The following is a 72,089-nucleotide window of genomic DNA, read 5'->3' as shown; positions in this document are numbered from 1 at the left end:
GAAAGAAGAGTTTCTGTGACAATAAAAAGAGTTAATGCATAAAACCCCAAATACTGAAGCCACAAAAGCCTTGTAGTCAACACGGGAAGCAGTGCCCTTTCTACTTCTACATGTGGCACAGCATTCAGCAATAGTAACTATTATATCCTTAAATATATTATACTTTCAAATAACACTTTACACACATATTTTCAACTCTATATTTTGTACAAGAAGCTGATCCTGATATCAGTTATAGCTCATATGTAGGTGTGCTGTGGTATCTGCACCAAGATGTTAGAAACAGATCCTTTAAGTCCTTTAAGTTGCAAGGCGGGGTCTCCATGGACCAAACTTGTTTGTCCAGCACATCACACAGATGCTCAATTGGACTGAGATCTTTGGAATTTGGAGGCCAAGTCAACACCTCAAACTCACTGTTACCAAACCATTCCTGAGCCATTTTTGCTTTGTAGGGGAGAAAATTATCTTGCTGAAAGAGGCCACAGTTATCAGGGAGGTGACTGATGGTCTGATTAAAGTGGTCTTCCACTTGGATCAGTTTTCAGTTAAATTTGGAAACTACATCACATCATGGTTATTTAACAGGATGACGACGTGTGTTTAGGATCTATGGCTACGTTCACTCTGCAGGCAAAAGCACATCAAATCTGACTTTTTTTTGACCCTATGCGACCCATATCCGATCATGGTATGACAGTATGAACGGCACAAATCCGATATTTTCAAATCCGATCTGGGTCACTTTCATGTGTGGTGCTGAATCCGAAACATATCCGATGTTTTAGAACGCGACTGCTGTTTGAACGGTCATGTCGCATTAAATCCGTCTTTTACGTCACTGACACGACAGACGCCAATTATCAGCGCCGGAAAAGCGCCCGATAAGACATCGCGAACGCTTCTTGGCCATCCAGTGTAGATGTTAGTGAAACTGTTGGGAAGACAATGTTGGAGAAACGTGAACATTTTATTCGTACTGTATAATCTGCAGCTATCCTTTGAAGCACCGCTCCTCTAAAACAGCAATAAGGATAATTATTAATTCAATTCAATTCAATTCAATTTTATTTATATAGCGCCAAATCACAACAAAAGTCACCTCAAGGCACTTCATAGATACAGAGAAAAACCCAACAATCATATGACCCCCTATGAGCAAGCACTTTGGCGACAGTGGGAAGGAAAAACTCCCTTTTAACAGGAAGAAACCTCCGGCAGAACCAGGCTCAGGGAGGGGCGGGGCCATCTGCTACGACCGGTTGGGGTGAGAGAAGGAAGACAGGATAAAGACATGCTGTGGAAGAGAGACAGAGGTTAATAACAGATATGATTCAATGCAGAGAGGTCTGTTAACACATAGTGAGTGAGAAAGGTGACTGGAAAGGAAAAACTCAATGCATCATGGGAATCCCCCGGCAGTTTTAAGCCTAATCTTAAAAGTAGAGATAGTGTCTGTCTCCTGAATCCAAACTGGAAGCTGGTTCCACAGAAGAGGGGCCTGAAAACTGAAGGCTCTGCCTCCCATTCTACTTTTAAATACTCTAGGAACAACAAGTAGGCCTGCAGAGCGAGAGCGAAGTGCTCTAATAGGGTGATATGGTACTACAAGGTCATTAAGATAAGATGGGGCCTGATTATTTAAGACCTTGTATGTGAGGAGCAGGATTTTGAATTCAATTCTGGATTTAACAGGAAGCCAATGAAGGGAAGCCAAAACAGGAGAAATCTGCTCTCTCTTTCTAGTCCCTGTCAGTACTCTTGCTGCAGCATTTTGGATTAGCAGAAGGCTTTTCAGTGAGTTTTTTGGACATCCTGATAATAATGAATTACAGTCGTCCAGCCTGGAAGTAATAAATGCATGAACTAGTTTTTCAGCGTCACTCTGAGACAGGATATTTCTAATTTTAGAGATGTTGCACAAATGGAAGAACGCAGTCTTACATATTTGTTTAATATGTGCGTTGAAGGACATATCCTGGTCAAAAATGATTCCAAGGTTCCTCACAGCGTTACTGGAGGCCAAGGTAATGCCATCCAGAGTAAGAATCTGGTTAGATACCATATTTCTAAGATTTTCAGGGCCGAGTACAATAACCTCAGTTTTATCTGAATTAAGAAGCAGAAAGTTAGCGGCCATCCAGGTCTTTATGTCTTTAAGACGTTCCTGCAGTTTAACTAATTGGTGTGTGTTATCTGGCTTCATGGACAGATAGAGCTGGGTGTCATCTGCATAGCAGTGAAAATGTATGCTATGTCTTCTAATGATGCTGCCTAAGGGAAGCATGTATAATGTAAACAGAATTGGTCCTAGCACTGAACCCTGTGGAACTCCATAATTGACCTTATTGTGTGAAGAGGACTCTCCATTTACAAACTGGAGTCTATTAGATAAATATGATACAAACCACTGCAGTGCAGTACCTGTAATACCTACAGCATGTTCTAATCGCTCTAATAGGATATTATGGTCGACAGTATCGAACGCTGCACTGAGGTCTAGCAGGACAAGCACAGAGATGAGTCCACTGTCAGAGGCCATAAGAAGATCATTTGCAACCTTCACTAAAGCTGTTTCTGTGCTGTGATGAGCTCTGAAACCTGACTGAAACTCTTCAAATAAACCATTCCTCTGCAGATGATCTGTTAGCTGTTTGACAACTACTCTTTCAAGGATTTTTGATATGAAAGGAAGGTTGGAGATTGGCATGTAATTAGCTAACACTGCTGGGTCTAGAGATGGCTTTTTGAGTAAAGGTTTAACTACAGCTAGCTTGAAGGCCTGTGGTACATAGCCGATTATTAGAGATAGGTTGATCATATTTAAGATCGAAGAATTAATTAATGGCAGGACTTCTTTGAGCAGTTTTGTAGGAATGGGGTCTAAAAGACACGTTGATGGTTTGGAGGAAGTAATTATTGAAGTTAACTCAGAAAGATCAATTGGAGAAAAAGAGTAACTTAACATCAATGGTACTAAGAGTAGCTGTAGATAATATTACATCTGTGGGATGATTATGGGTAATTTTTTCTCTAATGATAAAAATTTTATTCGTGAAGAAGTTCATGAAGTCATTACTAGTTAACGTTAAAGGGATTGTTGGCTCAAAAGAGCTCTGACTCTTTGTCAGCCTGGCTACAGTGCTGAAGAGAAACCTGGGGTTGTTCTTATTTTCTTCAATCAGTGACGAATAGTAAGATGTTCTGGCTTTGCGGAGGGCTTTCTTATAAAGCAGCAAACTATTTCTCCAGGCTAAATGATGATCCTCTAGATTTGTGACACGCCATTTCCTCTCCAGATTACGAGTCATCTGCTTTAGGCTACGTGTTTGAGAATTATACCACGGAGTCAGGTACTTCTGATTAGAGACCTTAGTTTTCACTGGAGCTACAGTATCCAGAGTCGTACGTAGTGAGGAGGTGAAATTATTAACAAGATAATCGACCTCTGTTGGAGTAGCATTCAGATAGCTGCTCTGCTCTATGTTGGTACAGGGCATTGAAGATGATAACAGTGGGTGGATTATATTCTTAAACTTAGTTACAGCGCTTTCAGAAAGACATCTACTGCGATAAAGTCTACTCCCCACTGCCGTGTAATCAATTATTGTAAATGTAAATGTTATCAGGAAATGATCAGACAGGAGAGGGTTTTCAGGAAACACTGTTAAATGTTCAGTTTCTATGCCATATGTTAAAACAAGATCTAGAGTGTGATTAAAGTGGTGGGTGGGTTCTTAGGCCATATGTAAATAACAAAATAACTTTATAACTTAAAGCAAAATTGTGAAACGTAAAGTCCGAAGTCTTTATATTAAGGGCCACCAGTCAAACAATACTGTTCGGTCTGGGTCTAAATAGAGCTCGTTGCGTGTGACGTCTTCTTTTGCGCATGCGGGCTTTGAGGGTTCACACTAGAGCGCGTTTGCTGTCACATTTTATTTGTAGTGTGAACAACCAGACAAAAAAATCGGATTTGATCAAAAAATCAGAATTGAGCATTAAGACCTGCAGTGTGAACGTAGCCTAAGAGAGTGTGATGGCAGATGTTGCTGAGGTGTGTCTGCTGTGTTGAAAATACAACGCCAAACACTTTGAACCATTTATTTTTACCTGGCTGCTTTAAACAGACATACTAAAGGAGATAATAAAGAACATACTAAGTGCTTAATGATTTGTTTTTCTCTCTGCCACCCAGACACTTCATTCAGTTAGCTAGTTGACTGCAACCTATGTCTCTGTGTGTTCAGTAATTAATAATTGTTATGAGTAATTAACAATGCGATCACTCTGTCGTGTACATCTCTCACCTTGGAGGCACAAATACATAGTGTATGAAGCTGCAGGTCTTCAATAAGCTGGAAGCACAAATACATCTTCAGATCCATGAATGTTTTCTCAAAGAAGGATTAGGCTCACTGGTGCGTGTCATTAATAATGAAATGTGAAAAAAGCTGATGTCAAGATTAAAAGTGTGTGTCATGTTTTTGTCACATAAGACTGGATTTGAGGCTGCTTTTTATTTCACATGAGATCCATTCGGGTAGATTGTTGGAGGGTGTGACTGAAATCAAAGGCCTGCTCCTCATGCTGGAAGCGCGACAGCTGGCAAATCTGGATACACATATCAATCACTCCAGGAGGCAGACTGTCATAACTAGCACAGCACAGCACGTTTAGGTCCATAAAGCTCATTAAAAAATCTCCATAATTTTTCCAAATACTGTTTATTTTGCTGCTTCATTAAATCAACAGTATTACTGGATTACAGTTGTGATTTCCACTTTGTCATTTGTTTTCTTGCCTGTGTTTGTCTCGAAACCCTAAAGAAAAACTTAGATCAGCCAACTGATCTGGCAGCACAGGCCAAAAGGCTCCCTGACACCCATTAGCTCAGCCTCAGTTGTTCCAGAGGACAGTTTGAAATGTGTCTGCTCGTACTGATGTTCAAAACATAATATTGTCTGTAAGTCATCCTGCCCCCTAATGTCTAATTGGATGGACCCGCATTGAATACACTCTTTTATTTTGCTGACTTGTTAATTCACTCCGTTCAGCTCACTCTACAGTGACAAAAAAAAATTGACTTAATAAGAAACAGAGAATCAGTAAAAGCACGAGTGTGAACAGCTGCTCTGAGAAGTTTGTTTGGACTGTTATCAGTTGGAGATGAGAATTCCAGTTGAAGTTAATAAAGGAAAACTAAATTAGATAAATCAGAGGAACTGGTTTAATAATCAAAACAAATAATTGACAAGAAAATAACAAGAAAATAAAACTAGATTTTAAATAGCAGCTTATTTCTAGGCTAGCGTTGGATTGGATGATCATAAAAGGGGTTCCCAACCAAAAAGTGACAGTGCTTGTTGACCTAAACACATATAACATTTCACTCGCTGGGCCCACGTCCTCATTTTAGGTTTGACAGTGTTTTAGTAGGTAAAGGTGAACGCTTGGATGTGAATTGAGCTGCGCTTTGGAGAAGGCCTCGAAGGGGACTGGCGACGGCTCCCGGGCCTGGCAGATCCCCGTGTACTAAATAGAACTGAAGAAGTTAAGGAATTGAAAACAAGGAAGGAGGGAGGGAGGGGCACGTAAAGGAGAATGAACAGCTTGCAGAACTGGGGGAACCTAGATAGATGACAACCAGAAGGAGCGTGTTCGGTGGTCCTGCTCCTGAAATTCTGAAACATATTCTCCTATAAAAAACGTTGTTACAACGGCACCTGTCAAGTGAACACCCACTTCTTGAAGGTGATTTGCTGGAAGAGGAAAAAGACAGCGACAGAACGACCCTGGCTCAGAGCATCATCAAAACAACAGGTGTTCTGGACCGGCCCCTTTATATGGTGGTTTGCATCTAAACCATACTAAGGAAGAAGCACCGAGATGGTGACAGCATCGTGTGCATCCACACGACTGAGGTTTGTTGATCTGATGCATCATTAACCTTCACATGAGTATAAGATTTGAAAAAGGAATATCTCATAGTGTGATGAACTATGATGATAGTGATGAACCCACAGAGAACCTGCAGCTGATGATCAGAGATTTCTGGAACTGGTAAGCAGATTGATAGGCTCCGGCCCATCTGGTCGACCCCAAAGATCGACCTGGCAACGAAGATTCGTCTGCTCAACTCCATCGTTATACCCATGCTGGTAAGACATAGAAAACATCAGTGAAAATCGGCAAAAGACTCAACATGACTCAACAGCGACGGCTAAGCAGGATCCTGCGGGTCTCTTACCGGGACCATGTCACTGCCACACGTCCCCTCCATGACACTGTGCCTGAGTGGCGTACGTGCTTTGGAGGTCACATTCTGCACCAACTCCCGCATCGACTGCCCAAGATTGCCATCATGTGGAACCCACCCCACGGAAAATTGCAAACCTGAACAACATGATGAGGACTTTCATCGATGATGAATGCACTTTTGGTCAGCTGCAGCTGCTTCAGCGCCGAACGGTGCAGGAGGACCTAAGTCTAAGTCTAAGTAAGCAGATTGATAACAACAGCTCAGTATTTTTTGCTGTGTTGGTTATTGCACTGCTTTCAGACAAACATGAGCTCTGCTGCTATTTTGCTAGATTCCAGCTAAGTTGGTGGCACCTATATTTAAAGTCACTGACTGATTTGTTAACCCTAATTACATAAACATTAAAAGAGGAAAAATGGATGCATCTGTATTATTGCATCACATCAACATGACTCATTACTAATTAAGTACTATACATGTTTGTTGTCCTGTTACAGGTCTCACCACTTCAGTGTAACTCCTGATGTTTTCATGATTCATCTTTCCACCATTTGCATTTGAGTGTTTGTAATTGGTGATGTGGACAGCTGGGTAATTGCATGTCATTCACCTGAGGAAGAGATGACAGCCGGATGCCCTATGTGCAGAAGGCAAGTGAACTGGGGCAGTGTGATGCCGTGGACATGCGGCTGGGTTCTGGCACTGAAGTAAAAGTTATTTTCACACAGGCTACTTTCTCTGTTGCAGACCATGTACACCACTTCATGGCAGCAGTATTCCCTGCAGGAAGCGGCCTCTTTTAGCAGAATATTGCACCATGTCACACTGCAAAGTGTGCAGCTTACACAACCTGAACTTCCCAAAACTCTAGATGCCTTATCTCACAGACACTTTGAGAGATTTTGTGGAGTTCATGTCTCGAAGAGTATCCAAAATAAATAAACTCTGTGCAATTTTGCATTATTACATTACTTCTAATTAGAAGGTAATGACTCCAAAACTGTGAATGTTACACTGCATAAACGCCTTTTTTAGGGAAACCACATTTTGTGCATAGTCCAGCAGCGTGACTCTGCAATAGTGTAGTACACTTTTTGTAACATAACGTGCAATTTAGCTCAGTGGGTGAGGAGGTGACTATTACTGCATGGCCAAAATGTAGCACCACAGGTTCAAGTCTGATACACAGCCTTTTTCTGTGTATCTTTCCTCTTTCTCCCTACTGTTGAGTTTGTCTTGTCGGGTCAACTATCCAATAAAAACAAAAACAAAAACACCCAAATAATAATAATAAAAAAACTAATTTGGAGATGTCAGGCAGAGGAAGAATAGCATACAGAGGATTTGTGTGATAGAAGAGGGTGAGATGGTGGTAGGTGATCTGCTGTGGCGACCCCCAATGGGAGCATCCTGAAGCTGCAGTAAAACTACAGCAGTTCCCCAGGCATAGACAAGACCTGCTAACTTGTCTACCTCATTCACGTGGTCACAAAATTATTATTATTGAAAGTCATGAATATGACTTTATTTATAAGCTTTTCACAGACCTCACCCATTATTTTTTGACTTGACATTTGAAGTCTTAGTCAGTTTTTGTCATATATATATATATATATATATATATATATATATAAAAAAACACCCAGCACGCCCCTGCGGGCGGTTTATCCTTCAAGCTCGGGTCCTCTACCAGAGGCCTGGGAGCTTGAGGGTCCTGCGCAGTATCTTAGCTGTTCCCAGGACTGCGCTCTTCTGGACAGAGATCTCCGATGTTTTTCCCGGGATCTGCTGGAGCCACTCGCCTAGCTTGGGAGTCACCGCACCTAGTGCTCCGATTACCACGGGGACCACCGTTACCTTCACCCTCCACATCCTCTCGAGCTCTTCTCTGAGCCCTTGGTATTTCTCCAGCTTCTCGTGTTCCTTCCTCCTGATATTGCTGTCATTGGGAACCGCTACATCGATCACTACGGCCGTCTTCTTCTGTTTGTCTACCACCACTATGTCCGGTTGGTTAGCCACCACCATTTTGTCCGTCTGTATCTGGAAGTCCCACAGGATCTTAGCTCGGTCATTCTCCACCACCCTTGGGGGCATCTCCCATTTTGACCTCGGGACTTCTAGGTTATACTCGGCACAGATGTTCCTGTACACTATGCCGGCCACTTGGTTATGGCGTTCCATGTATGCCTTGCCTGCTAGCATCTTGCACCCTGCTGTTATGTGCTGGATAGTCTCTGGGGCATCTTTACACAGCCTGCACCTGGGGTCTTGCCTGGTGTGATAGACCCCAGCCTCTATGGATCTTGTACTCAGAGCTTGTTCTTGTGCTGCCATGATTAGTGCCTCTGTGCTGTCTTTCAGTCCAGCTTTGTCCAGCCACTGGTAGGATTTCTGGATATCAGCCACCTCCTCTATCTGCCGGTGGTACATACCGTGCAGGGGCCTGTCCTTCCATGATGGTTCCTCGTCTCCCTCCTCTTTCTTGGGTTTCTGCTGCCTGAGGTATTCACTGAGCACTCGGTCAGTTGGGGCCATCTTCCCAATGTATTCTTGGATGTTCCTTGTCTCATCCTGGACTGTGGTGCTGACACTCACCAGTCCCCGGCCCCCTTCCTTCCGCTTAGCGTACAGCCTCAGGGTGCTGGACTTGGGGTGAAACCCTCCATGCATGGTCAGGAGCTTTCTTGTCTTTATGTCAGTGGCTTCTATCTCCTCCTTTGGCCAGCTTATTACCCCAGCAGGGTACCTGATCACGGGCAGGGCGTATGTGTTGATGGCCCGGATCTTGTTCTTACCATTCAGCTGACTCCTCAGGACTTGCCTGACCCTCTGCAGGTACTTGGTGGTTGCAGCCTTTCTAGCGGCCTCTTCATGGTTCCCATTTGCCTGCGGGATTCCCAGGTACTTGTAACTGTCCTCTATATCTGCAATGTTGCCTTCTGGTAGTTCAATCCCCTCAGTTCTGACTACCTTCCCTCTCTTTGTTACCATCCGACTACACTTCTCCAGTCCGAACGACATTCCAATGTCATTGCTGTATAGCCTGGTAGTGTGGATCAGTGAATCGATGTCTCGTTCACTCTTGGCATACAGCTTGATGTCATCCATGTACAGGAGGTGGCTGACAACTGCTCCGTTCCGTAGTCGGTATCCGTAGCCAGTCTTGTTAATGATCTCACTGAGGGGGTTCAGGCCTATGCAGAACAGCAGTGGGGACAGAGCATCTCCTTGGTAGATCCCGCACTTGATGGTAACTTGTGCTATGGGCTTGGAGTTGGCCCTAGTGTTGTACGCCACATCCCCATTGAGTTCCTGATGAAGGCTCTTAGGGTCCCATTGATCTTGTACAATTCTAGGCATTCCAGTATCCAGCTGTGGGGCATTGAGTCATAGGCCTTCTTGTAATCAATCCAGGCAGTGCACAGGTTGGTCAGTCTGGTCTTGCAGTCTCGGCTGATTGTTCTGTCTACCAGTAGCTGGTGTTTTGCACCTCTGGTATTCTTGCCAATTCCTTTCTGTGTCCCGCTCATGTATTGACCCATGTGCCTGTTCATCTTAGCCGATATGATGCCTGACAGGAGCTTCCATGTAGTACTGAGGCAGGTTATTGGTCGGTAGTTGGAGGGGACCGGTCCCTTCTTGGGGTCCTTGGGGATCAGGACCGTCCGGCCTTCAGTTAGCCATTCCGGGTGTCTTTCGTTAACTAGCAGCTGGTTCATTTGTGCTGCCAGACGCTCGTGGAGTGCAGTCAGCTTCTTCAGCCAGTAGGCGTGAACCATGTCGGGCCCTGGTGCTGTCCAACTCTTCATACTGGAGACCCTTTCTTGGATATCTGCCACTGTGATGGTTACTGGACCCTGTTCAGGGAGGTCGCTGTGGTCTGCCCTCAGATCCTCTAGCCACTGAGCATTGCCGTTATGGGTTGCATCCTTCTCCCATATGCTCTTCCAGTATTGCTCCGTCTCCAGCCTTGGTGGTGCTGTTCTCTTATTGTTCCCTTGCCACTGAGAGTACACCTTTGCTGGTTCTGTGGAGAACAGCTGGTTTATTCTCCTGCCTTCTATCTCTCTGGTGTACCTCCTCAAGCGGCTGGCCAAGGCTGTGAGTCTTTGCTTGGCAGTTTCCAAGGCCTCAGGTATGGACAACTTGCTGTATTTCTTAGGCACCTTATTTGTCGCACCTTTCTGCAACTCCGTTAGTTGGCTAACCTCCCTCCGTGCTACTTTGATCTTGCCCTCTAGCCTCCTTCTCCATGGAGGGTACTGCCCCTTGTGGCTGTTCAACTTGTAGCCAAGCATCTCACTGATCACTGCTGCCGTATTGTAGATCAGCTTGTTAGTGTCGGTAATCGTGGTTGTAGGTATTGCCCGTAGTGCTGCATTAACATCATCTAGCAGACCTTCTGAGGGTACTTCACGTAATCTTGGTAACCGGCTACGGGGGATCCAGGTTTCAAGCTTGGCCATGATCCTATTTTTCAGGTCAGTTCCTCTCGCACTCAACGATCCTTCTCCTATCGCACTTGGGGCTATGTACCCAATCTCAGGTGGGGGTGATGATATCTCCCCCCTGACCTGGCGTCCTGACTCCTCCTTGCCGTAGCATTTGTGTTGTACCTCGTCAATCTCTAGCTGTGAGAGCAGTCCCTTCTTTCGAATGTTGGAACACTGAGCTACTAGTTGTTTCGCCGTCATTGTGGATGTTGGGTATCGAAGAATCCATAGGTCCCTCATCCTATTCATGTAGCCCCTTCCGCCGGGGTTACTTGCGTAGTAGCATTCCAACAACGCCCTGTTTTCGTCCCTTGCCCACCGATGCCTTCTTGTTCCAGTAGCCCACTTTTCGTCAGGGTGCCCTGGTTCCTCAACACCTGACGCGGACCTTGTTGATCCGGGCGACGTCCGAGCCGGCATGCCTTCATATTTATCTGTCTCGCTCATGTCTGCGGTAGGCTTGCTTAGCATAGGGGGTCTAGCCTTAGGACCCTTACTGGATACAGACGCCCCAGGCAGGAATCGAACTTGCGATCCTCTGTTCCAAAGGCGTGTAGTTTAACCACTACGCTATCCAGCTGCTATATATATATATATATATATATATATATATATATATGTGTGTGTGTGTGTGTGTGTGTGTGTGTGTGTGTGTGTGTGTGTGTTGAACTGTTGCACCTTTACCACACTGTAAATAAATCCACTGTCTTCTCCAAAAGGAGTCCTGCATACGAGTCCTGTTTCTGCTGCTATCTTGGAAATTTGGAGCCAGAGTAAGATGATCAGGTAACACCGACACACCTATTTAGCATCCATCAACTATAAGGATGCAATGACATTTTAGAGACTTTAATATAGTGTACAAAGACTACTGTGATGCACAAAGGCCATTGATTTTTGGTGTTGGGTTCTGTAAATGAGTCTGGTCATGCATAATCAGAGTCATGGAGAGTATTTGTGATTTATTATTGTTGACAGCATGTTGAGAATACCAATATCTTTGTGTATAAACCACATTTTTACAGACAAATCTAGAGGTCTGCTTTGAAAACACTGATGCGCCTTGTTCAGTCTGATCTCTCTATCCTCCTTTCAGAAACGAGCTACACCAGCTCCGTGGAGGAATGCACTTTTCAGAGAATCAGTATTAATGGACTGCATTGCATTGTCTCTCTTGACTGCCTGATGCTCAGAAAAACTTGAAACCTGATGTAGAATATTTGAAGGCCAAGAGCAGTGCCAAGTTTTAGGACAAACATCCAGAGGCTGCTGAGAGATAATGGCCTGTTGTTTGTTGCCTTGTTTGCTGCCATATTCCCCAGCATCCGACCTCCCTCTTTATTGTTTTTTTTTTATGCGGGGGATAAAGCAGCAGGAGCTACGGGATGCAAAAACCACAAAAGTAAATAAATAATAAGATCTTCAGATTCTCTCGGTGTAAGTTCAAGTATAATCTTCCGGCTAGACTTGTAACACAACGCTTTATGATAATGTCTGAATCATCACTCTGATGTCCCAGTTTACTCTGGTAAAAAAAAAAGGAAAAAAAGCCAGAGAAGACACAAGCCCTTCTGCCTGAGTGCCCTTTTACTCTTAATTCCCGTCAGCACTCCACCAGCATGAGTAAAAGGTTAGGATGACCTGCATTAGAGAAGAGGTACGCCTGCATTACCAACAAAAAACCTTACATACAGACAAAAACAAGGTCAGTAGAAATTTAAGAGGTGCCACTTTAACTAAGTTTCAGGCATAAATCATGGTTAATGTGTTAATTGCAGCATAGCATTATTCATCCTCACATTCCAACTTCCTGACTTCAAAGTGACCTCTCTCCTGCAGCACTTTCTGAAAGGTTCTAAACAAATTTCTGCTCCATGCAGACACCACAGATGGTGCTAGGAACATTTGGCTTCTTACCTCAGAAGGTAAATGATTAATTCTTCATCTTAACAATGATGGCAGTGATGTAGTGTTCAAAGTTCAACAACCTGGCACTTACTCTAGTTGCTGCCCCAGTGCAGTAACTATCTGGGAGAAGTAATGGGTTCTTTGTTGAGTTTTGAATTTAAAAAGTAGTCATTCCACGTTGTTGTAATGTGTAGTCCTACTTCACACGTAACGAAAACAAATACTGTATATACAAAGTAGGGCTGGGTATCGTCACCGATTTCTAGAATCGATTCGATTCCGATTCACGAGGTCCCGAATCGATTCGATCCAGGATTCGATTCAATTCGATTTGATTCAATTCGATTTGAATCTGGGAAATTTTGCGTCAGACACTCAGAAATATTATAATTCAGATCAGTACATTTACATATTTTTGTATCTATAAAAAGGAAGCTGACACTTTCCAGACTTTATTAAAGGAGTGAGCATCACAGCAGATGCCTTTGTGTCAAAGCAGCTGAAGATAAAACACAGAAAAACATGAAGGTGATTTTCCTGGCCTGGATTTTATAAAAATATTCTGCAGTACATCAAAAACGAAAGAAAACCATTAATCAACTTATGAACATTACCTCTGACGTTACAGCGGTTTTATTAGAGACACGGTTAAGCGTTTTGCATTTTGCATAATGTTAAAAAGTTTACATTTGTTCAGAAGCCTATTGAACGGCAGAAATTAGGTTTTCTTTTCAGAAGTAAGTAAAAGAAAAAAAAACAGCGGCCGACAGCGCTGTAAACAACGGTAGACTTGTGCGTAACAAGCAAGCGAATAATGCAGAAAACAGATTTTTAGACGGGAAACTGTTGTTGAAGTACAGAGAGAGAGAGAGAGAGAGCTCTGCATGAAGTGTGATTTTATCATGGTGGAAGCAAAACAGCAAAAGTCAGAGGGAATTCATGACGATGTTTTTGTGAAGCGTAGGTTGGATCTTCTTTTGCTGCTGGTTCGGTCAATATTGTTTGGAGAGAGATCAAACTAACAGCTTTAGAATCAGTGCAAAAAGGGCGTAAACACAAAGCGCGGACCCGCCGAAACTTCAGAATCAGCGAGCTGTCGGCTTTCAGCCCCGACCGTGTCCGTGCCGTCGGGTGAGTGACATCTCACTGATTCTGATCCGTCGGCGGGTCCGCGCTTTGTGTTTACGTCTTTGTGCAGAATCCGTGTACCTGCTCTCATTTACTGTTTTAAATGTTTGGTGGTTGTTGAAATTTGGTGAGGTTTAACCTGAGATTCTGGCGTAAATAAATTTATATTAAACAATCAATTCAGGATTTTAATGAATCGATATCACGTTATCCAAGCCAGAATCGATTTTAATCGATTTTAATCGATTATCAAAACCCACCCCTAATACAAAGGTATCCTCTTAAAAATTAGCTTGTTTTAGCTAAGCTAAGTTTTAGCTTACCTTAGCAATGCAGCTGCACTTTAGGGAAATGCCCCCAAAAAAGAATGCTAAGATGGTGCTCTTCACATATCATCACAATAGCTTAGTGTGTTAGCATGCTATCCATCCATCCATCCGCTTATCCTTTTCAGGGTCGCGGGGGGCGCTGGCGCCTATCCCAGCTGTCATAGGGCGAGAGGCGGGGTACACCATGGACAGGTCGCCAGTATGTCGCAGGGCCAACACACAGGGACAGACAGACACTCACACATTCACACCTAGTGACAATTTGGATTATCCAATTAACCTATCCCCACAAGCTGCATGTCTTTGGGAGGAAGCCGGAGTACCCGGAGGGAACCCACGCAAACACGGGGAGAACATGCAAACTCCACACAGAAAGACCCCGGCCTGATGTTGGAATTGAACTCAGGACCTTCTTGCTGTGCGGCAACAGTGCTAACCACGGTGCCACCGCGCTGCCTATGTTGGCGTGCTAAATATTCCTAAATGAAGGTGTTAGCATGCTAACTATCTGAGTGGAAAAGACAGGCCCACATATCTGTTTATTAATGTAGCTGTCTAACAAAATACTACACTAAAACACTTACCAAAAATTTTAAATGCAAACTTGTATGGTCTGTACTTCACAGAAAGCAACATTATTCATGACACAGTTCCATTAATAATTCAATTCAGTTTTATTTACAAAGTGTTGAATCACAACAACAGTTGTCTCAATGCGCTTTGTGTTGTAAGGTAAAGATAGAAAAACAAAGCTTACAAAGACAATAAATAATAAAATAATAATCCAGTAATTACATAAAGTAGCTATAAAAATTAACAAAAGTTGCTCATTTAAAAAATAAATCTGTGGATGGATAGATGGTAAAATCATTCACCGTCATTTCCAGAGCTAATGTTACACAAAATGCTTAACAGTTACCAGGTGACGTTGATGACATGCATGCACAGTGTGAAACATGGACATAGCATCCAGACTGGAAAAATCGAAACTAATGTCGAGGCACCTAAAAAGCTGCAATCTGTGAGAAGCCCTCTACAAAAAGACACAGAGTCCTGGGTTTAAAGCTGATACTTCACTGCTAACTCATGATGTTAAGTTGTCCACCATTTTGTAAGTGTTAAAATGTAAGATCAGGTAAAGTGTTCAAAATTGTGCCTTTTGAAAGATGTTGGGTGCAGCACTGAGACACAACTTTTACTTCTCTCTTTGCATGGCACAGCTCAGCGAGCAGTGAGGGAGTGTTTACAGACAAACACGAGTTGGTCTACAGGCAACTGGTGCAAACTGCTCGTAACCAAAGCAAACGCTGGGAGGTTTTTGTGCAGCAGCAGTCAGGGAACACATATATTTCCCTAGCAACCGGTGGTTGTGTCTCATCCAATAAGGTGTACAACTCTAAAGCAGTGTGTGGATGATGTCACATGAACAGAAGTCAATAGAGAAACAGCTGTCTGACCTGATCGCTCTAAACACGTTCATGGACTCACTCACTCTAGAAAATAGACAAAATGAGTTCATAAATCTAAGTCGTGTTTAAAAATGGAGGATTATCTGTGCTATGAAACTGTATGCTTATTGGCTAATGAGTTATCAATGATGAGTAGGTGATTTCACACTCACACCCAGCATTTTTTACAACCAAACAAACAGTGATGCTGCAGTAGATCCATTCATCTTTTATACTATTTATGACATCGGCCCCAAACCTTTTTAGTGCCACGGACTGGTTTATGTCTGACAATATATTCACAGACCTGCCTTTAAGGTGTCACTGATAAATACAACAAAATAAAACCAGTACCGGTACCAAGAAAAAGAAGATTTATTCATAACACACAGGAAAAGACCCGGGGAAATCGAGTTAACGATATTTTCCTCTATAAACTTTAGCTGACTTTTACAGTGGCCTATTTTGTTAATGGCATGAGTTCTATCAAAAAAATTTCTCCCCTTTAGCATTTGGCATTTCCCCAACAATATAATGTACTGCCATAATCTACACCCAGTCAATAAAACAAAATTTTCTTAAAGCAAACATCAGCAACCCAAAATCAGCAGCCAAAGGATTAAGTCTGCAAAGCATCCCCTTTCTCTCCCCAACAGAGTCAATTGTTTGCCCCCCTTTATTCGTGCTAACCCTCATTCACTCATTCACACGCATTCACTCAAAAGAAAAACAATTGTCTATTATTTTTGGTCTGGATTGACACGCGGCAATCCTTCTAGACCGGAACTCCAGGTTCCCACAGGTGGCCTTCTCCTCAGCCAGTTGTAATCTGGAAAAGGTCACCTTATATTTGCTCTCCCGAAAATTTTTTTAGCGCTGCCTACAAAAAATGAGAAAAAAGAGAGCTGATTATTAGCTCATCAAAACAGGTTTTCTCTAAGTGCACTGTTACAATTTTAAAGGGCCCAATTCTAGACATGTCCATGTTTACTAAAACTCCCTCTTTTTAAAATAAGAAAACAACCCAAACCTCACTGACACAATCAACCCATCACTCAAACAACAACCCCAAAGATCTACCTTAGGAGGTAGAGCCATCAGAAGGTTGGTTGTCAAAAGTATCCTCGAGTAAGATAGAGTTGCTCAGAGTTGTTCCCAATGTGCTCATCTGTGTGTGAATGTTATATAGAGAGCACTCTGAGTGCTCGCAGAGTGGAAAGGCGGTCAAGTAAGAACCAGTCCATTTACCATGCTAAAATGTGTTTATGTGAGAAACTCATAGATGGCTTCTTTTCTTTTTTGGCTAATCCTACTACTATTACAGTCAAACAATGCATTTCTTTGACAAGGGACTCCAAGAGCTGTCTGACTCACTTTACAGTTGAGTCCTTAGTGAGAAATGAGAGAGGTGACAGGAACACCAAAGAAGCATTACCTAAACTCTTAAATGACGGGTTTACTGCATCATGTTGGGGACAGAGGGAAAATCAGCAGGACACCATGACAGGAAATGTTGGGCTTATTGTTGAATTCACTGGGATTCATCTTCTGAAATATTTCAGTTTCCATTATCTGTCAACACATTATTCTCATTCAGGCTTGCTGCAGATATCAGATGCACAGTATAACTTTCAGTGTGTCTTCTGTGGAGTGATTCGGGGTGTGATCCAACTTTGAACAACTGTTCACTTTACTTCTTTGAGTAAATACTCAGTAATCTGCAAAGTGACGGCTCACTTCATTTTCTCCTGCTGTGCTGATTGAGCGCTGATTCCCAGACAGTCCCAGCACTCCCTGCTCTCGCAAACACATCAGTGATGAGACGCAAAGTTAATGATATACATCTTTATAAGAGTATACACACAACATCAGACTGAAGAAGAGGGCGAGCTCGTTGGGAGGGTGTTTGCATAAAGAGGCATACTGAACCCAGCTGCAGTGACAAACAAACCCATTGCAGTCGGTCACGATTTAAAAAGGTGCATTACCGTCACCTGCTGGCAGATCACTGTGAGGAAGAGCAATGACAGGCTAACAGCGTGGCAGCAAGAAGAGCTTGTTCTTCTTCTGAACTTGTAAACACAGCGGTTCTGCACATTAACTTAATTTACATCTTTAAGCTTTTTGTGGTCGCTCAATTCTTCCCACAGCTGGGAACAATCCCAGCATGCTTGTTTACTCTCTGACACATTTAAAGCTAAAATGTGTTGCATGTCTTTTGTATGAACATCATAAAAGGAGCTGCAACAGCACCGCGAGTTGAATTAAGGAGGAGCACAGCGGGTTGACAAAACGTCTTTTGTCAACTTCTAAGTTAGAAAAGTCATCTTAGAGCCGAGTCTGCCTGGGCTGACAAGCTACAATGACAAGCTGAAGCCCAGTGATGACTTTCCCCCATACCTTACCTTCTTCAAAGAACCAAAGAGAACCAAAAATTCCTTCCGAACATCCAATAAAAGAAAATTAAGAAAAGTCCAACCAAAACACAGCGGGGGCCTGTGCTATTCAAGATATCCTCATATTTATCTGGGTTAGCTTACCTTTATGCTTCATCCATCAGTGGTGAACCAGGGAAGGTTCGCCACAGCTGTAAGTTTCCTTGTGGCTCCCAGTGTGGTTTACTGGAGTCTCAACGTCTTAGAAATGGTTTGTAACCCTTGATCAATGCAAGAGAGATACATGCATAGTCATAGCTTGCTGTCTTCCCCATGAATGAGGTTAGTTCGGGAAACAATGGCACCTGGACTGATGTACGATATGGTCTGTCTTATTTTGGAAAAACCTCCAAATTGAATGAAAGCATGACTGAGGACCTGTCATTTTAGGAGCTTGGAAGAGCATTCTGTGCTCCCATTTGTCAGTTGTCATATGAGGCCAGTCTCCAATATCTGGCATGTCCTCTATCGGCCGTTTTTTCAGAACATACTCTGGCTACTGGTGTGGGATGAACTCATGGCAGACCTCTCATTTGCATAGCACGAACAAAATGCAGAAATAAACTGGACCGAGGACATAAACAGAGAGAAAAAGGAAAAAATAAATAAAACAATAACTAAGACAGAAAACTGAGATATTAGAGGGATTATATCATCAGTTCTTGTCCTGTCTTTGTGAGTGAATGTGGCGTTTTTAAGGTTACAGTAGTGTTGCTGGGTTTGATAAGATAAGATAAGATAAGATAAGATAAGATAAGATAAGATAAGATAAGATAAGATAAGATAAGATAAGATAAGACTTTATTGATCCCACAACGGGGAAATTTTTGCTCAGGTACAGATATCGGAAGGAAATACAAAAATACAAATAAGTACAATCAGTGAAAAAAGTAAGATAATACACTATATATAATGGTAGCACACACAGTATGTGAGTATGGTTGGAAATATGGAAGACATAAACTATATAGCTTGACATAACTATTGTACCACTACTATTCCTATTTATAGACATGTACACACACACATGTACACACTAAATATACATATACATACATATATACCTGCACATGTCCGTACACATGGAAGGTCCATTATGCATGAAGTGGTGACCGTGGATGTTCACAGTGTCCAGTGACTTATGACATCGTGAATGAGGAGTTATAGAGTCTAACTGCTGTTGGGATGAATGATCTGTGAAAGCGCTCCTTCCTGCAGCGAGGGTGTTTCAGTCTCTGACTAAAGGAGCTGCTCAGCCCACTCACATACTCATGCAGTGGGTGATGTGGGTTGTTCATGATGGATGTCAGCTTTACTAACACCCTCCTCTCGCCAACCACCTCCACAGACTCCAGGGGACGTCCCAGCACAGAGCTAGACCTCCGCACCAGTTTGTCATTATATTGAGCCTGTCATTATCACTCCTTATTACATAAATGAATCTTCTTCCTTTAAACTAGAGCATCTCTAGTTTGGTCATGTTAAATACTACTACAACTGTAATACTGTTATTATTACAGTTTCTGCCTTGAAAAGTGTGCCACAAGATGGTGCCAGAGCTCTCTGCAGACAGCAATGCAGGTCTATCACTCAATCAGCTGGCAGTGCAATGTTCACAACACTCAGGCCTGAGCGATAACACCACTGACTCTGTGTTATGATACCGATGACCGCTATTTGAAGCTGAGGAACATCCGATATGGAAATTTAGCATGCCTGACAACTGAAATGCCTTCTGCGAGGTTTGCAGACTATACATGTGTTCAGTGAGTACAGAGGTCTGCAGTGTGAGGAGCTGTCAGTCACATTCTCTGCCAGAGAAGACGTGATCATCTTCACACTGAATCTCGATGATAAAGCGCCTCCTTAACACACCGAGAACACAGCAGCTCTGTGTTATCTGTTCCAGCCGCTAATTCTGACACAAGTCTGTCCTCTCATTCAGTCGTTCACATCAGACGGAGCCGCAGTGCTGTACCCTCCGTCTCTGCACTGATGGATGAGCGTCTGACAGGCTGTAGTCTGAGAAGCAGCAGCAGTAACGCTGCGTGCAGGCACCAGTGAGCCTGTGAGGGACAGAAACATCTGTATATTCGAGCTTTCTACTCCTGCGGCGTGCTGCTCGGTGCGCGTGGCAGGACAGGAGGAGGTACACGCTCGCCTGGCTGCGTGGCGAGCCGTGGCCACCATCATTGTTGTGTGAGACTGTGAAATAAAGATGAATCAATACACTGCAGAGATACACTGTCTATAGAACATGCACATATAGGGATGTGACACACATGTGGACATATACATGTGTATGTGTGTCTTTAGTGCAGGAGTCTGTAGGAGTTTGCTGGCCTAAAACAAATGTTGTGATTTTATTCTCTTCTTGGTTGTTGCGGTCGTGGTTTTCACATCATTTTCAATCACAGGTCATTTTCCATCTTAGTAAAGCTGCCTTTTAGAGAGTGAAGCAGGAAAGAAAAGAATGGAAAAAATGAATGGATCAAATGGATTAAAATCAATTTTGTCGATTTATTTAAAAAAACAAAAATGGCCTCTATGAGGTGTCCCGTTCCTCCCTGGAGCTGCCTCAGTACCAGGCTGTATACATACATGAATAAAAGATTGCTTACTGCAGCACAGGAGAGGCAGGCCAGTGTTACGAACATCAAAGTGGAACAGTTGTTGCGCTTCGTGACATTTTGTAGTTTACCGTTTGAAGGATGCTATTTATTCTGAATGCTATATGCTCTGATTTCAATATGCAGAAGTGAAAATCTCACTTTGCCAGACTTTTTCAGGTCTGGCTCTGACCTGGTGATGGGACGCAGAAAGCCTTCATTTCCACACGTGTCTGCTCCACAGAGCCCAGGGTGGCTCATTTCGGTTTCTGAACTCAGGAGTGCCACTCAAGCAGAAACTGCCTAAGGCTTTAGGAATGAAATGAAATACAAAATGAGATGCTATAATGTTGTTTTATTGTGTTCTTTATATCACAGTGTGAAAAAAGGCTTGTTCAGTAGAACCAAATTAAAAAATAAATAATAATAATAATAAAAGTCATTTATTTTTATTTATGTATTTGTATTATACCTGCTAGCAGCTTTGTAAGGCTGTGTACTGACAGTGTTCAGCAGGTATAATAATGTTGGCAGACATTTGTTTGCGTCTGATGTGTGTCATTAGACTTCTTTTCTCCATTTTTGCTTTATTCTTCTAATGCACTGTATTTTAGGTGAGACAATATTTCTTACTCTTTAATATCTATTTGATACGGAAAGATATATCTACTGTATATATAGCATTTATGTTCAGTGTTGTTTAGCCTGTGGAATAAACAACACTAGATAACAAAAGCAGTGCTGTTTAAGAGCTGTTAGCTGCTCCGCCAGAGATACAATATCACTCAGTGCCTTCATTTTAAATAAAACTGTTTGAGGCCCAAAGAGGTCAGTGTAGCTGATATTTCATATGAAAGCAGGAAGCTCCATGTCTGAAAAAATAAATAGAAATCTGAGAAGTAGAACTTTGTTTTTCTCCCTGCCTCATTAATCATCCTAATCACCACACAACCCCTCTGATTTACCCCGTGATCCGGAAATGGCACTAAACTACCTGTAAACATGGCTGCAGCGGCGATGTGCCCCTCACACACTGACACAACAGTACTAACAGTCTACTATGTGTCTCATGTGAAAGTCTCAGGTTTTCATGATGCTGGTGCTCTGTTGAAAGTTCATGAACATGGATAACTTCAAAATCTTAGCAGCTGTGTGTTTTTTAAGCTAATTCACTGAGTATAATAAATGTCAACCATTTGCTTGCACCACAGGAAAACTCAGGGATCACTAAAGTTAGTATGAGTTATACTCCGGGGAAGCTGTGGGGAGGCACGCTGAAAGCACTGCTGCAAAAGTGGCACAAAGAAAGATTTGAAACTGTGTCTTCCAGTGATTGTGGCAATAATTATATTATTTACAGGAGTTTTGTAATCCCGCTCCTTAAGGGGGAAATAACTGTGTAAATGAAAATAATAATAAAAATAAATAAAAAGAGTCTGAGCAGTCACTTTGGAAACAATACACAAAAACTGAAAACCATCAGAAAACTCCAAAACAAACTTTTTCAGAAGAAAATGTTGTGTTGTTTACTCTGCTGCATTTATTTGATCGCCTGACTTCTTTTTTAAAAAATCATAATTTTTGCTTGTTAGAAACTGTGCCTCATTTTAATTTATCCATCAGTGTGTTTTACACGAGTAAAGCTGAAAGATGGTAATTTAGGTTCGTTTTCATGCAAAGGAAATTCCACCTTGTCAATTGTGATCATTGGATGTCCTTTCAATCATAATATTAGATTTTTTTAAAATATCGTAAATTATAGTTTGTTTGTTTGTGCACTGTGTATCTTCTGTGGAAATGAGCCGCCTGAATTGCTGCATCATCGCTTGATATTACTCAGTCCTCCTACCACTATAAAGTGGGTGGATTCATCATCTGAGCATAGATGCTCATGAATATAGTTTTGCAAACGAAGAGTTTGTGTGTTTTCGACCTCATTAGCAACATCTGAGAATTTTTTAACCCCTCAGTCTGAGTGTGAGAATCCCCGAGGCCACTTCCACAGACACAGTCAGAGGATTGTGATCGCATGCACAAGCATGTTTGTGTGACTCATCATCACAAATCAAAGTTGCGTTTGCGCTGAGCGGGCCTCGGATTCCCAGGCTCAGCTTTTCCGACCCGTGACCCGATCAGCATCGTGCACATGCAGAGGAGTGCTGCGCACGAAGCGACGTAACTTCACCCGTGACTGAGGAGATGGCCGGTCGGAATAAAGGCTGCTGTGAGGCTGCAGTGACGCGGCGATTGCAGCTGTGTGTAAAGTAAGCTCCTTCACATGTGCGCTTGATTAGGGAGTTCATGTTTTACAGCGAGCCAAACATAGAAATGTAAACCACAAATGACAAATCCAGAAAGCTCAATGCGCTCGTGTTTTTGTCTCTTTTCATGTCAGGAAAAAAAGCAGAGAGAGAGAGACAGAGGTCATGCAGTTCTTTGGGTTTATTTTAGGTGGATGTATCACTTCGCTCCCCCCACTTACCATATTTCATAGTTGCTGACACTCGGGAGGCGCAATCGACATGTATGACTGAAACTCATTTCCCATGAAGCATTTATGACCCCAAAGCACGAAGCTCTGATTTACTACTTAACCCTTAAGACCTGAATGCAGCATCTCTGCCGAGAAGGGAATCTTTTTACCTGTGCTGGTTTTCATGGTTTATTAATAAAGAACCAGAGATTTATTTTACCCTAAAATTCGACTTAATAAGTGAATCATTAACAAAATAATATTGTTTTTCCAAGATGATGTTATGGCTTTTTTGTTAAGTGCATTTATGTGTGTGCTGTTTCACACACTCAAAAGATGTTAAAATGATAAAAAAAAAAAAAAAAAACATCATCAGCAAATGAATCTAAAATGATCAATAAATGTGTTTCAAACCTTGGAGGGCCACTTACCGTGCCAGATCTCTTCCTGAGCTTCCAGCTGCAGCTGCTGGCTTTCATCAGCCAGTAGAGTTTGTCCAGAGTATAAATGAGCACTTCATTACTACATGAAGTACAAACTGGTAAATGTCACTGAACACATATATTAGTGTTTTTCTTTAACATCACTCACTATCTGTATGAGTTACATCTGCCTTCAAACGCACTGAGCAAGTTCTGAAACATAAGAATGCAGGAGAGGGCGGCTCCTCTGTGTACCCTGCAGTACCTGCCTAACACGCTCTGCCTCCCACCCAACATGTGCGGTCTTTGTTCGGTACCGAACACGTTTGATCCCGACGCTGCGTTCCACTGATTTGTTAACAATGATCAAAGATCTAAAGCAGGCCTCGTCCTCGCGTCTTTGATCATAAATTCATCAATTCAAGCTCTTTACAGCACGTTCCCATATCAGCCCTGATGTGGGACAAGATTAAACTCTCTGTTACACTGCTTACTACCATCTTCTGTCTTCATGGAAAATATTACATTTATTTGGCACCATCGACTCTTCACTCAGCTTTATTTCTTTTAATGAAAATTTTAAAAAGACTTCTTTTTAGTTCCTACTGAAATTCTGAATTCCTACTGCGAAATCCTGCAGTGCAATTTCAGAGAGTAAGCAACAATAGTGTTGCTTACAAAGAAAACAATTTCATTGGAAATTCTAGGAGCTGGGATGTGATTATGTCTGCAGAAAAATAACTAAATAAGCTCTGTGTGTAATTTTAGCATTAAGTTCTAGTGAAACTCGTGAAATTAATACATGAACTCTTAAAATAGACATTTGACACACTGGATACTAAACGATGCACTTATGTAACAAAAAAAAGGCTTTACTAACTAACATTCTTTCACGTTTCTATTGTGTGTTTAACTCAAAGCACGTTTGATCAGTCATCATATGTTCATTAGACCTGGAATCTATTAAACATTTGCGCGTCTTAACTCGGCTCTGAATGCTTGGTTTTCCTTAAAGTGCTGAAACTTTAAAACCAAAGTCGGCACGAGTGGAAAAAAGACTAACGTTCACACACTTCCTTCATGTTAATGAGTCCTGATTTAATCTTGGTGCCAGTGTTTAACTCCCAGGATCAGGGAGGAGATGCAGAAACACTTAGAGAGTGCTGGCGTGTGTAACAAAAGCCATAGAATATCTGACAACAGCTTTATAACAAAATTAGTCATGGCTAAGCAGAAAGCATGTAATCCAGTTAGAACAGCTTTTGCCACGAGCTCTTTTATTTTGAAAATGCACTTCACAAATTAAATCACTGCGCTGTCATCAAGTATCTGTCAGTAATGCGAGCTCCTCATCAGATACACCTTTAGAGCTGGTCCGTGCTCCTCGCCGCGCTCAGCCGTACCTCTGCAGGCCCGGAGCGCTTCGGAAAGACGAGTTCAGGCGGAACGTTTCTGCTCGGAGTTACGGCTGCAGGATGATGGGAGCCGATGTGACTCGCAGCCAACGGTGGCCCGGGCCGAGCTCCGTGCTTTGTTCCCAGATCGAGGGGTTAATGGCTTTCCGTACTGGGCGGTGAGGGAGGAGAGGCGCAGCTTTTTTCAGGCATTCTCTGTCGGAAAATTAGGATGCAGCCTCTGTTGTCATAGCCAGGGAGCTGTCTGCCACTTTCCCAGCAGCCCTTGGGCCTGTGACAGGGAGATGGATGATATCTGCAGCCTGGCCGCACTGCTCCCCAAACACACACACACAGTTTGTCTCTGTTTCACACACACACAAACACCTATGCATGCACACACACACACTCTCTTTCTTGCACTTTTTTCCTTCCTTATTCTCATATTGTTGGCTTCTCTGACACACACGTACAGAGTGCGACTGTTTGTGTAGTACGCCCCTCTATTTGCTGCCTTTGGCAACAAAACCAATATCCTACATATCACGGGGAATCAAAATCGCACAAGTGAAAACAATGAAACTGTTTTGAGGGAAACTGCAGGATTCCTCCGCTGTTTGCTTACATGGAGTAAAAATATTATATTTCGAAATAACCGAACACACGCAGCATAATCAACAGAGGTGTTTATTAAAATCAGCAGAAAGAGCAGACGCTCCAACATCTACATTTAATGCTCGTGAATTCATGAATTGTTCAAACTGTGTACAGAGAAGTGCGGGATATTTCATTAACGAGGAAAATTGCGTGGATGTGCTTTGCAAACGATGACTTAACTTGCACGGCTCAGCTCACAGCAGTAGACGCTTTAATTAAAGAAGCTGGATTTGGATTGCAGCAGTGTATACAAGTCCATGCCCCATCCCACCACCTTCGTCTTCTCCTTTCCTCCACGCCGTTCCGTTCTCATTGTCCTTACCTGCTATCCCACTCTCCACCGTGCTGCTGATGTTCCTGCAGTTGGGATGGAATCCAGTGGCCATGTCACCTGAGCGACAGCCGGTGCATACTAATGAGGAGCCGAGGGGGCGCGGGGCTCGAGTCTGCTCTTCTCAAACTGGCAGGATTAAAAAAAAAAAGACAGGGGAAAAAAAAAGTCTCCTTCACCACTTCACTTTAAATCCCCCCCTTCCCCCTTTTCTCCACACCTTTCTTCCTCCTCTTCCCTCTCATCACTTTGGAATAACAGAGAGAATGGGAGCTGTAAGAGGCAGACGAGGGTAGAAAAACAAGGAGAGGAGAAGGGACAAACAAGGCGCTGCAAGCAGAGGACAGAAGTGAGGGAAATGGTGACATGGGAGAGGGACGGGTGGAGAGGAAAGGAGAATGAGAGCCGGTAGGGAGCAGGGAGTAAAGGGAAACATCCATCACTGTTTTAAGTGACTGCAGTGGGACGGAGCTGAGTAAAAGGTCGCCTGGTCTCTTCCTGAGCAGAGTGGGCACCTGGGCAGAGCTGAGCGCCTTCCAAATGACTCCGGGCTAATTATCTCGCGCAGGCCGTCTGTTACGGCGGTCTGACACTTTTACTGACTCACTCGTCTACTGCAAGCAAAACAAGGCAGTCACACAACTGAACTCTCATCTGCTGCTGTCTGCTGGCATAATGGATCAGACTGAATAAGACTAGAAAAGTAAGGATTTTGTTGATGGTGTTGCAGATGCAAGTGGTATCTGTCTTACCTTAAAGCATGGAGAATGGCAGACAATTGCCGGGGCTCCTAGACGAGGAGAGATAATGATAGCAATTTAGCATAAATGTAGGAACACAGAAACTCCACCAACCTTCTTTTACACAAGAGAATCTGTGAAACGTTAAGCCTTTTGTACTGAAAGATACAAATCCATCCATGCAAACTCTGAAGAAACACAGTTTTATTATCTAAGGATCCACCTGCTCAGGGGATCAGTGGATACACTTGAGGACACACGAGGAATTCCGAGTCATGGCCTGTTTCAGCATGAACAGAAAGCACGCTGAACATGTGTCTGCTGGAGCTACAGGCGTAGGCTTAACTGAATCTTTAGCTACAAAAGCAACGACGTGGCTACAGAAGCAGGAGTTCCAGTAAGTGTAAACTCAAACTGGACATCAGTGCCAAAGTTACCACAGCCCAAATGTCTGGCAGCCAAGGGGTTAAAAACATTTAGCCTGCGGTGACAATGCCGGCTAGCTATAGGTCACATTCAAGTCCCAGCCACTGGACAGCCAGCCGGCAAGACAGAGCGTAATTATCCCAGCCAGTTACAGTTCAATAACTCCATCAAGCCGCTAGCCAGATACCAGGTTTCCCTGGCAACGCCTCCGAAGTGAATCGCAGATCAGAGAGAGAGAGAGAGAGAATGGCGAGAAAACACGGGACCCGAGCAGGGAGCAGGGCCAGGAGACACCCTCGAATACTGTGGACCTGCGCACAGCACAAACACTCGCAACCAACCAGGTCTGCGAGCATTCCAGTTGGCTAAGCCGAGACCTCTGCTCCCTCGGAGCTTTGTTGTTTGCTTTTTAATCATCGGCCCCACTTTTCCACAATCCTGCTCCGTGCCCACGGGCCCGCCGCGAAAATCCTCGAGTCTCAGCACAGATCGCTTGTCCTTTCAACAGACAGCCGCACCTCCCACAGCACTTACTATAATCTGTAATAGTTAATGGAGTTTATCTCCCGTCGCCCTGAGAATAATAAAGAAACTTTTGTGCTTTCCATGCATGAGGATAATTACATTACAAGTGGCACTATGATTTATACTCCTTGATTGAATTAAAAACAAAATTGAATAGGCTGTGTACAAAAATGTGTGTATTTCTCCATTATTTGTGTGTGTCGCTTTGTCGCTAATGCACTTCTACGTGTGTGCGTTTAGGTGACTGTCTGGCCTCCTGCCGCAGTGTCTGGAAACTCAGACACTCCCCCCCTCCATTCTGTACTGCCCCACTATCGGGCATACCTGATACCCCCCACCCCCAAACACACACACCTACACACTGACCACCACCACCTGCGCCTCCTCCCCACCCTGCTGCGATAAGAGATCCTCCAACAGGAAAGCCTGACAATCGAAAACAACCAAAAATCAAAAACAAGCCATCTAATTCACAAAATCCACCTGATTTCCATGTCGCTCCAGCCCAAATCCTAACGTGCCGAATAAATGTTAATCTGGCCTTATTGCTTTTAAAGCTGAGCGACGCGGCGGCGGAGTGTGTTACATGACCACCTCTGAACAATGGAGCGTAATCTCTCACACACACTCGGGCCATCAGCTGGAGTCTTTAGTTTATCTCCACCTATTCAAGGTCTGGATCAATGTTTCCTGCAGGAGCTTGAAGACTTGGCGAGAACAGAAACCTCATACCGACAGCTGTTTGTTTAACACGAGTGCAGATAAAAGCGCATCGCAACATATTAATATACGAGATCTGCTGATCCGTGCAGCAATTTCAATTATTTCGCTTTAATCAGTCCAAACATAATATTTAACATCCTGTGTCTAAACCGGCACCAGGAAAAGTCTTTTGATTGGCTTGGCATAAACACGGTGCATAAACGTTTTGTTTTTTTTAAAACAGAAACAGAAAAGAAAAGCTAATATTGCCCCTCGCTGTTAGATAGTGCAACCTTGACAGACAATTTCAGATCTACTATAACTGCAACCTGATTAAGAGTTCATTAAAAAAAAGTTTTAACAATTTGAATCAGCTCTTATTTTAAATTAACCCATTTTTTTAAAGTCACACTTTATACACTTCAATAATAAGTAATAACAAAACTGACACTGACAGAATAAAAGACTTTTAATGAGGAACATATTAATCCCAAAGTGTCAATGTTTTCCCTCAGCACAATGCCTACAGGCTTGGATCTGTTCACTTTCAATAAAATCACGACTTTTACAGCGTTAAAGCTTTAGCAGCATTTTCCTGAACGACACTTCCTGCCTTCGCTGCTACGTCCGATGCAGTGTGTGATGTGTGATGGCAGAATCGAGATCAATTTAGCGGTAGCTCATTGAGAACTAGTTTGACTTTGAACAAAGTTTGTATTCCCCATTGAGCGCAGTTACAAACCAGCTGGGAGCTGATTTTTACGGGGTGATATTTATTGGATCCTTGGTGGATTGCTCTGAGCGTGCTGCTTTGTTACTGTTGGAGGGGGGTGGGGGGGTGGTTGTTTCATCAGTGGGCTCGGGTGCTGCCAGACTTTGCTGCGTGTCAGACAGACCCTAATAAAACTGTCTGGCTGTTTTGTGGGCACCAGCTCCGCTCTGCCTGTGCTGCGTCTGACTGCTCAGCACTTGTCGCACTGTGCCTGGCTGTTTGGTATTCATGGGGCATGGCTCTCCTTCAGCTGTTGCTGGGGGCTCTGTGGCATAGGCACAGACTATTAGTTGGCATCGGCATTGTTCGCTATGAAACCAAATAGGGAGACGAGAAAAAAAAAACATAATTAGGGAGAGAGAAAGACTGGAGACTGGGAGAGAGTTGGAGAGGAGGGCATTAGAGAGAAAATCAATTGTTTTGAACTGTATTCCTAATACGAGTAATTTAGCAGAAATTAGGTTTTCAGAAAAGCATGCCGTCTTGGGAAAAACTGAAAGTTTAAAAACCAGGTCAAGCTGTAATTGTAAATGAATTCACACCTTTCTCTGGCACAAAAGGAAAAGAACCGATTTTTTTTTTTTATGCAGACCTAATTTATTGTAATTGCACTTCTATAGTCATGTTTATAAGAGACGGGTCCAGTGTTTTCATTTTCTATTCAGCATTCAATCTTGTCCTTTTCTCTTTAAGAGCCTGTCTTAATGAATTACGATGTCTGTCTGCGCTGAGCTACGCCTCCCGTTTAAATATTGATTGAGATCATTAACCAATTTGGTCGTTTCATCTCACCACAATCGCAGATTTCAACAGAAATATTCAGATGAAGAGAGCAACTCGGTTTCTGTTGACCCGATTCCACATTTTCAAAGCGTGGCCATAGGTTTTTATTTCACATACTGCATGGTATCTTTCTTTATTTCCCCTGATTTGAACAATCGGGACCTTTCAAAATCAATTAAATATAGAAAGATATAAAGTCATTAGAGTATTTTTTGTTTATGTATCTGGTTTATGTGCATACTTCTAACTAAAAAAAAAAAAAAAAAAGTAGAAGTGAATTATAATTAGAAGAATTATTTTGAGGCTAATGTAGAAAATTTATATTCTAACAGTAAAATATTTGAAGACTTTCTGACATCTGGCTGAGAAATGTATCAATTGATGAAGCAGATAAGTGAAATTATCAACTATGAAAAATGTAAAGAAAAAAATGTTTTTGAACTTGTGTGTTTTAGCTCTCCAGTGCTCACAGCAGCAGCAGATGTGGCATTAGTCCTTTTGCTCCTATAGCGTCTAGACTTATCAATTTCAGAGTGACTGCTCTGGTAATGGAGGATCAGATATATTGGCTGTGTGGAGGTGGTGACAGGGGTTAATCAACATGAGCCTGGGGTGTGGTGGTTTGGACTGGTTGGTGTCCTGTCATTTCTAATCAGATCATGTGTTACTAGAATTGTATTCAAACACAGATGTTGACACAAAGAGAGATTACGGTGCCGGTTGACAGCCCAGTGCAGAATCGATGGGTATTTTTCGCTTTAATGGCGGCGGTACTGGCGCCATTACGAAAGGCGTCCTTCATGATTTTGGGGGGAAAAACAAACAAAAAAATTTCAAACAAGCGCAGCCCTGCAGATGCAGTCGCATCAGTGCTGCAGTTTTCCTTAACGGGTTCATATACGATGTCACGGAGGAGCCAACAGAACATAAACCCTTCACATATGTGCTTTTTTTTTTTTACTGCGCTAAGCTATTTCCTTTCTGTGTGTTAGCCATTCTCTGCACCGTCCCATCCATACATGCATTTTTAAAAGAAAATCAGCCGCTGATTCTTTCCGATTCCATGTGAAACATTCGGCAGAAAGTCGATTGTGCCGTCCGCCCGCGTCCCAAGAGCCTAACCCGTGATTTTTCATCAAGAGAGCTCACAAGTTAGGGTCTCAGGGAGCAGGTGAAGTACGACAGAGTCTACAGAGGAGCCGCAGTCAGCTGCAGGGCACTGACACCTTTCTTTCTCTCTTACTCACTCACACACAAATGCACACACACACTCACACACACACACTGTCTCTTCGTCAACCAGTGCCACTTAAACGTACCAAATTTCTATCAAAAGGCACCAAAAGCTACAAAGTGTCTATAGTTTAAATATAGTTGAAACTATAGGCACAGGCTGCAATTAAAAAACAAAGTAGCTCTGCACAGATATATGCTCCAGCGTTCCTCCGTTCTTCCACTGCGGACAACTTTTTTTTTCTCGACGGCTTGGTTTGATTCCTGTGCACACAAAGACCTGCAAAGGTAGACAGATTTTCAGGCATATGTTTAAATACACTAAAAAACAACAAAGCAGCAGACAGCAGCAGTGGCAGCAGTAGGCTGCAGAGATGACAAAGAAAGACAAAGCAGGGATTTCGCCGGAGACGGCCAGACCTAAATGATCTTCGTGGCAGTGCCCAGACAGAAGCAGAAGCAGAGGCTCAGACAAACAGACAAGCCTGCACTGCCTGCTCTGTGCTAACTAGCCTTTGTGCTGAGGAAGGAAAAGCCCCCTAGCCAAGCAGCTGGGCTCGCCTTTGTCCTAAAGAGCATCAGCTGATCATCAGTCTAAATTTCTCGCTTCCAGGGTGGCGGGACCAGGACCTGGCTGGCAGACTCTGCTCGACTGATGGATGCAGAGAGCCACCAGCAGCAGCCTCACCCTCTGGCTTTCCATCACAGCAGCCCCTACGGATAGGTACGGTTAGACACTGAATCCAAAAAAATAAAAAACGCACGGCACTTTGAGCTGCTCAGCATTACACAGAATGCGGGTAAATTTCCAGAAAAATCATCTTTTCACAAAAGCAGTACGAACGAGAGAAGGGCGGGTTCGTCTTCAGCACAGGTACCGAAACTTGCCTCCCTTCCCATATTTCACTTTCCACTGCTGACTGCAATACCCTCGACACCAGACTCTACCACCTACCAGCCCAACTCTGCCGCCACAGCAGCAAGCTTGGCGATAAGTTATCAGTGTCAGAAGGCACGGCGCTTCAGCGAGACAATTAACTGGAAAGCAGCTCCAGCCCGGCCGGAGCCAAACAGTCACAATCCAGACCTTAGCTGCACTTAAAAATGCCAAACTGCAGTAAATGCTAAAGCAATACTGAAAACATTCCCATATCGTTTTCACCGGTCGTGTACCCAAACACACCAGTGAATGCCCCCCCCCCACTCCCCCCGCCCCCCCCCCCCTCCTCCCAATCATCCCACAACTCCTCCTCCTCAGACCAGGAGAAGAAAAAAAAGCAGCCGGATAGATGTCTCTGACTGTCTCCTTCTCTCTGGGGAACGCCAGGCAAAGTGGAGGCTTCCGGAAATGAATGCGCCGCGCCACCCGACGCGTTGCCTCGCATGCTCACTCTTCTGTCTGCCACCGACTACGCCTTTTGTTATCCGCCTCTGAGCTGAGGATGATGAAGAACAGAACGAGGGGGGGGGGAAAAAAGGGCAGTGGCAGAAGAAAGGAGGGGGAGACGGTGGGGGGCGGCCCGGGTGCCGGTAAAGGCTGAGGTGTCCGCGGGAAGCTGCAGCCAGACGCAGGTCAGTGAGGTGGGACGTCTCCGCCACCCCACCCCTCACCCCCACCCACTACTCCCCAGCACACAGCATCCCTCCTTTCCAATTGCATTGTCAGCTCCATCTCAGCATCTCAACCCCCACCCCTCCACAGCACCAATACCACCACCAGAACTATTCATTCTCCTCCTACCTGCTCATGACGATGGGACATCAGCCATGTCGTGACACTGTTATCTACACCCTCTACTTTTATTTTTCTTCCCTGTCTTCTTCTCTCTCGTACCCATCGCAGGTCCGACGCGTCACGCTGCCGTTGCCAAACAAACAACGGGATATAAAAAAATTAAAATGAGAAACCCCAAAACATTTGCTCCCTCTAGCTGCCGCTGCCGCCGGAACCCGCTACTTTGCTTTCACTCATCCCCCTCCCCCATCTGACCCTTGCACCCCAAGCCCTACCTTCTATTACTATCTCCACCCCACCCCCTCCCACCACCCATCCCCTCCCATCACTCCAGGTCTGTACCTGTCTGCTTGTCTGTTTCTCCCTGTCTGCAGCTGCTTGCCCAAAGTGAGATACTGCAGCAGGAGTCTGCAGCGACAGCCCTCGCTCTTTCTCTCCCCCCCCTCTCTCTCTCTCTCTCTCTCTCTCACACACACACACACCCTCCATCCAGCCTTTGCTGGTGAACACGTTCCTCCCTGTGCTGATCAATTTCTTCTCTTTTTCAGCAGCACACACACACACACACACGCGTGCACACTGCAGTGGACTGGTTGGCCGTGGTGGAGGATGCACTGTAGCTATCCCACTGTCTTGTAGCATCGGTGCAGCTGGTACAGTCACATCCAAACACAAAATTACCATCTCAGACAGAGAGCACACAAATGGCATTGCACACACACAACATAGGCAGCAACAAACTAACAAGACCCCCACACCCCAAAAACCAGACAGAGAACAGTGAGACAGAGTGACACTCCAGCTGCTTTGCTTAGCTCTCTCTCACACACACACACACACACACACACACACACACACACACACACACACACACACACACACACACACACACACAGCAATGTGGTCAGCACAAGCACGAACACAAACTGTCACTGTCACAATATTGTGACCGAGGCTTGACAGCAGCGAGCGGCAGCATAAGGCACACGGCTGTTTGAGTCAGACACAAAAGCAAATATCTGGTCCAAGAATTTCCTCATCGTTCTTGTCAAGTGTTACATTTTCAGATCATGCTTTTTGGATCCTGCACGATCACACGCAAAATACAGAAACGTGTCACTGTGCCGCCCAGCACTACATCTATGTCTATGTGGAAATATACATAATGGAGCTCAGCAAGCATAATTTCGAGTCAGACTGATTAACTCGAAGGGTCACAAAAACATCAAACCTACTTTCAGCGTTTGCCAGAATTCTTCACTGTTCGTAGCCAAAGCAGCATTTGGTCATTTTAATGTTTAAAAACCTCAACAATAGAAAGAAATGTGACATACATTTGTCTTTATGTAATTAAGATATTTTGTTTGAGATACCGAGGGACAAACCCGTAGAGAGTACATTTTAAAAATATGACATTTTACTCATTCTCATTCAGCCTGAACCAGATCTGCCCTCGACAGCTTGCGCTAATCTCAAACCTTAATCACCTTCAACACCGTGGATAGATTAGGGTTACGACCCTGTGCCACAAAGAGGGGCCAGAGAAAGAGAGAGAGAGGTCTGCAAATGTTATCATTGATTGATTATGCCCTTTAATTCAAATGGAAAGCATCAGCTTCCCAACTCTGCTGCAGTGCAGGAAAAAGGCTCTCACAGCAAATGTCACTTCATCAAAGATGTCAAATTCGTCTGTACCTTTCCGTCCTGCAGAAACACACAGAAACATGGCGAGCTAAGCGCCGAAGAGGTGCACAAGTAAATCCTGCTGCCAATGTCAAAATCGTGGCCAGGATGAAGTCTATGGGGGATGGTTGGTCCTTGTGGATCGGCTCGGCGATGGTGGCGGTGACGCAGAGACGGGGCGGGGGGGATTTTGTTGTATGCTACAGCCAGTGGGGCCAGCAGGCGGCCATATAGGTGATCAATCAGCTCCATTACAGCAGTGTCACTGCCGAGTCTGGAGTTATCCTGCCCATCACCCCTCCACAATACACGCAAACATCGCCTGTTTCTAGTCTAGACTGGAAAATAGAATCCCGCAGCGTGATGAAACTGGTCCATGAGAGTAAACACAGTGAAAAAACAGATGAGTTTCTGCTGTGTATCAGTGACATATTCTCAGATTCAGAATCAGGGCATGCGCATGTATAATACTAGGATGGGATTCACCTCCAATCAGAGGATGCATAAAGTTGTTTTGACAGAGATGAAGCAGATTCTGATACACTTGCTTTGAATTGCATCAAGACACAGCTTTTCAAAGCAACCAAAAATAGGATCGGCTCCATTGTGATTGGTAAGTAGCTCGCACAATGAGCCCAAAGACATTATGCAGCAGACACTCGCAATGACACTGTTCATGTTTCTACACTCAGCTCAGAATATCTCCATGCAGCCTGGAGATGCATATCTGTGCTGGCAGATGCCAGGCGAGCATTAGACAGGTATCCCACTGATGGAGTTATCTCAGTCAGCTGAAGCAGCACAGACTGGGACCATGGAGCAGCACAAGTAGGAGGAGGGAAAGAGAAGAGTGAAGGAGAAAGATGGAGGCTGGAAGGGGAGGAGAGCGGGCGGCGGGGAATATGTGATGCACAGCACCTCGCAGCCAGCCAGCCAGCCAGCCAGCGGGACATTAATGACGATCATGTCTTGTCACACTGCTGTCGGCCAGTCAGCAGATCTTGCCCTTGTCCCTGCCCTTCTCCAATCAATTGCATCGATCTGTCCCAGGGGTCAAGGGGCAAGAGCGTATCAATAGGGGGAGAGCGGCTGATGCAGCAGGCAGAGAGGGGCGCACTCCAGACAGATCGATGACACCCCACCCCCATGTGTCTGTGTGTGTGTCTGTGTGTGTTTGGGGGGCGGGTGAAAGTAGTTATGATTATTCATTTGCCATTAACCCGAATGCATTAAGGGAATATGTTTCCTTGGGAAGAAATGGTGCTCGAGGCTGCTCATTTTTATAGGGAAGTGAGATTTTATGAGTTGGGGAGCTAGAGTAGCGTTCTGGCCAGAACCGACAGCGTTCTGGTCTCAGACGATTTGTTACCAAGGTTTCCACCCATTGGTGACGTCAAAAGCAAGAAGCCAATCTCTGCTCTCAGAGAGATTACAGATGTAAGCAGCAGTTGGCTGATTTTCCAATGTTTTGTGCCTGAGTGTCACTGTCTGCAATACAACTAAACGGCTCACAGAACTTTGAGTATCACAAAGTGTATTAGTCTCGTGTGATGGGTCTCTTGCTTTGAATATACAGTTTCTCTGACATCGAAACAAAAATGCAGGACAATCTGCAATCTGATCACAATGTAAACACTGCATCCACTCCACAGGCGGTAACATAAATTCACTTTAGGGACTGTTTATTTTTGTTTTGAGCTCAGTGAGATTTATCTTCATATGGAGCTTTAAAGAGCAGCAGCATTTGCTAGCGTTTAGCTGAACACATGCAACAGGAAACAACTATAAACTGGCCAAAAAAGAAGAAAAATCATCCAAAATGAATTATTATTCTAGGTTTCAGCAACTTTCCTTATTGCTGGTCTAATACACGCACTCTTTAGGTTTCTGGCTGCCTTCACTGATGAAATGTAGAGCAAATGTGATGCTCCATGATTGGCTGTCTGCGCAGTGCTGCCAGCTCTTCCTGCTGTACATCATTTGGACTGCAGCACACCAAATTCAATCAAGGCAATCTTTCTTTTATTAATTCTTAAAGTCATCTGAAGAACCTTGAAGTTCCTTGCCAGCGTACTTCTCAAAGGGGCTGTTATAGCAGTGGGGGCAGAAAAAAATTAATAAATCAGCGACCTAAACCGGCCCTATCTAATCCCATAATTTATTTGTTTAACCATCCCATAAATGAAGGCCCAGCTGGAACCAATGACCAGCTGGACAGAAGAGTGCTGAGGCAGCATGATTCTCAGCAGCAACGCTTTCCTCGACACATCTGGAGGAACGACTGAAGTTCAGAGGTGAGGAAAGATGAGAAAATCGCAGCTCTTGAAATAAACACTAGTGAGGCACGAATCTTGATTCTGCATACTCTGTTAAATTTGTAAGAGCTAAAGACGAAGGAAACAAAGTTTGCATTTGTGATTAAATAAAGAAGCTACATTTGGTGCTGCCTGAACTAACTCTTCATTCCAAGCTGACTGGCATGAGATCCCCTCTGTGTTCCTCAGCACACTGTCCACTTTTCAACACTTCTTCTGACTCTTCTTCCTGTGAGTGGGTCAGAACAGCAGCAGCAGCAGCAGCAATGTGAAACCCGGTGGTGTGTAGCTGAATAAGGAGGCGTGATCTTCCTGACAGTGGGATTACAAAATGGAAGATAAAAGGCCTTCTTTGGTTTCCAGGGATTTACCAGGATCATATTCCCACACAGAAACCTGTTTGATGACAGTGACTCTACCGGCCATGCGATGCTGACAAGGATCGCTGGATTTCAACGGTGTTAGTTTCCCTCCAGATTTAATTACTGATGATCTAAAAATAGCCAATTAATTCCATTCAATAGCTGCACTGATAGGAAACAGGTAAGGGGTTTTCCACAACTGTTCACACTGGAAGAGCAGGCTAACTTTGCAGACAACCCTTCAGCCAAAGAAATTCTTCAACATCTTAACATCAAATATTTCAGAGTGGAACAGCATATCTGGCTAAGCATGAGCGCAATTCAATGGAAACTCTGAGCATCAAACAATGAAAAAGATACAAGCTCGTTGGATAAATGACAAAGGTTGCAGAAGGGCAGCCTGCTCAGCTTCAGCTCCAAACATTGTAACATCTGTGTCATCAATTAAAAAAAACCCTATCACAATGATGAAGAACTACAGCAGAATTTACAACAAAGCTCCAGCTCGAGCAGGCAGCTTGCTTACATCAAACCGTCCTGAAGAGTAACAATCTCAAGCTGATCTGCCAGGCCGTTTTTCTCTTGTGTGGTGCTTTGGAGTCATTTTACAAGCTGTGGCTGAATGCCAGACACAGATGTAGTCTGACGCAGTCAGTCAGTGGACAAGTCCACAGTAAACAGAGACTCTAGTGTCGCTGAGGCAAGCTTCAACCTGAAACTGGACCTCATATCACAAATGCACATAGTATGGAACTGTGGACAATGTATCACAAGACTTGGCAACAACCTATAAACATCCAACTGCAATAATAGAGTGGGGCTGCGTTGGGTAGACAGTTTTAGGAAGTGTTAGGTGTGTCAATTAGACCTAACCTGAGTCAGCTGTTCAAAATATGTGTGCAAATGGCAATCACAGAGCATCTGCTAAATATAACAAGTCTGATTATTATATTTTATACTTTCTGTTTACAGCGAACCCTCTGTGTATCATAATATTTGGCACGCAGCACACATTAGAAAGACGCCACAGCCGTGTTGAATAAAAAGGCCGACGTGTAATACTAGGCCGCAAAGATGAAGCGGCGGTTTGAAACACGAGGCCATCACGGCGTGAAATAGGTTCCACCACGCAATTACACCTCAGCGAGTAGAAAGCACTTCAAAATAAGACAATATGGCATATTTTTATATTTTAGCACCCTGTTTAACTCATACTGAATTTCACAACTGTTTATAACTGGAGCAACTCCTAACATCTTTTATCAGGATTGAATATGTTAGCACTTAAAAGGCAGATGAAGACAAGCAGTAAGCCTGAGTACAATGTGTTCTAACTAGAACTCTAGCAGGGCCATAGTGAGCTGGCAGGCCCGCCATGAAACAAAAACCACATGTGAGCCAGAGTTACATTATTCTAAAGATCAGCATCACTTTAGAGGTGCTGCATGTTCAAACTGCAAACTGATGTCATACGTGTACTCCAAGGAAAGCTAGAAGGTTGTACAGTTAACTCCCAGGGTGTAATTCTAAACCATACAACCTACTACCTCAACCCGGATGCACACATTTTCAACTAGGGTTCCTCTCGTCTATGTACTGAATAAAGTCATCCTCAAGCCAAACTGTGTCTCATCACTATCACCACATTTCAGGTTTACGCTTGGAGAAAGATTGAATATTAATATATGGAGCAGTTTAAAACCTAAATTATTAAAGAAAAAAAAAGGTTCAAGCACGACGATCGCACCACAATGACAAAGACCCACAGAGGCGAGCTTGTGCTGTCAGATTCGCCACAAGATCGGATCTACGGGTTTGTGCCAAATGGTTATGGCCAAAGTAGCAAAATAATTCAATAAAGGACTAATACTGCCTCGCAGCTATAGCAACACAGGTGTAAAAAAGCAGGACGCGTGTGCTGAACACTGGCGTTCATGCAGATCACGGCAGTGCCAGTGAATACACCGCAGCTAGCAGCAAGACATTCGCCCCACACGATCAAAGTTCATCAAACAGATGGTGACAGCATTGTGGTAACTTACCCATCGTGGCTGCATCTTGCTCTGAGGATGGGTCGCTGGGCCAGTGGGTTCTCTAGGGTGGCCATTTATTTATCTAAAAACAGGAAAAGAGAATTGCTTTTAAATACCACACAATGCTTTGCATCTGCCAGGACCTGCAGCTTAATGCTACGATTCACTTTTAACAATGACTCTTATCGTTGTGAGAAAAGAAAAAAAAAGGTTCACAGTTACATGTCAGTAACTGTTCTGACAACATCACATCCACACGGGAAAGAAGAAAAACACAAACACAAATGTGTGTATATCGGTAAGTTTCTGTGCCTCAGTTTGGGAGTGTCATATGTCTCTGCAGTTCCCAGCTACAAAATTAAATCCATAATAATAACAATCTGCTGTGGACTTGTATCCCAAACTAGCCCACAGAATTGCCAGAGCGGTCCTCCTCCTGGCCAACAGCAATGTGGCTGTGGTGAGAGCTTAGCTCAACTTAGTCAAGACCGCAGATAGCAGAGAGCAGAGAGCAGAGCCTGAGAGGGATGCCAGTGTAATCAAGCATGCCACGGTCAGCTACCATTAACTGTGCCAGTGCCACAGAGCCACAAACAACAGAATATTCCTACGGCCGCAGTGCGACAAAGGAAAACCTGGAATAAGAGAACAGAAAATGCCACTTACCTACGTCTCTACTATTCTGTCAGACTTTATGTTTCTATCTTTCTGTATCCACACTTTCTACTTGGGTGTGAGCTATGCGCAGTGGGTGCTAGGACCATTGGTTTATTACTTTGCTAAATGGAGGAATGATGAAAAGACCGAGGCACACTTCTAAACTGAGCTCACTGAAATCACGGCTTCAGTTCAGCGATGTGCTGTCCGCCATTTTCTCCGAAACAAAGTAGAAGAGAAAAAAATTGTATAAAAATGATTTGCTGGCATCATTATTCAAAGTTTTCCCCTTTTCTCCCTCCGTGTGTGAGTCTCTCTCTCCCTCTGCCTCGCCTGGCACCATCACAAAACCTTGGCTGGAAAGATCACATGATTTCCTACCAGAAAGCCACAGCATTCCCAGTTAGTATTCTGCTGACACTGTAAAGACATCTTTTGTCTAAATCAAAGCGTGGCCTGCCCCCTCCCAAAATCTCGCACCTTCTGGGAGGGGGTGGGGGGGTTAGGCAGTGTAAAGGGCGGTGTTAGAAGCCATAGCAACCTCTACCTGGCAGGCTGCCCAACACACGAGCACTGCGGGCTAATATGGAGTGGAGCAGGAATGCTTATCGCCTTCCAAAGTCAACTCCATGGGCGTGCTGGTTGCTTAAGATTTCAGTGCTGATGCCAGATTTTTTCTTTTTCTTGACAAAGTAAATAAAATCGTCTAGATACATGACAAACTGACGACACGCTCACACTGCACCTCCTGATTGAAATAAAGTTCACATGCTTCTGTTTTAAAATGCTATTCATCAAAATCATGTGAGCTCTTTCAGTAAACACAAACACTGGATCAAATTCGTCACACATCAAATAAAACACTTTATGTGGCTTTGCTGGAAAGTATTAAAAAACATAAAAAAGGACACTCGGTAGTATAAGGAATCTTCTGCAAACTTCTGCAATGATTCTTTCAAGCAGACGAGACGAGCTCTGTCTTACACGCTGGGATATAGTGTATCAATCGCTCATGCATCATCAGCAGCGTGTTTTCCTGTGCCGCACACTTCTGCAGTTTAGCCAGAAAAGTAGCCAAGCACAGTCAGGTGGTTTGTTACCATAACACAAGCATATGTCATAGACCTGTGACTCACTAAAGAGAAAGGTATCCGCCAGAGACCACACTACAGTTCTGTGCTGAGAGCATCTCACACGCCGGCCTCCTCACTCAGCTTAACGCCAGACTGTTGAGCATCTGCCTTACTTGCTCAGCTCTGACTTCAAGGAAACGATCAGTGTAGCAATGACTCCCGACCTCTGTATTTTCAATCACCGCGTTACTTTAATTTAACACAAAATGTGGAGAAATACTTCACATTTTGCACATAATCTAAAACCTTCGTTTCCACAGTGTAGCAGTCATTCAAAGAAAAGTTCACCAGTATGGATGGATAAGACAGTAAGATGCAGCGGCAACATATAAAATATTTCTGTGCATATCTTAGCCTTTATTTAAATTATATGATGCTCATTTTCATAGTGGATTAGGACATCGTTTGAAGTTATAACTGTAGACCTGCTGCAAGAAAGGACAATTTCAAACTGGCATTAAAATAAAGAAGAAAAACAGAATCAAATTTAGAGAGGACAGCGTGATAAGAACACAGGTGGAGGAGAGGCACAAAACATTTGCAGATGCATGCAAATAAAAACACAAAACAAGAAATGATCTGTTTTTTTAATGTTACCCATTTCATATTCTCGTGACAAATGAGACCAAGTCAGAAACACCGCACTGACACGACGGTACAGAATAAACGTTGAGCAAACACTTCGATCAGGCTCCAACCGATAGATCAACATCAAAGATGCCGGCGTAATGGGATTGTAATGCCAGTAAGCAGTCTGTTCTGAGCTGAAGATTAATGTGTGTTTCCCCCCATTATTTGTCATCAAGAGCAGCCTGTAGCAAACAACTCACCTTCACTTGATTAAATCCCTGGAAACAGAAAGAAGAAGGACAGCAGCGTGCTACACCTGTTGTCTAACTTGTGCAACGCTATCATCAGAATCTAATGTGGTTACATTTATTAAATCGTGTGCAGTCAACACCTCGCTGGTGCAAAACAAGCACACAAACGTCGACACTTCTCTGTCGACAATTCAGACTGTTCACTTAGATCTGACGGTGCTATTTACTGATAGGAAAAGGCGGCATCCTGATGTTCTTCTTGGAGAAACTGCTGTGTGCCGTTTTCATCTTTCCCCATAATTAGGTCATCTTTATTAACCACCACACAATATCCATTTCACAACTCTCTCACACATACTATGTTGTGGAAAGGGAAAAATAAGTGCACAGGTCTGCATAGCTACGAGACAGCTAGCTCTGCGATGTAGAAGAAAATGGCCATGCGGCCACCTGAGCGCCTCATCTGATACGTCAGCCACGCTCAGCCAAAACATTCCCCCAATGAGGGGGTCAGTTCATGTCCTGAAAGGCAGAAGGCCAGGGTCAAAGTTCAAATGAGAACCAGAGGGGTGGGGGTTTGAAGGACTTCCCTTGGGTATGGAACGTACCATTATGAACCAGACAGGGGTGGAAAAAATCAACACTGTCATCGACAATGCAATAAAGTCAGCGGGGGAGGAAACGACATGATTTACATGTGCGAGGATATAAGAAAGGCTGAGAAAAGCTAGTGTTTGTTTTTATCGAATGGCCTGTTATACACTGATGGGAACCCTGTTATACTGTGAAGGCAACATACATCTGTGTAGGTACACAAACACTATATCAGTGGTTATGACGACCAAACCAGACTCCACCTGAGACATCCTTTTGTGAAGGAAAAAATAAGCATTACATCTTTATAAGCCTGAAAATGTAAAAGCTGTGTTAAGCAGCTATTCATTTAGAAACGTGGCATTTTCAAAGTGTATAAAACACTATACATTTTGTTATCTTTACCAAAACTTTGCATACTGGCAGCCAAAACTAAGCAGGAAGATAATTTGTGCTACTTTATTCTCTGCAGGCACACCAGAGACAGGGGGTTATTTTTGGCTCAAAGCTCTTATCTCCATTAATTTAATGTTGCCTCAAGCCGTGACAGAAAAACAGTCAACAGGTTAATCCAGACAGAGTTTGTGCAGTTCGCATTAATGAAACGTACCCATCCAGCCACTTCATTATGAGACTTGATCTTGCCAAGGACAAGAACCCAATACAAAGCCCAAATATTGAAATCTAACATCGTGCATGGAATATTTTTGGATAGCTCTGTTTGCTGAGTGTTTTAGTATACTGGGAAAACACCCTGCACACTATTACTGGCAAAGAAAGCGAACAGAGTCGAGGCAGTACACAGGATTTACTTTTTCTCTGTTTCCCCTGTAGAGAGGCCTCATCTTACTGTGCCCTGCTCTGGCGCCTCTTTCTCAGCGTTCAGCTACAAGGACTGACAAAGGAATAAGATGACTTAAAAAAAAGCCAATTAGCTGATATGAACAAGTGAATTAAAAGCAACACGGTCAGGCGTGTGAAACCTGCTACTGCTGCTACGACACAGGCAAACACATGTATGTGTAAAGAGCAATAAGAAATTCAGCTTAATTAGACAGAAAAGCCAAAAGAAAGAGTCGAGCACATGCTTCTGAGCATTGGGGCTTAACATAGCAGTTGCTCACAAACATGGGCTAACCTGTTTGGGATTACAGAAATACTGCCGTGTTACTATTAACTTAGGGTAATGTTGCTTTAAAAGCTAACGCAGCTTTTCTGTGCAGCCAGCCACGGCAATGACTTTGCCCGACCCACCTGTCTGTTGATCCTACTGCCTAGCACCAGACTAAACACTGAGATTTTCAAAATGGCTTATTGGCTGCAACTGACTAACAGGCAGCCAATCAGTGCGCAAGGAGGCATGGATGGAGGACAAGAATCAGTCAGTGAGAGCAGAGGAGAGAGGAAGAGGCTGTGCAGAGACAACCGAACCTCGTACAAACTCAAGAGGGGAAAAGAACGCAAAGGCAGAAGAAAAGCTCGACAAATAAACAGTAAATTCAAAGTTACTCTGTGACAGAGATATGAGTGGGGGTTTTTTGGGTTTTTTTTGCTGCAGTATCAAATGTTGATGCAGAACAATAATAAAGTAAAAGGGCATTTGTTTTCTGAATGGCACTGAATTGATTACCTGGCTTCAGACAAGGCTGCTATCAGACCCTGCGTTTACCATCGCTAACAGGGATCAATAGCTAATGAATTCCAAACGGCCAAGTTTCAGAAGCATAAACGTATCCTACACGACTGCATAAAGTAACCTCTACGGATCAATGAATATGACATCACGCGCAGCCGGAGGAATGCATCTTTTTAATCGACCTGAGGGTTCTCAAATTAATTCAAACGACAATTAAAATGGATCGGACTGCGTGGCACCTTCGTCCTGGAATCTCACAGAAGGTTTTTATTGTGCGTTTGGCTCCCCTCACGGCCCGCCCCCGTGCTTTAATTACCGCTGTCTCCTATCAGGCTGCTCAGATGGTAAAAACAATAGAGACACGAAAGGCTCGGGTTACCATTTACATACTGATGGAAAGAGCACTAAGCAAACGTGTTGTCATTCAAAGAAATACACTAATGTTTGAACCCTAATGGTCTAATCACTGATGAGCTGGTGAACATTTATGTGATTTGTCACAGATGTTGATGTCTATTAAAAATCCGGTTCAAAAAATCCAATCAGTTTTTAAAATACAGCCACCTTTTAAAATATGATTCACACAGTGTGAACAGCTTTAAAATGATTAACTTGTACTTCAGTACATTCTCTGATCATTACAGGCTTTTCAGAACATTTTAACATCGCGTCATTCATGTTGTCGTTCACTAGAAAGACGCTGTGTGCTATGATCTATGTGCTCAACATTAAAAAGCAAAGGAACATTTATATGTAGGTGCATTACTGCTACTAAGGGAAATTATCAGGCACAACATCGGTGCAGGTGAGCTATAACTGAAAGGACTCGTAAACACAAAATATCCAAAACACTTCACCCTGAAGGAGACACAAAGGGCGACGCTGCTATTGTTTATTAGTTTAAGTTTGAGGTTGGTACATCTCTTACAGAGACCGTTCAGTCCTGTGTTGTAGTTATAGATGCTTCTTTGTGCCACATAATATCATAGAGACAGGTGTGCAAATTTCACAGAACCTCAGAACATTATATGGCACAAATAATTTTGCGCAGGCTTTCTCTAGAGGTGCAGACCGTAATCGACTACTTTAAGGATGACTTCTCATTTAGGAGGCAGAGAAAGCAGTTATCATAATGATACCTTTTCTCTGTGTGTCCTCACCAAATGCTTTCTCCAAGATAATCCCCCTGCACAGCCGCTCATTATCAAAGCAATCGTCTGACAATGGGAAGGAGAACACTGGAAATTACGGGAATTAGTATAGGACTATGGAAAAATGATTGGTGATTCAAGACCTTAATTAGGCCCTTGCAAAACAATCAGACACAATTAGGAGGTACCAGTCAATAAGCCGAAAACTCAAAAGCAAGAGGAGAGGAATTAATATCTGATGTTTTTTAAATGGCTATTGGAGCTCAGATGACTTTCACTCACAGTCGGGTACCAGACAGTTGGAAGCCTTCACGGCTCTTATTGTGGCAAATAAAGCCGGGGACTAGCAGGTAAATCAGCAGGTGAATCAGCCCTGCCTTCCAAAGAAAATGACCATTAAGGGGTAATCGAGCAACATCTGAGTGGGTCCGGAAACATGTCGGGAATCTAAAGATGCCCACGGTGCACCTTAAGAGCAGCAAGGTCAAACAGTAGCTTGAAACCGTTACGCTCCAGAAATCCTACGAGAAACAGCCGCGTCCGTTTCTCTGGGTGAATAATTTCAAATGAGCAAACATTACAAGTTTCGGATTGTCATTTCCCCTCTCATAATTAACAACGCTCAAGCAGTTAATTACTTCTTGCCAAATAGAAAATAATGCCCAAAATATTATTATATCACCATATTTCTCATGACAATCCACCACAACAGCAAACGCTTGAGCCTTTGGTTTAAACCAAATTGAGTTTTCAAGATATGTGTGTATAGCGATGCTTGTGCAGTGCAGAACGTGAATACTAAAGTTAGTTAAAATACCTTGAGCCGACAAACAGAACCTCTCCAGATAGTTTGCTCACAATGAAATGTGGCTTACTGACCTAAACTGCTTCATAATCTCACAAAGAAAGTGAAAATCGATGTTTTGAACGAGTGAAACATGGCCGTGCATTTGAAAGACGAGAATTAAATACACATTTTAGCCTGAATCACTGCCTGAAAACAAAAAGATCTTTTACCAGTGAAAAACCACATCTGTGCAGGCTCTAATCAAAGAAAATAAAGCTGCCACAATTTATCTTTTTTAACAGAATGCAGTTGCTCATTCAGACAGAAAAGGCTTTGCTATTAGAAAAAAGTCAGACTGTAACTGGCCAAGTATAACACGCAAAAGATATACTGCAAACATCAGTGGAACTGACATCTGTAACGCTGTATTATGAACTGGATTTATTCTGCTTGGCCTCTATGATCTCCAGCACACAACCAGCTCCTTACAGCACATGTTGCCCTACAATAGACTGCATGATGCTTCCATATATGTGTGCTAGATCAGGGCTTACAGCATGAAATCACATGCAGCTGGTCAAGACAATAAAGACAGGCATCTGTCCAAAGTTCATGTCCATCCACTGGGAATCAAAGCATTTGTCTTTAATTATCATTTTTCATTGACAACTTGGACAAAAGCGTGAGGTGTGCTGACACAGCCTGGAGGTGTGTGTGTGTGTGTGTGTGTGTGTGTGTGTGTGTGTGTGTGTGTGTGAGAGTTGGTGGAGGAAATTCTGCCGAGACCAGCTGAAAACACGTGGCTCCTCTCACCCCAGAGCCATGTCGACTTACAGGGTGCATGTCAGTCATCTGTGATTGCAGAGCAGAGCAAACGGGATGGGACAGCATGAGGATTATAAGGCAGCCTGGTGTTTCCACTGGGGTCTCCCCTGCTGGGTTACATGGTCCCAGCTCCCTTTGTCTGCTGTTAACCCGTTAAATCCCGCGGAAGAGCCCATTCACAAATGTGTCACACACCCCGGGGGTGCATTTTGTGCGGAATAATGATCTTAAAGGGGTTATACGGCATTGTCACTGATTCCAACTTACCCGTTAACCCCCCCACAGCACACATGCATACTTCCATTTGTTTCCTGGCGTGTTTGTGGTTTTAATTATTGTCAACTCTTAAGCTCTTAACACCACCTTCAAACAACATTCCTTAAGAGGATGTTCCACTGTAGTCAATCATCAGCAACAGTTACTGGTGAAACACAGCCGCTCTCTACAAACGCACCTAAAAGGGATTTTGACCACTGCATTTTCTGAGCACCCTTTAAACTCGTTCTTTTCTATTCGAAACTAGAGTGCAATATTTTAACAATACAGACACAGCAGCCCTCCCCTGCCGTTGTGCCGAGCATACTTTGCAGCTAACTGTGTTTGCGTTATATGTTGCGGGTTCACTGAGAGAAAGTGTAATTACACTGCAGTAATGCCCTCCATGATTAATGATGTGGGCCTCTGAAACCAAACCATCAGGCCAATGGCAAATTACCACTATAAAAATAAACCATGATGTGAACAGGTCAGCCAGGCCGGAGCACAAAATGTCTTAGTGTGTATTTATATATAGGGTATGAGCGAATAGGGAACGAGCTCTAGTAACCCAATTAGTGTTGGTCCAGTGTCAGAGCCCAGCTCTAGCAATGCTCCGCGGCTCTGCAGTCACACAGAAAAATTTATTTTCTTGAACTTTTTGAATTTAGATGAGACATTTTTGAGAGGCAGAGATGAGCTCGCACGTATGCAATTAGAGGGAGAAAAAAACAGCTGGAACATCACTTCTTGTTGGATGAAGTGCTTAGCTGGACCGATCGGGTCGAGAGCTTGAAAAAGAAAAAAAGGGAGAGAAAGAAACAACCATTTCTTTTTAATTGCTGTCGACGCTGTCACATCATCGCTGCTCCGCTAGGGCACGTCTTCCAAATGAATATGGAATATACAACCGGATGACCTAATCCTTATGGCGCAAACCCCTTTCCAGAAATAACCCAACTTTGGCTAAATCTCAAGAGCACATGCACCTATACTCCCAAAGGCTCTCTGTAGTCAAGTTCACATTTCTTGTCTAACACTGACTACGCTGCTCAGCACATAAACACATCTGATTAGTCCTCCACAGCCTCCTCCACTACCCAACAACTCCTCCCTTCCCACTTCTCAGATGGAGAGCACTTGACTCTTGCCTAAATTGAACTCTTATGCACTCTACTTTTTTGTAGTTTAACTGAAATGGAGTATTTCATTGAGAGCAAAGCACTTGGACTAACACCAACCAAGGATTCTTGTGGTTATCAGTTGACATTTGGAAATGACTGAACTGGTGTCATAAATACAATAATATGGCAAATATTTACCCATGTGCAAAGACACTTGTCAAATTAATTTTCTATATCTATTGAAGTCCCTGCCACAAGTAAAACCACTACCAATAAAAACTGTGGGAGAAAGAAAAAAATCATCCTGCTGGTAATCACAAAGCCTAAGGACACCATCTTTTTGCTCCTTTGCCGAAAACTGCAATCGGATCACGGAAGTGAATCCTTGAGCGGTGAATAAAGAGCTACCTGTCCGGACATCACGCTACACCCATCATTATCTCAGCTGTGGCAGTGATTTTTGTTTTCGATGATTCATTCGTGAGGTCTGAAATGGAGTTTCACACCTGTCAGCACATCCTTAAGTGGCTTCTGTATAAATTCCAGCATCCACACATTAAATGAAATGAACAAAACACAACCTTTCAGTGCAGATAATCCATCTAAGTTTATTGCACATTCAAACACATAATTAATGAGCCATTAAGTGCACAGACGTGGGCCTTTTTTTTCTTTTTAAGAGTATTAAATTGAAGTGTGCATGCATCTTAGCATCAATCAGATGGAAGGCTGACAAACAGCCCCATTCTTTTTTAATAACAATAAATCAAAGCCTGCACATGGCTGTCTCTCTGAGACAGAGATGATCAAAAGCAGAGGGTGAGATGGCCAAACATCATGTCTAATGTCTCAACAAACTGAGGATCAACTGTTTCCAATTAGGATTACAAAGACATATGAAAAAAAAAAAACTGAACCCATCCACCCTGCTCTCCTTTGCACACATACAAAGAAAAATAACAATATACAAAGCATGTTTGTTGTGTTTAAAAGCTCTAAATTTAAACACTGAATCAGTTTCTGCGGGTCTCAGTTTGTCCCTTTTTTCCACTGCTAAACAAGATGTGAGTCAAATGCTCGCAATCGTACAAAGCTCCGTGCACCGTGCTCTGTGTTAGTTTTAATTTCTCATTTCTTTCACTGCCGTTTAATCCAGTCACATCAGCTCCCCGAGCAGGTGAAGTCAGCCAAAGACTTTCCCACGGTCTGAGAGCAAATCCAACGCCCCGAGCCCTTCCTGAGGGCCGGCCATCTGTTCATTCTGTTTGGAGTGTTTTAAGGGGTAAAGCGTCAGCTGCATGACCAAATTCAACGTTCCAACACAGCCCGCCTTCGTGAAGAAAAGCCCAAAGCATCCATTCAACTCGGCACACACGCACGCGTGCACACGAGCACACAGACACGCACACACAGCTTGTGCCCAAACACAAACAAATCAACAAATAAACAGACAGATGTGACTCCTCACATTTGACTGGTTTGCAATCCAAAACCGTCACACACATGTTGTGCTAAAGTAACAAATATGCACATTTCACTAGAGCTGATTTGAATTTGAAATCACTGGCAAAAAAAAAAAAAGAAAGAAATGAAAACGTCTTTCCTGCGGAAGAAATTTAAAAAAGGTTATTTTGTTTCCATTTTTCTGCTGCTTTGGGAGAATCCTCATTAAGATATCGGACCATATAAACCTTGACCTTTGCTCCCTCTGAGGATAAATCATTTGTGCCACGAACTTGTACAAAACCACATCATTTCACCACCAAAGCCGCTAAAAACACACATCGGGCGCATTTGTGAAAATCACTGCAGCTCGCGGGAAAAAAACAAACACCTTACTTTGAATTAGGATTTCAATCATGTGATGCATTTCTTTCTTTTCCAAGCACATGCTGCCACCCCCATCCCAAAGGCCCCCCCCCACACACTCTTTTTGCACCCCTCAAACAGACGTGCTATCATTTTATTTCCACACTGAAAGAGCGACTCTGCCGCTGGTGGATGTGGTCCTCGCCCCGGCCTGACGCATTTTTAAAATGCGTGACATTGCCTCTGTGGGAGCATGAGAACGGAGCTTCCTCAATTGTAGGGTCCCCATACCCGGCCTGTAACCATGGAAGCAGATGCCTGCCCTCCCGGCCCTCCTTACCTCCTGTCGATCGCGAGCTGTGAGCTGCTTCGGCAGTGAAAAGAGGCTGTGCCTGCCTTTCTCCTCGCTCTGACCGAACTTGCCCCACTCCTCAAAAGGAGCCATTGAACAGGTCACTGGTCTAGACTTGTTTGCACGGTCCAGAGAGCAGCCTTGATGTAACCCTTGCTCTCCCCTCTCTCTCTTTCTCTCTCTGTTTGCCACACCAGCCGCCCAGCGACTGCAGACTGTGGAGGGGCGGCAGGGAGAGGTGGGTGGGTGGGGGGGGGACACTGGAGACGTGGATTTGAAAAGGAGCCTGTCCGATTTTGCCATTGTGCCTTTTCATTCATCGATCGAATGAATATCGAACCTTCTGTCCCCGCGTGTGTGAAACAGATAGCTTAGCCAGCATTTTTTTCCCCTCTCTTCTCAGGTTTGTGTTGTGGGCCCAGAGCTGTGATTCCTTTTCTTAATACTTGTAAGAATATCTATCTATCTATCCTTATAATTATATATATATATATATATATATATATTTTTTTTTTTTTTTTGCAAAGAAAATGTCATCTTTAACAGTTGTTGCCAAGTTTATTCCTGATGTGGTCTGGTATTTTGCTAAAGTGATGAATGCAGAAAAGAGCTGAGTTGCTTTCTTCACCCCTCACTGATCACTGGATGATCCAACATGCTTGATTTCTATAGTATTCTCTAGTATTATATTTATATTAGCGTGCTATGATTACAAATGAATTTTTAGTTATTAATTAATTAAACTTCTGCAAAAAAAACCTGTCTAAAAATAAAAAAAACAAAAAGGAAAATTGGTTGAATCGAAAAAATCTGCAACTAAAATTTATAAATAGACATAAAGCACTTAAATATTAATTGTTTAATGCAATTGCAACATTTGTAAAACAAATGTAAACTATTTACATGAATGACTCCAGTCATATGTAAAGGAACAAAACAACTATACAAAATAGAAAATTGAAAAAATATGAACTGCTCAGTTATATTCTGAGGAATTAGCTGTACGTACAAAATAAATAAATTAAGTAACACATACATTACTGCATTACTTGGCTCATTATTAGACCCAATGACAATATGATTTCAAGTCAAAACCACTCGACCTGTCAAGTCCTGGTAATTAATTAAATACAATCATTATGTGAAGGCAGCTAAAACGATGTGCTTTTATTAACGTCAAGTGTGTGTGTGTGTGTGTGTGTGTGTGTGTGTGTGTGTGTGTGTGTGTGTGTGTGTGTGTGTGTGTTTACATATTGAACTGCTGCAGTAAATGGTTATGGATGAGCATATGTGCACTTGACTGGGCCAAAGAGAGAAGGCAGTGAGAGGCTTGATGACAGTAAAAGGTGGCACGATCAATGTCAACATATCAGCATTGTACAGTCATATAAGGTGATTGTTGTGATTCATAAAGAAAAACTCATTTTGTTATTTCACATATGGATTTATGGTTTTATTTGATTATTTTTTATTTTGAAAGTAGAAAAGTAATTGTTAGATTTTTTTTATCTCATGTACTTATTTTACAATAATTTATTTTTGATTTAACATTATTAATAAGTGGTTTGAATTTATTTAATTGTGTTAACATCTTTTTTTTAAATATTTTAAATGTTTAAAAACAATACTTAAAAACAGTTAATGCTAAAAGAATTTTTCTAACTGCATTTAATTGGATAAAACATGTTACAAAAATTAAGTGCAGAAATGTACCACTTCGCATTGAATTTAAAAAGCAAAAGGTTCAGAGAGGAGCAGTTATAGACTACACGCTCCATGTGACAAGTTGCTATGTAGGGGCCAATCAAAGGGGGCGATGGGGGGAACAAAACAGGGCAGAAAATGAGCAAATTCAAAGGCAGGGGAAGCAAAGCAAAAGAAGCAGTGAAGTAAGGACGCAAAGGCATTGTGTTCGCACAACAATTGAGGCTGATCCCACAGCGACTACCGGGCCTTCCTCCGAAAATACCGCTGCTGCCAGAGCCCACATCCTAACAGCACAGAACCAGAGCAGCTGGAGGTCTCGCCCTGCTTGAAGAAAAATCTGCTTTCATGTGAAATTAAATGTTATAATTAAACAGACAAAAAAAAAGCAGTTTGCCAGCTGATTGCAAACAGTGCATCTCCTCTGTAGTCTGGGTTTCTATGATTAAAACTCAGTTCCAGTTTATGTTGTGACAAAAAATTAAACTAACAAGAATAACTCTTAAAATGTTGATTGAAACAAATAATAGCTGCTAACTGCGTGATAAACATCTCACTACAGATACAATGTTATAATTTCAAAATTATTAAATTGCTTTAAAAAAATTATCATTTATTTTCAATCTTATTTAGGAAACATTTTAAAAAATTACAAAAGAGTAAAATATGCAACATAAATTCATTTTCATTTAATTGTTTTTTACATTAAACATAATCTGAAAGGGAAGATAAACTAGATAAATAACATGAGACAAGGCCTGAAAATAAAAAGGACATTATTCATCCTGGATATGAAACAAAAAAAAAGGCTGCATGTAAAAAACAGAGCTGACTGATGTTAGCAGGAACAATGGCAGAGATGGGACCATGGGGTGGAGGGGAGGGGATTCTTCACTGAACCTTTATACGACACAGTGACGGGGACAAGTCGGCCAAATCTGCCACAAAGACAAGCTCAACATTCCCGTCTCATGTTACGCACTCACACGATCCAATCTTTAAAAAGACACAACAGAATTATGAAACAATGTGAAAATAAATACGTCAGGGAAGCCTTTTATATATTTTTCCTTCAAGTTAAAATATTTTTTGAATTCTTTAAATCAATTATTTCTGGAATGTGTGTCAAAATACCCCATGATGAAATAAAAACAGAAAAACATCTTTTATTCCTTTTGATCAAGTGTGTGTGTGTGTGTGTGTGTGTGTGTGTGTGTGTGTGTGTGTGTGTGTGTGTGTGTGTGTGTGTGTGTGTGTGTGTGTGTGTGTGTTTCTTCTCTATCATCTGAAACTATCCTCTCCTCTCTAATGGATCCAAAAGCAAATAATTTTTCCACTGTTCATACTAGAACAACTGGCAGTAAATGAGACAATAAATAAATGCGTTTGATTTCTCTGCACCACACATTTACCAGCACACACTCAACCAAACAGCAGCTTTGGCAGATGTTTCCTGGAACACACAGGTAAACCAGCAACCCACCATCACCATCGTCCTGCCTGGAATCGGTGGCAGCTGAATGCCAGAGTGCTGCTCCACCACGTCTGCTCTCACAGCTCATGATGAGGCAGCAGAGCTAACCAAACAACCAAAAACCCCTCGATCGCTGAGTGACCCTGTCAGATATTCCTGTAAGAGATTGTGACTGCAGCTTACATATCTAAAAAAAAACTACCATTCACTTTAATGTCAGCTGTGCACAGGAGAACAGAAGCAATGAGGATTACCACTGTCATAAATTAAAGGTGGACTGAGGGAAATATCATATTATCTTGTGTGCTAGCTAATGCTATTCTTTTAGGGTTGTCAAGGGGAGAAACGTGACCAATTCCTAGGCACTAAAATATCAGGTGATGGCAAAAACTTTAATAATTAACTTACAGAGAAACAAACAATAACACAAAGATTACACTGGATTCTATATAAACTGTAATAATATAACTTTAGAGAACAGTTACCACCTCAAATCTAGATTCTATCCAAAAGAAAGTGCAAACTCTGAACCGACTTCAGATGTGTTGTCCCTTCTCAGGGCCACAAAGTCTCCCTCCCTCAGGTCAAGCCCATAGGCTGTTACACAAAGCAGAGGGCATCATAATCTCCTCACCCCCCAGCAGTCAGTCCTGCTCAAAACCTACAACACTAAGCAGATCCACAACATTTTCACTCTGTCATCTATCTCACATTGTTTCACTACATTTTCACTGTGGGAGGGAAAAACAAACAAACTCACATTTCTTTTGTTTTTTAATGAATCAATCACTTTATTAATTGGGTGATTAAGTTAAAAATGTGCAGCAATTCGCTGGGCATGTCTGTAGGTCCCAGCTATGATCATCGTATATGAAAGGCAGCTGCTGCATTTGTCACAGAGAGGCTGGGTCTAACCTCCACTGTCACCAAAGTCAAACACTAAGCTTTCCAAGGTGCTTTAGAAGGTGGACTGGAACAAAGGGCCCCTCACCACAACCACTACCCAAAGCACTATTTAATTAGGTGTGCAGCAACAAATCCTCCCTATTCAGTGGCTGGACACTTGTGGTATTGGAGTGTAGTGTATCGGTGGTGAAAGCCCCATAACACTAGAGGAGTGTCCCCTCCCTCACAAAGACACACACTAATTCACTAATGCCTGTGTGTTAACAAGCCCATCGTCTGCTCCTCTAACTCTTTGTCTCTGAATGGGTGCTAATGGAGAGACAAAACAGCACACACACTGAGGCCCTCCTTCAACACATTGCTCTTTTAACAGACAGAGGCTGGACCTTGGTGTTAAAGCGGACATGCCATGCTTCAGCAGGCAAAATATTTAACTCTGCCTAAATTTAACCATAAACTCGGAAAACAGAACAAAACGGCCACCAGGGAGAAAGCGAAGATAATCTAGCAGATGAAATGCACAGCAGCAGAACAAATACTTTCATGAAGGAAATTTAATAGCAAAAAAATTTCAGGTTAAATATTAAGCACAAAATTTTTTTTAATAAATGTTATTAATTTATCTTAAAATAGGTGCTGAATACTTGTGAAAAAATCTTTTAATATCCTAATAAAACCGAGTAAGAACAATGAATCGGTTCTTTCTACTTTATCTACTTGATTTTATTTTTTTAAATGTCTATGTTATTGAAATAAGCCTAATTGCAGTTATCATATTTTAAAAACATTATTTTAAAAAAGAGAGAGACGATGCATTACTAAATGAATTAAAACTCTACAGCCACGCTTTCAGGGACTGTCTAGTTTGATAAAAGACAAAGTAACTCAGACCAGGGTTGAATATGGGTGGTGGGCTCTAATTCTTGAGCACAAAACCAGCATATCCACCGAGACAAATCTTGTTTGATGGATTCCTGCTGCTAGATCCAACTGCAATAGTTCGGTCTGGGAGGCCCATTGTACCAGACGTGCCCGGGAAGGAAACACACTCAAAATTTATTAGAAACGGGACTCCTCACATACAATATTAATTCACAGACAGCGTAGAAAAAGCATATTACCTTAATCCAACCGATGCCTGTGCATTTTCTCAGGGTTACAGTATTACATAACACAAAACCACAAAAACCTTAAAGCTAAAATTTTCTTTTCTTTTTTTAATGTGAAATATTTTATATTTCACATGGAAAATTATATTTGTGTTTTAACTGCAGCAACTCTAACTCTGCATTTATGTAAACAGACATCTATTTGTCCTGTTTAATTGTAAGATGTAGGGAAATATTGTAATAAAATATTTTAAGCATCTTTCATTGGCCCAAAACTAAATGGAAGCATAAAGTCAAACTTCCTTAATAATGCTAAAGGAGGCCCATCATCATGACATCCGTTTTGCTGGGAAAAAGAGGGTGAGTGAGGATTTAATAAAAAAGAAAAAAAAAGGATTTGCGAGAAAGGAAGAAAAAAAAAGACGAGCGTATTGCGACACTAACGTCTCCCTGGGATCTGGCGTGGCTGTCTGTATATGTGCAACACAGAGACAGTGACAGAGAATGAGACAGCGTTCTGTCTTCCTAAGTGCTCGAGTGTAACTAATTGTATGAGTACAATTATGAGCATCTGCTTTTTCATCTTTGGTGGAAGCGCGCGTGTGTGGACGAACACGTGTGCGTCGCAGCTGAAAATGTGCTCGGCTCTGCGGTCTTAGAGCAGAGGCTGGGCAGTGCCTTTAAGGCAGCGCTGGGTCAGTCCAAACACACTGGCAGCTATTCATGGCCCAATCAAATTGATGTGAGATTCTGTCCCTCATCTGCCCCTTATTTCCATATGAATGCAGAATATGCTAAAGCAAAAAAAAAGAAAAGAAAAGAGAAATCTACAAGATCCTTGTCCCATGGAGCCACTGCAGGGAAAACAGATTTGCAGGGAGAACTCTACATGCTCCTTTACTGCAGATAACAGGAATCGTGGCATCATAAGCACTTTTAGACAGAACAATAAAAAAGAAAAAACTCCTTTCACACACGCATCAATGCTCTCCTCACACACATTTCAACAAAGCCAAGGTCAATGCTGCAGTCTGTCCTAGCAGCTTATGAATCGAAAACACACACATATTCAGAGATGGTCTATCGTGAATGGACACAAACACGTACACAGGCATAAGAACAGATCCACGGAGGCTCCATCCCAGCCCCTCTGTGTTAAAGGCTTCAGCCAGACAAAGGGTTTGTCGTCAAAGACAAACAGCGGGAAGCATGGAAACGGCAATGAACGTGATGTGGAGACGGATGCCTCGGCGCGAAGCCACGTTTGACAAACGGCAGTGGCTTAAAAAGAAAAAGAGGAAAAAATGTGCAGATGTGCATACCCTGGATGTCCCGTGTTCCCTCTCTGCTACCTGGCAGGCACAGGTAAAGGCAGCTGTGTGAAGAGAACGCCATCACGTGTTTGTACGTATGTTTCAGACAGACGTCGGTCTCCTAACACACACCAGACAATGTCACACACTCCTATTGTTCCACTCCACCGCTTGGCCCGAGACAAACCCCAGTCCTGTCTAGCTGTTTAAAGGTGGGCTCAAGCTCAAAGCGAGGAGGCCATCTATTACCAGGAGGGATGAGGGGAGGGGAGTCAGAGACCCCCAAATAGAAGGTGGGGTGGGGTGTGTGTGTGTGTGGGAGTGGGGGTGTCTCAGTTGGCAAGGTTCTTAACTGCAGATGAGCACAGGAGCTCAAAACCTGCCACCTCATTCTGACGAGCAGACGATGGAGTGCCGCATGCAGCAGTCGGTCTGAAAAAGCTGTTTTTGCCTGAAAAAATCCAAAAATATAGAAAATCTGAACTTTCTCTGGGAGTTGGCTGCTGAGTCAGGGAATGAAGATGAAGCGAACAGACTAAACCAGAAATTTAACATCATCAGAATAAATGTCACAAAGCCTTTCAGACACATTTCTTGAGGTAAAATGCCTAATAGTGCAGAAAATTAAAGTAATCCTCACAACATTTAGGGCAATTTAGAAGATATTACAGGGTTTGTCCAGGCTCAGAAATGGGCCTTTGGGGCGCGAGTACAAATATACTAACAAACATATATGACTGGGGCAATGAGCTGTGTTGGCTCACTTATTTATAAGGCAATGCATTTCCTGTTATTTCTGGATATATAAAACAAAAATATATTTGTTAAGTAAATAAAAATACGCACACAAAAAAATACTAGTACTTTAACTCTGGTTTTCCTTTGCAGGAAGGCCGTGGTTTTTCTTTTTTGTTTTTCTAAAACAAAAATACAACCATTTATATGACAGAATAATAAACACCTAACATGTGCAGTATATTTGGCTTTATTCTTTAATTTAACTACAATTCCAATTGAAAAGATTTGATTTTATCTTTATGTTGTCATTTTTTATTTCAAGCATTAATGCAGCAAAAGTGCTATTTTTAAAGAAGATGTTTCTGTCTAATCATATTTTTGTAAGTTTAGGGAAAATATTTACGTAAATGTGAAAGAAAAGAAGGTTTGCCCATGCTGCTGTTTTGGAGTTGGCTCATTGTTCTGGCAATGTGAAAACGCTCAGCTGTATGATGTTTCAAGCGAACATGGCAAGGTTTAGAAAATAGGCTTTGTTTATGCGTGACATTACAGCAGTGATTTCTTTTCCATGCACACATCAGTCCGGTCTGGTTACCATCAGCCCAGCATCAGCCACCTGTGCTCAGGCTCTCCTGTATTTACGTTGTGATAATCACAAAGCGGGATCTCGACCAGATTGTGTGTTTTATCTACAAAGAGTGCCTCCTCGCTCTGGGTCGCAAAGCGTCACAGGACACTCGAACAGATTAAAAACACGGACTGTTGGTACAAGATTTCGAATCTTCGTGTCAAAGCAGAATCAGAGGAAAAAGCAGAAACCAGAGTTTTTGGAGCAGGCAGGAACTTTCTGGCAGCGTCCCACAGGGCTGTTCTGCTCTCGACTAAGTCATAGTGTGCGACTCTCTCCAGCAGCTCTGCCAGCTACACAAACAGTGAGAGAGAGCATGACATCACCCCTCTATCATCCACAAGACACACTCAAGGCTCACAGTTCAGCAGGTTCAAATGCTCGATGCAGATGGAAGCAAAGAGGTCCTTCATATTATAGCCTGCCTTTTTAAAAGTCACCCTCTGCCTCCCCACTGTAAGGTCTGGCCTGCTTGATGGGTCCATTATACTTGCCAGTAACAGTAACATTGCTGCTGCAGCGCCGTACCATTTATACCAGCTCTGAGGGCACGAGTACTCACTGCAGTGTTCACCTGAACGATAAGCGTTTCCACTCAGACAAAGCTCCACATTATAGGAAGAGAAGAAGTCAAAGCCTCATCGTTTCAAACTGTGGCATCATCATCTGCCTCTGTATGGTCTGTGAATCTCTGAGCTTCATTAAACCAGCAGCAAAAACTGACACAACCGTACACTCGTGTGTTCACTCTGGTGGTGTTGGCAGGTTAAGAGGTTCACGGCTGAAACGACAACAAAGTGTGGCTTGCGACGGCAAGGGTGATGTCACTTTTGGCATGCTGCACCATTCCCAAGGGTGAGAACGGCAGGTACAGCGGACCCTAACACACAATGGAAGTCATTAGAAAGGGGCTACGTTACACTTTAGTTTGAAGCGATTCCTGTGCCCGTCTCTGCTTTCCCCTGCTAAAAGTCACTAAACTGTTGACGCACACCAGTTTGATCGTTTTAAATCAACGCTGGCAGTGCATCTAAAGGGAATCTCTCTGGGCCATAAGATTCAGCAAGTACTTGGAAGGTGTTACCTACTCTGTGGGCCCACTGCAGCAAGCACGAGCAACCTCAGCACCAATAAACACAGACACAAATCTTCCTTCCCCCCTGGGCAGCTCAGGCTAGAGCCATCAATTCCCACACGTGGTCACCACGTCTCCATTCAAACACATTTCATTAGACTCGCATCGCACTCTGCAGCAGGTAGCATGTGGCAATGATTTCAGACTTTGTCTGCTTTTAATAAACTGACCCCGAATGATGACTCGAACCAGTGTAGTGTTTGTTTTTGTAATGGTTGACTCTTAAAACGGGCTGCCATTATCACAATGTAAAACTGTCATGACCCTACAGTACATTTTTGTAATTTACCTGTAACATGTAAAACATCAGCTTCTCACAAGGAAAGTACGAGCTCGTCTAAGAAGATGGAAGAAGATTAAAAAAAAGAAAAACAAAGTAGTCCACCGTGTGGCCCACAATCTATTCATTGCTCCTGTTTAATGTCTTTTGGATGCATAATCCTTTCAGTTTCAATTGCAAATTTAACAGTCCCCAAGGCCCAAGCACCAGACTGGTCAATACAAAACCAGACAACTAATTACCGAGCACACCGTGCTCTCCTATATCCCCTCCTCCTTTCTTCCTCCATTTTTCTCTCCCCAGTTTCTCTCCCTCTCTGTCCAGCAGCTGTGGGGTTCATGTACACAAGAGCAGCAGTCAGGCAGTATTAGGTTTCCACTTCCCAGATCTCCCTTAAAAGCCTGTCCCATAATGGTCCTTCAGCCACACAAACACGCATAAGGTTTCAAAAAACAAAAAAAAGGAGAAGAAGCGCAATAAGTGAATATGGAGACATTTAGTTGAGCTTTTTGGCAAAAAGATTTCTGCTTTTCTTTTCTAGCTTTTCCCTCCATCAATTTTCTTCAGTGATTTTTCAGTGAAATCTTTTAAAATTTGTTAACGACAGGTTAATTGCTTTGATCGCACTGTTTCCTTATGGTTGAACACCCCAATAGTAAATTAAATGTTTAGTGAGAAACAAAGACATAAATGTTCATAATGTCCAGCAGTTAAGCAGTAGCTTTAACAGCGTGTAATTACCACGTAATTGACACTCTGTTTTCAAGCAATAAATTAGAGTGGAACGTGACAAGCTGCTTAGCTCATAAAAAATACTAAAAGCTGACCTACGTCTCAGCTCTAAAGTGGTTAGCAAATATGGGAGTGTCTAAATAAATTAGTGATGTTAAAAAATCCTTTGGTGGTTATTTTAATGATAAATTATTTAAGTAAATTATTAATTCAAGCTAAATATACTGTATAGCCCAAATCTCTGAACAGCAGATTAGACAACAACTATACAAAGTCATACTAGAAAGGTAAAACCTAATGTTGTACTATATCCAAAGAAAACACAATTACAAAAACCTAGATGATAATTTGACACAATGAAACTGAAACACAATTTTGTTATTCTATATAAAAAAAGATAACTGATGCCAATTTTTATTAGAGGTGTAGCATGATTATAGATTGGCTCGCCTTAGAACACACGTGTATGGTGCAGAAACACTCAGCTGACCATATGACATACGGTGCTTGTGCTGTTTTTAGTGCAGATGAGAAAGAAGTTATCCTCTGCTTCCCATGAGTAAATATCCCGACTGTGACAATGATAACACGGTCATGATAGCACTCTCAGCGCTAACCCAGCCTCATGTTGTGCTGTGTTGTGACTGCTGTCCTTTGCTTTACGGCCTTCCTCTTTAAACAGAGCCACTCTCGAGGCTTTGATCATGACCCGAACGCACACCAGCAGCTCAGCGCTGCCCCTAATTTGCTGATGGGTTTAAAAAGTCCCTCAGTTAAGATCACTTCCCTTAGATAATGGGAAGAGCTGCCCCCCCTGTGACCTAAGCGGAGTGTCCTTTGTCTCACTCCTAATGTTTGCCTTAGCCCATTGTGTCTGCATTATCCAACACCTCCACCCCTCCTTGTACCACAGCTTTGACGCGACAACCCTGCTGCACCACAAAGAGGAAACGCTAAATGTATGGAAACCATTTCCCAGGGAGCCCCCTGAGCTCTATATGGACTCCCCTCCCCCAACAACCCCCCCACAGCACTTATATGCGTGCCCGCCATAGAGAGCGCGGTGGTTAAAGAAGCCAAGCTGTTTAAAATAGCGCAGAGTCGAGGGGCTGGAAACACTAGACCTGACATATGCGCACACGCACATAAACACACGCAGACACACGTACGATGCCACAAAGAAGTCCCGCGACCCTTTGTCTGCACAGAAGAACGAACTCCTGTTGGCTCAAAGACAAGCAGACAAATTGCCAATGATCCTTTGACCCAGGAAATGGGCAACTGTCCAGAATAAAATTGCTGAAACACTAAATAAGATAATAAATATGTAAATTGGATTAGTGAAAGTACAAAGATGAGCACTTTTTCAAATAAGGTGTTCAAATAGCAAAACTGCAGAAGCAGTCTGGTGTGAGCACCTCACAGTAAGCACTGGGATGCTGTTTAATCAGCGTCCTAGACGCGGTCACTCCAACAACCACCTTCTGGTATACAGTAGAAACACAATGTTTGACTTGTGCTCTTTTATTTCCCTCCTTACATTTGTGCAGCAAAGGACAGAAAATATCAAATGGGCAAAAACAAATGAAGAAAAAAAAACATCGTATCAATAACTAAAACCTTTTAATGGCAGGTATAAAGTGAGCTGGAGGTGAAAGGAATGTAAAATAATCTTGCATCTTTATATCCGTCTTTCTTTTGTTCTTCCTTTCTGCTAAGTAGCACAAAGGACAGCTGGGTAAGAAATGGATCACTGGTAAAGAGACACAGCCTCCATCACAGACATGACATCACCCCCTTTATAAACAACCCTTTGGGGGCCATTTGTGCCAGAATCCAATGCTGCATGTGTGCTCATGTGTATGTGTGTATCTACTCTTGCTTTGCTTTTTAGATAATATTTTTTTCACATCACTTTAAGTTCAAAGACCGACATGTTGTTCTACTTTTCTTCTTCGTGTGGTAATAATAGGTTGAACTGAAAACTGTAGCCATGGGTATTAATTTATCACAGCGAAAAATCCCAAACACTAAACATCTGTGTTATTTTCCATTGGCAATGCTCAAGACTTCGCTCAGGTCATTAATAATTCAATAATGAGTGACTTATGACGCATATCATCTGTCATCATTATTGTAGTGTTGAATGACACTTAGCATCCTCCTGCACTTCGTGCTATTTGTCAAAGTAAGTCATGCTAATCGCCCATAAAGTCATGACTTTCTTTTACCATATAAGTAAAGAGTAAACAACCCCTATGACTTTCCTCAAATACTAAGAAAATATCCAATGACAAATTATTGCACTTAAAAATGAAATCTCTGTCCTAAGAATACGTCCTAACATGTGAACTAACAGTTTAATGGTGCATCATCCTCGTGGAGGGCTACATGTGCATTGTGTACTAAAGGAGAGGGAGTGTCAACTCTGTAAAACAAACAGACTTGTCAAACTGGCATGCATAAATAAGTAAACCTGCATCTCAGAGTTTGGGCACATGCTAAAGGACGGGAGAGTTTTACTACATCCAGCAGGTGACCTTTTTAAGAAACATAATGTGATGTTTGTAACATTAGCCAATCAGAGAAGCAGATTCCCACCTTGGACAGAAACTATGGGGCTAATAGAATAGAACAGAATGCAATAGAATCCGTTCATTTATCATTGAATGGGTGTACTAACAGTTGCACGCTCAAAAGCTTCTGCTGGTGCATGAAAGAGTTTGCCAGTCATTTTAAAAGTTTGGCTTTAACGGTGGTTCCACCCCAGTTTGCAATTGTGCTCATATGGATGATCGTGTTTTTTGGACAGTGTTATTGGGATGAGGCACGAGCCACCAGCTCGATTAAGAAACTGAAGATGTCTTTCTGTGGAAGTCACGATTGCACCAATCATATCAGTAAACACTGAGACGATTTGCTGGTAGTGTTTTGCCATCTTTACAGTCTGGCCAGTAGACCACATGGTCCTCTCTGCTGGGACTCACAGATGGAATATTTGGATCCCCGACCCAAAAAACTGGATCATGTATCAATAAAGGCATCCTAACCTGTTCTTTGCTTATTACGTGAGTAACAGTTAGATGGAAAGCTAAAGTAGAATGGTAAAATCTAGAGCAGGGCGATATGACCAAAAATATTTATCATGGTATACATTTGAAAATTTGCGATAACGATATAACTGACGATATAATTGACACTAGACAAAATACTTTACAACTCCACAACTTTATTAGTGCAAAAAAAAAACCATCAATGTATTTTCACTTAAACAAGCAGCTGTTTTATAGTTATATAAAAATTTAACAGTGCAAATGCAAATTCCTCGCTGATAGTTTAACCAAAAGGCATTTCCAGTGGAAATTGGCCGACATATCCTCAGCATAACCATGTATAATATCCACACAACTTAAAAAGAGGTTATACACACACAATACGGTAACATTATGTTGAAGCGCAGTACGTATCACTCCGCGAGGCTCCGCCTACGACAGCCGTAATGCTCCGACAATCCATCAAGCGGTGCGGCTTCATAGCTTAGCAAAGTCGCACTGAAACATTTGACAGATTTTCGAGCGCCGTGTACATAAAATCGTTTCGAGGTCAGTAAACACGACCAGAGTTCATACATAAGGCACACGGGATTATAAGGGGCACTGTCGATTTTCAGAAAAATCAAAGGATTGATTTTAAGTGCGCCGTATTTTCCAAAAAACACGGTAATAACGATGGCCCGCTAGCATGCGCTACCAAAAATAGTGCTTTGTTGTGTATCTGATGGACGAAAGCTAAACCAGTTCCACACCAGTGAAGCTGCAGCATTTTTTACAAACCAGTTCTGGTTCATCCGTTTCATTCAACGATCCACTTTCGCTCTTATATTCTCCGTCGCCGCCATGCTTTTTCCGCCATGTGCGTATGAAAACAAAAGCACTGCGCATGTGCGTTTTACCCATATTCTATCGTGATATTTCATTTTCTTATCATTGCCCAACATTATACCGGTATTACCGTGAACGGTATGATATGGCCCAGCCCTAGTAAAATCTCTTTGAAACGCTGCAGTAGTTTGGAGCCATTTCATGCTCCTTTTTTTCTATGTTTGAAAAAGTTTTTTATTTAACTGCAAACTTTGGTCAAGACAGTTGACACAACCGAACAGGCTTCTCTCTCTCTCATTAACTTTCAGGGAGAGACAGCAATTACGAACAGAAGCTAGAAGGTCTTTGGTTCATTTTAACACTTGCAGGGAAGATTTTATTCCACTTAAAATAACAGAAAGTGTTGTTGTCAACTCAGTTAATATTAGTTCACTTCACCATGGAATGGATGGCAACCTGTCAAGGGTGTACCCCGCCACTCAGCCAGTGACAGCTGGAATAGGCCCCAACCCTGGTTAAGAAAATAAATGAATGGATGGATGTCAGCTCCACGCCCGATGTGTGTGTGTGTGTGTGTGTGTGTGTGTGTGTGTGTGTGTGTGTGTGTGTGTGTGTGTGTGTGTGTGAGAGAGAGAGAGAGAGAGTGTGAGAGACAAAAAAGGAAAATAGTATAACTACAAGAGACTCTCACTTTGAGCTGAAATGTGATAAATGCAATGATTTTTATGTTGTAATTACTTTTTAATTATTCCTGTTTTCACTTACTAATTTACTAGCAAATACAAATCCAGTAAGTTTTTATTCTTGGATATAAATTGTGACATATCAGATGATAAAGTTATAAAAGCAATAATTTTGAATTATTCAGAGTCTCAAAATGAAGAAAACTACTATTAAATGCTTGCATCAGGAAATTGCCTAAGCCCAGATATCAGTATCATAACAGAAACGCTGGATTGGGCCTATTTTTGCAGTCGAATCGAGGCCAGTGTCACTAAGGTCTGCATTCAATTTGTATCTTGCTTTTATTTTGAAAGTTCTGATCAGAAGTGCTGTTTTTGGGACTCCTTTGTTGCTCGCTGCTATTCTTCATCTGCCATACTGTCTCTGGTTTACAATAAACTCTAATTAATGATCCAAGGAGTCATAACCAATCATGCTTTTGTCTACATCACACAGAGAAGGGAATGTCATTTAATGACGCAAACTTTATGACTTTAAAGCAGATATGCCAAGTTAAGATTGTTCACAATACATGATCGTCACATTGCTCAGGCCTAAGAAGCACCTGTAAAGCTCCTCTCTTCTCGGCCTTCGGGGATACGAACTCCTGCTCTATGAACAGCTGCATTGTTGGAGGAGTTATTTTGATCATATTTCTTCCTGGAACAGCATGAATTAACTGTACGCCACACTGTGTGCCTACATTAGTCAGCAAAATTCAACTAGAAACTGTCTCCTAGTTAGCCATTCTCAAAAACAAACAAACAAAGCAATGACGACTAAAAACTTCTTACTGTCCACACTTGCAACAGCACGAGCCTCCCTGAATTCAGCCTGGTGATATCCAGGCTTTGTTACAACAATTCATGTGTCAGAGGTAAAAACTGGAGCAGCCTGCTTGGTAAACAGAGACAAACAGGGCTTCCACTCACTGGTTTTACATGCACTCTAGTAATTTGATCATAACCCGAGTAAGACAATACTCACATTATTGGGACTGTCATACAAACATCTTAACAAAATTATCTTACTTGCATTAAGGCCGTAATCGGAGTAAGCAAAACTCGATTTACAGAAGTAATCGATTTTTAGATGAGCCTGACCACGTATAGAGCATATAGCACAGTATGTATACAGCTGCCACACGAGTCATAGAGTGAAGCACATGCAAGGTGGTGTGTTTGGAAAGAGAAGGAGCCAGGTGAGCAGCAGTGAGCAATAAAACACGGTTTTCAGGCAACATCACATAGATGATTACCAGCACACAGGTTCGCACAGGTTGCATTATGATGAGGTACAAACATATTTATCTGAAACATAAGGGAGACGTGGCATAGCTGAGATGAAGTCAGTGGGAAAATGCACAACAGCAAACAGGGTGGAAGACGTGGGTGGAAGGGCTTGTTTAAAGCTTTTAAACCCTTATAAGTAAGTGTTTGATCTAAGGATTCAACGAATGCAGTTCTTAATGAAAGTTCATTTAGCTAAATGCCCTCTGACAATTCAAGGTGGATGCTGAGTGGAAAGACTTAAGTTTTAGAAAGATTTTAGTATTTCATTTTTATTTCCTGTTTGTCTCTCATCTTATGGATTTTAACAAACAAACAACTTAGGAACGTCGCAGACAATTACCTTAAAACCCTTGAAAATCATAGTAAATAGTACAGTGTGGCACTAACAGGCTCTGAGAATGACTCAAACACTACTTGGCAGGAATACTCAAATGTAAATCATGCAACTTCTCTCCTGGTTGAGTGGCAGAAAAGGAAACCACCTCCTATTTCCTGAACCAGTCGGATCCCGCCTGCGTTCTGGGTTTCTGTTTTCATCCTGAATGACACCTCTGTCAGTCACATGACAGTGGAAGCCTAACAGCTAATAAATCACTGCTCCTAACTGAGCTTTTCCTTTTCACTGCCTGCGCACAAGAACCAGGCTAATTTATAACTAGAACAGGCTTGCAGGAGAGGCTAAAATTGGCCCGGGGAGGTCAGGGAGGTTATCTGACGACATGTCGTTACTTGGCTTAAAAAACAGCAGTGGAGATTGCCAGCAGACATACTACTGGAAAACATACACAAATGCATCCCAGAGAGGAGTAGAGAGGGTTTCCGATTAGACGATGAACTGCACCGTACCAACTGATTAATAGTCATAGAAGACAACTGCAGTCTTCTTCACTAGCACTGAATTCTGGGAGCTGAGAAACTCAAGTAAAGTTTTTTGTCATTTTTACAAATCAGATTTTTACTTTATTATTTAATAAGTGCATTTTATAATTTGTAAAAAAAGAAAAAAAGTAATTTTAATCCAAAAATTCTGCCATTACCTCCTAAAAAGGGTCAAAAAATATTTCTGAGCACAGCTGGAATTTTTACATTATTTTAATATTTGTTCAAGCTAACACTGGGAGAGAAAAGCAAAAGCTGCAAGTGTGTAAAGAGCCATTCACCAAGAAGAAACCGATCGACAGCATCATCCTCAGTGCTGAGCAGTCACTTTAAGTTTCTATTTACTCTCATATTACGCTGCTGAAGCTGGAAATCCAACTTTCTGACAGACTTTTTTTCCAAGAAGATGTGCAGTTCTGTGCTCCTTCACAACACTATGACCCACATAATCAAAATAAAGAACCAGACCCTGCAGCACAGCTCGTGTGCATGCATAAAGGAGCTATGGTAGCAGCTAGGCTTCATCCTGCATACTATAAATTCAACTGTGTTCAGAGAACGCCATAAATAAATTAAAAGAGGCACATCTGAGGCTTTTAAAACGTGGCTCTAAAAACTACCTTTCACAGGAGAAATAAGCCCATTACAGCCAGTCGAGACACTCAATTCCCATGTTACTGAGATGTCTAATGAACAAAGGGAACGAGGGAGGCACAGAGTGAGGCGGTCAGAGAAACGGGTTCTGATTTCCTCAAAGAGTGAGGTCAAAAACCCCAAACTGCCAGTGAACCATCAAGGTGAGACACATAAATCACGGCTCTAAAGTTCAGTAGCTTCCTAAAATGAGTTTCTTGCTCAACTCAGCTAATTTCTCAAGACTCTCACAAACCACAGCTTTCTCTGTGCAAATGAGTGAAAAGGCTTACTTTATTAAACTGACACTTTACATAGTTTGTCAGACCCTTAAAGAATATTTGCACATCAAAAAAAATTAAAGTAAAATAAAATGTGAATTTTAAATGATGCTAGTGATATATTTCATGTAACTGATGATTTACATTCAGGAAACAAGAAGCTTTTTTTTAACTGCACCAACATTTGTGAGTTTAAATGAGCTACAACATTACTTAAAATAAATAGGTAACAATATTCTTTCTAAATTACAATTCAGAGGATTTTTTAATTCAAACTAAATCTTAAGTCCTATCATATATTATTATCAACTAATTATTGAGCAATAACATATCTCAAATATATAAATAATGTTAATTATTATAAATGTTGGTCCAGTGCTTCTCACATATGTGAAATGTGAGGTCCCCCTAACATTTCACACAATGGAGTTATTCGGGGGGCTCGCAGTAAAGTATTACTTTCCCTGTAACCTGCATTATTTATTCCTTCAACAGCACTACAACAAAAAATCTGAATTCCTCAAGCGCTTCATCAAAGGCCGATGAAATGTGGATCGAAGCTTAGCCCACCGTATCCACTGCAAACTTGGGAACTTCTCTTTCTCTCTCTCTATGATTTTGTATCAAAACATTTGCTCATTGTCTCATTTCTTTTCTCTTGTTCATCACTTCGTTCCTGTAAAAGCAGTGACGGTGTAAAATACACGAGACATGAACAGTTTTGTCGGTTGGTGAGGCTGACGGTGTCTCAAATACTGTGCGGTGTCTCACAACTGCACTCCACCCCATTTAAAAAACAAATTAAAAAATTCCAAACTCATAAAAAAGTGAAGCTACTGAGCAGCTGATAAATTGAATTAGCTAAAATAAATGGCCTCCACAGCAAGCCTCCTTGGAGTCGAGCACGGGTCCCTGGCTACAAACGGACACATGTTTCACAGAGGCGTAACTAAATGACTAGTAAAGTTTTCACAACCATTGTTCTGTCCGAGCCGTTCTCTTTGACCTCTTCAAAATCCCTTCCCCCAGTCAACTGCTCCCACCCCATCTCTCCACCTCGCCCCCCCTCCCACCAAATAAAATAAAAAAATGTTTTAAAAATCATTAAAAATCATTGGGACACAAATTCAAAGATCTAGCCTCTCCTGTCACCAAATTAATTTAAGACTGACAAGAAATATAAGGAAAATCAGGCTTATTTTGTTAATACTTGGGAACGGAGTTTAAAGTCCAACTAAAGAAGTTAAAGCAGGCAACAAATGAATCAATAGAGCCATGAAGAGTGCTCCTGAGATTTCAGGCAGATGGATTCTTCTTAGGGACAGAACTTGTCAAAAGTGCTAAGAGGAAAGCACTTACCACACAGATCCTGACGTCCGAGCCCAAGAACGAAAGCTTCCTATCTTGTCTGTCTCCAATCCACTTCCATTTTTCTGAGTTACTATATTGCAACTCCCACCCCACGGAGAGCCGGATAGCAGAGAGTCCGACAGAGAGAGGGAGAGAGTCAAACACACACACACACACACACTGGGGTGGGTCGGTGGGGGGGCTTAGTCCTGGTGTGGAGATGGAGGGGACCATTGCAGCTGTGCACTTCGTCAGTATCTCCTCAAATCCAATCCTCTGCTCCATGTGTGTCTGCAGCACCGCGGAAAAAGGCAACGGAAACAAAGTGATCCTCTTACACACAGCCCAGAGAGAGAGAGAGAGGGAGAGAGACGAACAAGGCGAGGAGCAAGAAAGAGTGCGAGAAACATACGCGGGGAAGGGTAGGGAAAGAAAACAAGTGAGCTCGTTTGAAGGCCGAGGAAGCTCGAGTATAAGCAGGTTCAAGTTTTCAGCGTTTTCTTTTACTTTGCCACAGAATGCCGGCCGAGTGGGAGGGAACAAGTGAGAGCTTCTAGGAAGGCAAGGAAATAGTGCATAATACCTTCCAGCTTCCTTCAACCCCCCCTTCTCCCTCCCTCCCTCTCTCCCTCCCTCTGTCGCTTTTCTCTCCCTCTCTATCAGTCTTTCTTTCAGTCTCTCAGTCCAGTAATAACCCTGTCTGTGGCAACCCCCCTCCACTGGGTGCAGGAATGCAAAGCAAGAGTTTCAAGAGGCCCAGTTAGACAACCTCAGAGTCACTGCACCTTGACCCGCAGGTCAGACGCAGGGCATGTGTATATATATATATATATATATATATATATATATATATATATACACATACGTGTGTGTGTGTGTGTGTGTGTGTGTGTGTGTGTGTGTGCATGCGTGTGCACACGTTAAGGGGTGTGGAGCTTTTAGTTGTGTCTGTGTGTACCTAAATCTGTGGGGCAGCTTTACCTCACAAGATCATATAACCATACCTGGACAGCCACTTGACAGAGATAATACTGGTGGACACTTACACCACTGCCAATCAGGGTAACACTTACTGCTGCTACATGGCAACAATGACTGCCTTCACTCAGCAAGATTAATTGTATTAAATTGTTCTGGACCTTTCCAAATGACCAAATAACTCAAATTAAAACATCCACTCGTGGTGCTCTTCTGAATTAATCTGAAGAAGCTGCTGTTTCTGGACAGCCCACAGTGTTGGAGTGAAGCACATTCAATCACACAGGTTTACAAAGGAGTGTCAATTTGGGAATTTATTTACACGTGTATGTCATAATTTCATCATTTGCTGTTTAAAGTTCACTCCAAATAGCAAATATCACAAACAACACACACATGCAAAATGAAAAAAAAACATTAATGGGATCCCTCTTTCTTTTTTTTTAGCAATTCAAAGATGACATGAGACACGGCTGGAGCTGAAGTTAGCTTTTGTTTTTTTACTTTCAGATTACTGGCAGTTAAACAGACACACACACTCTGGAGTGGACTTGGTTTTGCTTGGACAGTGTGCTGAAACAAGCGTTTAAATCCCGCCAATCAGGCAGGTTTGCATCATTTGAATGAGACAAGCTGGTACAGTCCTCCAGTCGGTGCCCAGTATTGTCGCTGTCCTGCATGTTTAAAACCTATTCTTCTAATTCATTCAAGTGTTCCTATTAATATGGGTCCATCCTGCCCCTCCCAGTCTATTTGCCAATCCCTCAAACGAACACAGTTCCCATAGCTTATGAACAAAAAACACTGCATACAGAAAGTTTACCATTGTTTGTTTAAATCATTAATGCAAATATTATAGATTTACTTTTGTTTTGAAGACTTCCATCTCCGTATGGACACCTTTTATCAATAAAAAGTACTAAAAGTCTCCATGAGCTGTTTGCAATACAGCTGTTATAATGGATAGTTAACAAGGAAAGTTGTGAAAAGCCTCTCACATACACTCAAACACATCAGTTATGGAACAACAAACGCTAAAAAAAAGGATCGTATCACTTACCAGTTGACATTTCATATTTGTGCATCAGTCTCCATCAGCAGAATAGCACTGACTGGGTGATGAAAGGCATACTTTACTTTATGCATCCACTTATAAGACCCATCTGTGCTCATATCACAAAGTAAGGTTTAATGAGGTTACAGGACCCCACATAAAAGGAGACGGCTTGCTCAATTGGACACTTGAATGCTTACATAAAACCCAGGTTCCATATATTTGCATTTCTGAAGAAGCTTGCATAACCATGATTTTGTTTTCAGATGCAAATGATTTGGTACAATATATATATATATTTGTCAAGGTGCAGTGACTCTTTATATATATATGTATATACAGATAGATAGATAGATAGATAGATAGATAGATAGATAGATAGATAGATAGATAGATAGATAGATAGATAGATAGATAGATAGATAGATAGATAGATAGATAGATAGATAGATAGATAGATAGACACATATATAACCCTAAAAAGATTTTAGCTTTGCTGCTAACAGAAAAATCACCAGGTAGAACAGGAAGACACATGTCACCCTGTCACCCTGTAAAACACTCACTGCCTTCACTAAGTGCAGGCCAGTTGTGCTAATGTGCAGTCGCTTCACAAAGAGGCAGAAAAAATCCTGTTAGCGTGTGTGATGATAA

General features: G+C 42.5%; 1 long non-coding RNA gene across 2 annotated transcripts; it reads right to left on the bottom strand.

The window, feature by feature from the left end:
• Nucleotides 1-25,575: 25,575 nt before the first annotated feature.
• LOC146565236 (uncharacterized) lies at nucleotides 25,576-69,940 on the bottom strand. 2 transcript variants are annotated; one of them, XR_014894061.1, is made up of 4 exons: nucleotides 69,413-69,939; nucleotides 39,211-39,283; nucleotides 26,645-26,682; nucleotides 25,576-26,021 (listed from the first exon to the last, which is right to left on the bottom strand). It is a non-coding gene; the product is annotated as an uncharacterized LOC146565236 (long non-coding RNA). The 2 variants fall into 2 exon arrangements; XR_014894060.1 differs by having other exon boundaries at nucleotides 25,576-26,682; nucleotides 69,413-69,940.
• Between the last annotated feature and the right edge of the window lie 2,149 nt (nucleotides 69,941-72,089).

This window comes from Mchenga conophoros, linkage group LG10 (genome assembly GCF_057382185.1).
Source record: "Mchenga conophoros isolate Kocher_MC1m ecotype Shallow Benthic linkage group LG10, M_conophoros_male_GT1.1, whole genome shotgun sequence".
Classification (NCBI taxonomy): domain Eukaryota; kingdom Metazoa; phylum Chordata; class Actinopteri; order Cichliformes; family Cichlidae; genus Mchenga; species Mchenga conophoros.
This window is presented reverse-complemented; position numbering and strand designations above follow the sequence as displayed.